Below are 69,084 nucleotides of genomic sequence, written 5' to 3'. Positions count from 1 at the left end.
TACATGCTGGGAGGGTAACTGATCCTGGGTTACAGATCAATGCCCTGGTTTGGTGTACACAGCCCTACATGCAAGGAGGGTAACTGCTCCTGTGTTACAGATCAATGCCCTGGTTTGGTGTACACAGCCCTACATGCAAGGAGGGTAACTGCTCCTGGTTTACAGATGAATGCCCTGGTTTGGTGTACACAGTCCCACATGCTGGGAGGGTAACTGCTCCTGGGTTACAGATCAATGCCCTGGTTTAGTGTACACAGTCCTGCATGCTGGGAGAGTAACTGCTCCTGGGTTACAGATCAATGCCCTGGTTTGGTGTACAAAGTCCTACATGCTGGGAGGGTAACTGCTCCTGGGTTACAGATCAATGCCCTGGTTTGGTGTACACAGCCCTACATGCTGGGAGGGTAACTGCTCCTGGGTTACAGATCAATGCAGTGGGGTGGTGTACACAGCCCTACATGTTGGGAGGGTAACTGCTCCTGGGTTACAGATCAATGCTCTGGTTTGGTGTACACAGCCCTACATGCTGGGAGGTTAACTGCTCCTGGTTTACAGATGAATGCCCTGGTTTGGTGTACACAGTCCCACATGCTGGGAGGGTAACTGCTCCTGGGTTACAGATCAATGCCCTGGTTTGGTGTACACAGTCCTGCATGCTGGGAGGGTAACTGCTCCTGGGTTACAGATCAATGCCCTGGTTTGGTGTAAAAAGTCCTACATGCTGGGAGGGTAACTGCTCCTGGGTTACAGATCAATGCCCTGGTTTGGTGTACACAGCCCTACATGCTGGGAGGGTAACTGCTCCTGGGTTACAGATCAATGCAGTGGGGTGGTGTACACAGCCCTACACGCTGGGAGGGTAACTGCTCCTGGGTTACAGATTAATTCACAGGTGATCACCGCACAGGTCGCTGTGCTGGTCAGACTCTCTGGTTGAGGTTTATAGATCATGCACTGAAGTGTTTTGTGTAGCTCCCCATGCTGGATGGATATTTGTTTCAGGTTCACACATTAGTGCCCTGCTGTGGTCTGCACAGCTCCCAGTGCTGGACAGAAATGTAGCCTGTGCACAATACATCATGCTGGTGGGGAGGATAGAGGGGAAAGGTGATGGACAGGTCAAGGAGATTCTGGAACGTTCTGTCCCCGACATTCTATAACCGACAATCCCCGGAACGTTCTGTCCCCGACATTCTATAACTGACAGTCCCCGGAACGTTCTGTCCCCGACATTCTATAACTGACATTCCCCGGAACGTTCTGTCCCCGACATTCTATAACTGACAGTCCCCGGAACGTTCTGTCCCCGACATTCTATAACTGACAGTCCCCGGAACGTTCTGTCCCCGATATTCTATAACTGACATTCCCCGGAACGTTCTGTCCCCGACATTCTATAACTGACATTTCCCGGAACGTTCTGTCCCTGATATTCTATAACTGACATTCCCCGGAACGTTCTGTCCCCGACATTCTATAACTGACATTCCCCGGAACGTTCTGACCTGCCATTCTATAACTGACATTCCCCGAAACGTTCTGTCCCCAACATTCTATAACTGACATTCCCCGGAACGTTCTGTCCCTCACATTCTGTAACTGCCATTTCTGTCAGTAATTCCGACCTTCCCATTTGTTATTCCAGATCCAATTATTTTAATAAATCCCTGAATACAGGGACACATTTGAAAATCTCACTGGGTCCCCGATCAAACGGGTCCCTTTGCCTCCAGGCTGATGGATAATGGGTTTGTTTTCCTTCCTCACAGTTAACGTAGTGACCATCTACGTCCTGCTTTATAAAGATTGTGGATTGTCTCCATGTGTCAGACGTTACCTGGGGGCCATGGCAGCGGCGGATCTCCTGGTCATTATCCTTGACCTGATTCTGAGACACATTCCCATTGTTTATCAGGAACAGTTTTATTTCCTGGAGTACTCCGTCCCCGTGTGTAATATCCACGCCGTCCTGCTTTATGCAGCCACTGACTCCTCTGTCTGGTTCACCGTCACTTTCACCTTTGATCGGTTTGTGGCCATTTGTTGCCAGAAGCTGAAAAGTAAATATTGCAGTGAGAAGACGGCGGCTGTGGTTCTGGGAGCAGTGACTGTGCTGAGCTGTTTAAAGAACATTTCCTGGTATTTAATGCTCACGGCTCAGTATTGGATGTGGAACGACCCCTGGTTTTGTGATGTCACACTCGCTGTTGCATTCTCCATTGTCTGGGTCACAATCGAGTTCCTCCACCACATTCTAACCCCGTGTGTCCCATTTCTCCTGATTCTGCTGCTCAATGTTCTCACCGTCAGACACATTGTAGTGACCAGCAGAGCCCGCAGGAGACTCCGCGCTCACACCAATGGGGACGCTCAGTCTGACACTGAAATGAGAAACCGAAAAAAATCCATCATTTTACTGTTTGTGATCTCGGCCAATTTCATCCTGTTATGGTCAACGTTAATGTTGTATTCTATATGGAGTCGGATTTGGTATATTGGCAATACGACTGTGTATCTCGATGGCTTTGTGCGGGAATTGGGCTTCATGCTGCAGCTCCTCAGTTGCTGCACAAACACCGTGATTTATGCCGTGACTCAGACTAAGTTCAGGCAACAGCTGAAGAATGTGCTGAAATATCCCTTCACCCAAATCCATACATCCATCAAATTCCCTCATTAATTAATCCATCCGGGATTTTCTCATTTCAGTGAAGTGTTTCATCGATGGAGCAGGCTGTCGCTATGGTAACAGACTGAGGTTAGCGCTGGTTTGTCCATCTTTATCCCACAGGGGGGTTACAGGGTAACATTTCAATGTTTCTCACAACTCAGGGGCCAGTGAGAAAAGGCACCATCCCACTGACTATATCCATCACTTCCATTTGTAAACAATAAAAATGTTGATTAAAGCGTGCCGAGCAGCAGAGTGACCGATGTTGTTGTGTGCCTTTTTGTTGGAGAAGCTGAGCTGGAGTGAGACAGACTCAGCCCCAAGTCCTGATCCTCAGGGAAGGGGAGGGCACTGCGCCCTGAGCTCAGGAGATGGGGTTAACTCCCTCTGCCCTTACTCGCACTTCTGGGTCTCCCACTCCAACTTGGCTGTCAGCAGAATTCACCTTGTTCCCTTTGTCCCTCTCCCTTCATATATCCCTCTCACTCTCACATTGCGCTGCTATTTCTCTCTCCTTCTCCCATTTATACACTCAATTCCACTGTCGTTGCCTTCCCTAATCTCATTCATTCTCTTTCCATCTTGCAATCATAACCTCCCAACGTTGCTGTCTTCCTCGAGCCCTTCGGTGCTGGGGGAACAGAAGAGGGTTGTCGATCTGCAGGCCGATGTTAGGCATCAGAGATTGGGACGGCATGTCAGGCTATTGTTCGGCAACTGTATGGAGCTTGGGCCAAACGCCATTGCTCAGGGACACAGTGGGTGTGAGAACATGAGCCGTTACTAGGGGGTAACAGGTAGAGTGGCACCTTAGGCTGTGGCTGAGACTAGTACAACAAGTTATCACAAACAGAACACATTGTGTGAGACATACTGTCTGTTACTCAGGAATTAGAATGGGGATGGAGTCAAAGGCCATTTAGAAGGGATCAACTGGGTCGTTGTTCACAGGCAGGAGCTCAGTTTAAGGTGTGTGATGGGTGTGATGGTGGGAGACTGCGTGGGCGTGTGAGCGTGATGCGGGGGGAGTGTGTAAGGGAATGAGCGTGATGGTGGGGGAAGGTGTTGGGGAGAGAGCGTGACGGTGTGGGAGAGTGTGAGGAAGTGAGTATGACGATGGGGGCGTGTGCTGGGGAGTGAACGGGACAGTGGGAATATGCGGGAGAGTGAGCGTGATGGTGGGGGAGTGCACGGGGTCTGAGAATCAGGTTGTGGCTGTGTTTGGGGGAATGAGCGATGCAGTGGGGAAGAATGTATTTGAGTGAGTCTGATTGTGAGGCTTTGTGCAGGGTGAGTGAGCATGACAGTGGGGCATTGTGTGGTGGAATGAGTTTGATGGTGGGCGACTGTGCAGGAGAGTGAAAGTGACGGTAGGGGAGAATGTGAGGGTAGGCCTGACATTGGGTGTGGTTTGAGGCATTGTGTGTGATGGTGGTAGAGTGTGATGGTCGTGAGCATGACGGTGAGGGCGGTGTGGTGCAGTGTGTGTGAGGGTGTTGGAGTGTGTGGGGGTGAGCGTGACGGTGGCGGTGGTGCGGGCAGTGTGTGTAATGGAGGTGGAGTGTGTGGGTGTGGGCATGACGGTGGGCGTGGTGTGGGGCAGTGTGTGTGAGAGTGTTGGAGTGTATGGGAGTGAGCGTGACGGTGGAGGTGGTGTGGGGCAGTATATGTGATGGTGGAGGAGTGCGTGGGGGTGAGCGTGTCGATCGGGGTGGGGTAGGGCAGTGTGTATGATGGTGGTGAAGTGTGGTGGCAGAGCATGAAAGTGTGGGTAGTGTGTGGCAGCGTTTGTGATAATGGTGGAGTGTGTGGGTGTGTGTGGGACGGTGGGGGTTTTGTGCGGCTGTGAGACTGATGGTGGTGGAGTGAGTGGTGGTGAGCGAGATGATGAGGGCGGTGTGCGGCTATGTGTGACAAAGTGAGAGTGAGGGGGACAGGGTGACGATGATGGAATGAGTGAGGGGAGGTCAGGGTGACAGTGATGGAGTGACTGTGAGGGTGTCAGGGTGACAGTGATGGAGTGAGTGTGAGGCGATCAGTATGACGGTGAAGGAGTGAGTGTGAGGGAGTCAGGGTGACGGTGATGGAGTGTGCTGAGGGTGTCAGGGAGGCAGTGATGGAGTGAGTGTGAGGGGGTTAGGGTGACCGTGATGGAGCGAGTGTGCGAGGGCCGGTGTGGCAGTGATAGAGTAACTGTGTGGGGGTCAGGGTGAGGGTGAAGGAGTGACTGTGAGAGGGGCAGGATGACGGTGATGGAGTGAGTGTGAGAAGGTCAGTGTGATGGTGATGGAGTGAGTGTGAGGGGGTCAGGGTGACGGTGATGGACTGAGCGTGGAGGGTCGGGGGAAGGTAATGGAGCGAGTGTGTGGGAATCAGTGTTATGGTGATGGAGTGGTTGTGAGGCGGGGCAGGGTGACAGTGATGGATCGAGTGTGTGTGGGGCGGGCAGGGTGACGGGATGGAGTGAGTGTGAGGAGTCAGGGTGACAGTGGTGGAGTGGGTGTAAGGGAGTCAGGGTGACAGTGATGGACTGAGTGTGCGTGGGCCCGTGTGATGGTGATGAAATGAGTGTGAGGGAGTCTGGATGACTTTGATAGAGTGAGTGTGAGGTGGTCTGTGTGAGGGTGATGGAGTGAGTGTGAGGGGGTCAGAGTGACTGTGATAGAGTGAGTGTAAGAGGGTCAGGCTAACTGATGGAGGGAGTGTGGGGAGTCAGGGTGACTGTAATGGAGTGCGTTTGAGGGTGTCAGGGAGGCAGTGATGGAGTGAGTGTGAGGGGGTGAGGGTGATGGTGATGGAGCGAGTGTGCGTGGGCCGGTGTGAGAGTGATGAAGTGACTGTGTGGGGGTCAGGGTGAGGGTGAAGGAGTGAGTGTGGATGGTCAGTGTGATGGTAATGAAGTGAGTGTGAGGGGGGTCAGAGTGACGGTGATAGGGTGCTTGTGAGGTGGTCAGTGTGACGGTGATCGAGTTAATGTGAGGGGGTCAGTGTGATCGTGTTGGAGTGAGTGTGAGGGGGTCAGAGTGACAGTGATGGAGTGAGTGTGCGGGGGCCGTTGTGACTGTGATGGTGTGTGAGTGTGTGTGGGGGTCTTGGTTACGGTGATGGAGTGAGTGTGAGGAAAACAGGGTGATGGTTATGGAGTTGTGTGATGGGGTCAGGTTGATTGTGGTGGAGTGAGTGTGAGGGGGTCATGGTGATGGTGATGGTGTGAGTGTGAGGGGGTAAGGGAGAAAGTGATGGAGTGTGAGGGAGTCATTGTGCCGGTGATGGAGTGAGTGTGAGGAGTTCAGGGTGACGTTAATGGAGTGAGTGTGAGGGGATCAGTGTGACAGTGATGGAGTGAGTGTGAGTGGGTCAGGGTGAAGGTGATAGAGTCTGTTGAAGGGGGTCAGGCTGACGAATGGAGTGAGTTTTATTGGGTCGGTGTGAGAGTGACGGAGTCAGTGTGTGGGGATCATGGTGACGGTGATGGAGTGAGTGTGAGGCAGTCAGGGTGACTGGAAGAGAGTGATGAAAGGGGATCAGGCTGACTGATGGAGGGAGTGTGAGGAGTCAGGGGACTGTAATGGAGTGCGTTTGAGGGTGTCAAGGAGGCGATGACAGAGTGAGTGTGAGGGGGTCAGGCTAACAGCTTCTGAGGGAATCTGTGTGACAGAGATGAAGTGAGTGTGAGGGGGTCATGGTGACTGTGATGAAGTGAGTGTGAGGGGGTCAGGGTGACAGTGATCGAGTGAGTGTGAATGGGCCGGTGTGACAGGGACGGAGTAAGTGTGTGGGGATCATAGTGATGGTAATGAAGTGAGTGTGAGTCAGTCAGGGTGACTGTGATCGAGTGAGTGTAATTGGATCAGTGTGACGGTGATGGAGTGAGTGTGAGGGGTTCATGGTGACGGTGATGGAGTGAGTGTTAGGGGGTCAGGGTGACGGTGATGGAGTGAGTGTGAGTGGGCCGGTGTGACAGTGACGTTGATGAGTGTGAGGGGGATTGAGTGATAGAGATGGAGTGAGTATGAGGGGGCCAGTGCGACTGTTGCAGGAGTGAGTGTGAGGGGGTCAGGCTGACAGTGATGGAGTGAGTGTGAGAGAGTCAGGGAGACAATGATGGAGTGAGTGTGAGACGGTCAGTGTGACGGTGGTGGACTGAATGTGCAGGGGTCAGGGCGGTAGTGAGGGAGTATGTGTGAGTCGATCAGTGTCACGTTGATGGAGTGAGTGTGAGAGGGTCAGGGTGACGTTAATGGAGTGAGTGTGAGGGGGCCAGTTTGACAGTGATGTAGTAAGTGTGAGTGGACCGGTGTGATGTTGATGCAGTGAGTGTGTGGTGGTCATAGTGACTGTAATGGAGTGAGTTTGAGGGTGTCAGGATGGCGGTGATGGAGTGAGTATGAGGGGGTTAGGCTGACTGATGGAGGGAGTGTGAGGGGTCAGGTTGACTGTAATGGAGTGCATTTGAGATGTCAGGGAGGCGATGACGGATTGAGTGTGAGGGGGATAGGTTGACAGTGATCGAAAGAGTATGAGGGGGTCAGGGTGACGGTGATGGAGTGTGTCTGAGGGAGTCAGTGTGACGGTGATGGAGTGAGTGTGAGAGAGGCAGAGTGACAGTGATGTAGTGAGTGTGAGGGTGTCAGGGTGACGGTGATGCAGTGAGTGTGAGGGGTTCAGTGTGACAGTGATGGAGTGAGTGTGAGGGAGTCAGGGTGACTGTGATGGAGCGAATGTGAAAGGGGCAGTTGTGACAGTGATGGAGTGAGTGTGAGAACGTCTGGTTGACAGTGATGGAGTGAGTATGAGGGGGTCAGTGTTATGGTGATGCAGTGGGTGTGAGGGGTTCTGGGTGACGGTTATGGAGTGAGTGAGAGGGGGTCAGTGTGATGGTGTTGGTGTGAGTGCGAGGTGGTCAGTGTGATGGTGATGGAGTGAGTGAGAGGGGGTTAGGTTGACGGTAATGGAGTGAGTGTGAGGGGGTCGGGGAAGGTGATGGAGTGAGTGTGAGGGAATTAGTGTTACAGTGATGGAGTGGGTGAGAGCGTGCAGGGTAATGGTGATGGAGAGGGTGTGAGGGGATCAGGGAGACATTGATGGAGTGAGTGTGTGTGGGCCTGTGTGATAGTGATGAAGTGAGTGTGAGGGAGTCTTTGTGACTTTGATAGATGAGTGTGAGGTGATCAGTGTGACGGTGATGGAGTGTGTGTGAGGGTGTAAGGCTGACAGTGATGGAGCGAGTGAGAGGGGGTCAGGGTGACATTGATGGAGTAAGTGTGAGTGGGCCGAAGTGACAGTAATATCGTGAGTCTGTGGGGATAAAGGTGACGGTGATGAAGTGAGTGTGAGGGCGTCAGGGTGACTGTGATAGAGTGAGTGTAAGGGGGTAGGGCTAACTGATGGAGTGAGTGCGAGGAGTCAGCGTGACTGTAATGGAGTGTGGTGGAGGGTGTCAGGGAGGCAGTGATGGAGTGAGTGTGAGGGGGTTAGGGTGACCGTGATGGAGCGAGTGTGCATGGGCCGGTGTGACAGTGATGGAGTAACTGTGTGGGGGTCAGGGTGAGAGTAAAGGAGTGACTGTGAGAGGATCAGGATGATGGTGATAGAGTGAGTGTGAGGTGGTCAGTGTTATGGTGATGGAATGAGTGTGAGGTGGTCAGGGTGACGGTGATGGAGTGAGTGTGGGGGATCGGGAAAGGTGATGGAGTGAGTGTGTGGGAATGCGTGTTACGGTGATGGAGTGGGTGTGAGGGAGTCAGGGTGACAGTGATGGAGTGAGTGTGCGTGGGCTGGTGTGACGGTGATGAAGTGTGTGAGGGAGTCTGGGTACTTTGATAGAGTGAGTGTGAGGTGGTCTGTGTGAGGGTGATGGAGTGAGTGTGAGGGGGTTAGGGTGACGGTGATGGTGTAAGTGTGAGTGAGTCAGGGTGACAGTGATGGAGTGAGTGTGAGTGTGCCGGTGTGGCAGTGATGGAGTGAGCCTGTGGGGATAATGGTGACGGTGATGAAGTGAGTGTGAGGGGGTCAGAGTGACTGTGATAGAGTGAGTGAAAGGGGGTCAGTCTGACTGATGGAGCGAGTGTGAGTAGTCAGGGTGACTCTAATGGAGTGCGTTTGAGGGTGTCAGGGAGGCGATGACGGAGTGAGTGTGAGGGGGTAGGGTGACAGTGATGGAGTGAGTGTGAGGGAGTCAGGGTGACAGTGATGGAGTGAGTGTGAGGGGGTGAGGGTGACAGTGATGGAGTGAGTGTAAAAGGGTCACTGTGACGGTGATGGAGTGAGTGTGAGAGGTTCTTGGTGACGGGGATGGAGTGAGTGTGAGGGGTTCAGTGTGACAGTGATGGAGTGAGTGTGAGGGAGTCAGGGTGACTGTGATGGAGCGAATGTGAAAGGGGCAGTTGTGACAGTGATGGAGTGAGTGTGAGAAAGTCTGGTTGACAGTGATGGAGTGAGTATGAGGGGGTCAGTGTTATGGTGATGCAGTGGGTGTGAGGGGTTCTGGGTGACGGTTATGGAGTGAGTGAGAGGGGGTCAGTGTGATGGTGTTGGTGTGAGTGTGAGGTGGTCAGTGTGATGGTGATGGAGTGAGTGAGAGGGGGTTAGGTTGACGGTAATGGAGTGAGTGTGAGGGGGTCGGGGAAGGTGATGGAGTGAGTGTGAGGGAATTAGTGTTACAGTGATGGAGTGGGTGAGAGCGTGCAGGGTAATGGTGATGGAGAGGGTGTGAGGGGATCAGGGAGACATTGATGGAGTGAGTGTGCGTGGGCCTGTGTGATAGTGATGAAGTCAGTGTGAGGGAGTCTTTGTGACTTTGATAGATGAGTGTGAGGTGATCAGTGTGACGGTGATGGAGTGTGTGTGAGGGTGTAAGGCTGACAGTGATGGAGCGAGTGAGAGGGGGTCAGGGTGACATTGATGGAGTAAGTGTGAGTGGGCCGAAGTGACAGTAATATCGTGAGTCTGTGGGGATAAAGGTGACGGTGATGAAGTGAGTGTGAGGGCGTCAGGGTGACTGTGATAGAGTGAGTGTAAGGGGGTAGGGCTAACTGATGGAGTGAGTGCGAGGAGTCAGCGTGACTGTAATGGAGTGTGGTGGAGGGTGTCAGGGAGGCAGTGATGGAGTGAGTGTGAGGGGGTTAGGGTGACCGTGATGGAGCGAGTGTGCATGGGCCGGTGTGACAGTGATGGAGTAACTGTGTGGGGGTCAGGGTGAGAGTAAAGGAGTGACTGTGAGAGGATCAGGATGATGGTGATAGAGTGAGTGTGAGGTGGTCAGTGTTATGGTGATGGAATGAGTGTGAGGTGGTCAGGGTGACGGTGATGGAGTGAGTGTGGGGGATCGGGAAAGGTGATGGAGTGAGTGTGTGGGAATGCGTGTTACGGTGATGGAGTGGGTGTGAGGGAGTCAGGGTGACAGTGATGGAGTGAGTGTGCGTGGGCTGGTGTGACGGTGATGAAGTGTGTGAGGGAGTCTGGGTACTTTGATAGAGTGAGTGTGAGGTGGTCTGTGTGAGGGTGATGGAGTGAGTGTGAGGGGGTTAGGGTGACGGTGATGGTGTGAGTGTGAGTGAGTCAGGGTGACAGTGATGGAGTGAGTGTGAGTGTGCCGGTGTGGCAGTGATGGAGTGAGCCTGTGGGGATAATGGTGACGGTGATGAAGTGAGTGTGAGGGGGTCAGAGTGACTGTGATAGAGTGAGTGAAAGGGGGTCAGTCTGACTGATGGAGCGAGTGTGAGTAGTCAGGGTGACTCTAATGGAGTGCGTTTGAGGGTGTCAGGGAGGCGATGACGGAGTGAGTGTGAGGGGGTAGGGTGACAGTGATGGAGTGAGTGTGAGGGAGTCAGGGTGACAGTGATGGAGTGAGTGTGAGGGGGTGAGGGTGACAGTGATGGAGTGAGTGTAAAAGGGTCACTGTGACGGTGATGGAGTGAGTGTGAGAGGTTCTTGGTGACGGGGATGGAGTGAGTGTTTGTGGGTCTGGGTGACGGAGATGGAGTGAGTGTGCGTGGGCCGGTGTGACAGGGACGGAGTGAGTGTGTGGGGATCATGGTGATGGTGATGAAGTGTGTGTGAGTCAGTCAGGGTGACTGTGATCGAGGAAGTCGAAGGGCGTCAGGCTGACTGATGAATGGAGTGTGAGGTGTCAGGCTGACAGTGATGCCGTGAGTGTGAGGGTGTTCAGGTGACAGTGATCGAGACAGTGTGACGGGTCAGTGTGACGGTGATCGAGTGTGTCTGAGGGAATCAGTGTGACAGTGATGGAGTGAGTTTGAGTGGGTGATGGTGACGGGAATGAAGTGAGTTTCAGGGGGTCAGTGTGACAGTGGTGGAGTGAGTTTGGGTGTGTCAGGGTGAAGGTGATAGAGTCTGTTTAAGGGGGTCAGGCTGACTGATGGAGTGAGTGTAAGTGGGCCGGTGTGAGATTGACGGAGTGAGTGTGTGGGGATCATGGTGATGGAGATGGAGTGAGTGTGAGTAGTCAGAATGACTGTAATAGACTAAGTGTAAGGGGGTCAGGCTGACTGATGGAGGGAGTGTGAGGGGTCAGAGTGACTGTAATGGAGCGCGTTTGAGGGTGTCAGGTAGGCGGTGACGGAGTGAGTGTGAGGGAGGGTAGGGTGACAGTGATCGAGAGAGAGTGAGGGGGTCAGGGAGACGGTGATGGAGTGTGTCTGAGGGATCAGTGTGACAGTGATGACGTGAGTGTGAGGGGGTCAGGGTGACCGTGATGGAGTGAGTGTGAGCCGGCCGGTGTGACAGGGACGGAGTGAGTGTGTGGGGATCATAGTGACGGTGATGAAGTGAGTGTGAGTCAGTCAGGGTGACTGTGATCGAGTGAGTGTAAGGGGGTCAGGCTGACTGATGGAGTGAGTGTGAGGTGTCAGGATGGCAGTGATGGCGTGAGTGTGAGGGTGTTAAGATGACAGTGATCGAATGAGTGTAATAGGCTCAGTGTGATGGTGTTGGAGTGAATGTGAGGGGTTCATGGTGACGGTGATGGAGTGAGTGTGAGTGGGCCGGTGTGACAATGACGTTGATGAGTGTGAGGGCGATTGAGTGACAGAGATGGAGTGAGTGTGAGGGGGTTCGGGTGACTTTGCAAGTGTGAGTGTGAGGGGTTCAGGCTGACAGTGATGGAGTGAGTGTGAGGGGTTAGGGTGACGGTGATGGATTGAGTGTGAGAGAGTCAGGGAGCCAATGATGGAGTGAGTGTGACGGGGTCATGGTGACAGTGATGGAGTGAGTGTGAGGGAGTCAGGGTGACTGTAATGGAGTGCGTTTGAGGGTGTCAGGTAGGCGGTGACGGAGTGAGTGTGAGGGAGGGTAGGGTGACAGTGATCGAGAGAGAGTGAGGGGGTCAGGGAGACGGTGATGGAGTTTGTCTGAGGGATCAGTGTGACAGTGATGACGTGAGTGTGAGGGGGTCAGGGTGACCGTGATGGAGTGAGTGTGAGCCGGCCGGTGTGACAGGGACGGAGTGAGTGTGTGGGGATCATAGTGACGGTGATGAAGTGAGTGTGAGTCAGTCAGGGTGACTGTGATCGAGTGAGTGTAAGGGGGTCAGGCTGACTGATGGAGTGAGTGTGAGGTGTCAGGATGGCAGTGATGGCGTGAGTGTGAGGGTGTTAAGATGACAGTGATCGAATGAGTGTAATAGGCTCAGTGTGATGGTGTTGGAGTGAAAGTGAGGGGTTCATGGTGACGGTGATGGAGTGAGTGTGAGTGGGCCGGTGTGACAATGACGTTGATGAGTGTGAGGGCGATTGAGTGACAGAGATGGAGTGAGGGTGAGGGGGTTCGGGTGACTTTGCAAGTGTGAGTGTGAGGGGTTCATGCTGACAGTGATGGAGTGAGTGTGAGGGGTTAGGGTGACGGTGATGGATTGAGTGTGAGAGAGTCAGGGAGCCAATGATGGAGTGAGTGTGACGGGGTCATGGTGACAGTGATGGAGTGAGTGTGAGGGAGTCAGGGTGACTGTAATAGAGTGATGAAAGGGGGTCAGGCTGACTGATGGAGGGTGTGTGAGGGGTCAGGGTGACTGTAATGGAGTGCGTTTGAGGGTGTCAGGGAGGCGATGACCGAGTGAGTGTGAGGGGGTCAGGCTAACAGTGTCTGAGGGATCAGTGTGACAGAGATGAAGTGAGTGTGAGGGGGTCATGGTGACTGTGATGAAGTGAGTGTGAGGGGGTCAGGGTGACAGTGATCGAGTGAAGGTAATGGGTTCTGGCTGACTGATGGAGTGAGTGTGAGGTGTCAGGATGACTGTGATCGAGTGAGTGTAATAGGGTCAGTGTGACGGTGATGGAGTGAGTGTGAGGGGTTCATGGTGATGATGATGGAGTGAGTGTTAGGGGGTCAGGGTGACGGTGATGGAGTGAGTGTGAGTGGGCTGGTGTGACAGTGACGTTGATGAGTGTGAGGGTGATTGACTGACAGAGATGGAGTGATATGAGGGGGTCAGTGTGACTGTTGCAGGAGTGAGTGTGAGGGGGTCAGGCTGACAGTGATGGCGTGAGTGTGAGAGAGTCAGGGAGACAATGATGGAGTGAGTGTGAGACGGTCAGTGTGACGGTGGTGGACTGAATGTGCAGGGGTCAGGGCGGCAGTGATGGAGTGTGTGTGAGAAGATCAGTGTCACGTTGATGGAGTGAGTCTGAGGGGGTCAGGGTGACGTTAATGGAGGGAGTGTGAGGGGGTTCATTTTGACAGTGATGTAGTGAGTGTGAGTGGACCGGTGTGATGTTGATGCAGTGCGTGTGTGGTGGTCATAGTGACTGTAATGGAGTGAGTTTGAGGGTGTCAGGATGGCGGTGATGGAGTGAGTATGAGGGGGTTAGGTGACGGTGATGGAGTGAGTATGAGGTAGTCAGGGTGACTGTAATAGAGTGAGTGAAAGGGGGTCAGGCTGACTGATGGAGGGAGTGTGAGGGGTCAGGGTGACTGTAATGGAGTGCGTTTGAGGGTGTCAGGGAGGCGATGACGGATTGAGTGTGAGGGGGATAGGTTGACAGTGATCGAAAGAGTGTGAGGGGGTCCGGGTGACGGTGATGGAGTGTGTCTGACGGAGTCAGTGTGATGGTGTTGGTGTGAGTGTGAGGTGGTCAGTGTGATGGTGATGGAGTGAGTGAGAGGGTGTTAGGTTGACGGTAATGGAGTGAGTGTGAGGGGGTCGGGGGAAGGTGATGGAGTGAGTGTGAGGGAATAAGTGTTACGGTGATGGAGTGGGTGAGAGTGGGCAGCGTAATGGTGATGGAGAGGGTGTGATGGGGTCAGGGAGACATTGATGGAGTGAGTGTGCGTGGGCCTGTGTGATAGTGATGAAGTGAGTGTGAGGGAGTCTTTGTGACTTTGATAGATGAGTATGAGGTCGTTAGTGTGACGGTGATGTAGTGTGTGTGAGGGTGTAAGGTTTACGGTGATGGAGTGAGTGAGAGGGGGTCAGGGTGACATTGATGGAGTAAGTGTGAGTGGGCCGAAGTGACAGTAATATCGTGAGTCTGTGGGGATAAAGGTGACGGTGATGAAGTGAGTGTGAGGGCGTCAGGGTGACTGTGATAGAGTGAGTGTAAGGGGGTTAGGGTAATGGTGATGGAGTGAGTGTGAGTGTGCTTGTGTGGTAATGATGGAGTGAGTCATAGTGACTGTAGGGCTAACTGATGGAGTGAGTGCGAGGGGTCAGGGTGACTGTAATGGAGTGTGTTTGAGGGTGTAAGTGAGGCAGTGATGGAGTGTGTGTGCGGGGGTTAGGGTAATGGTGATGGAGTGAGTGTGAGGTGGTCAGTGTGATGCTGATGGAGTGAGTGTGCGTTGGCTGCTGTGACAGCGATGTAGTAACTGTGTGGGGGTCAGGGTGAGAGTGAAGGAGTGACTGTGAGAGGGTCAGGATGATGGTGATGGAGTGAGTGTGAGGTGGTCAGTGTGATGGTGATGGAGTGAGTGTGAGGGGGTCAGGGTGACGGTGATGGAGTGAGTGTGGGGGGTCGGGAAAGGTGATGGAGTGATTGTGTGGGAATCAGTGTTATGGTGATGGAGTGGGTGTGAGGGAGTCTGGGTGACTTTGATAGAGTGAGTGTGAGGTGGTCTTTGTGAGGATGATGGAGTGAATGTGAGGGGGTTAGGGTGACGGTGATGGTGTGAGTGTGAGTGAGTCAGGGTGACAGTGATGGATTGAGTGTGAGTGTGCCGGTGTGGCAGTGATGGAGTGAGTCTGTGGGGATAAAGGTGACGGTGATGAAGTGAGTGTGAGGGGGTCAGAGTGACTGTGATAGAGTGAGTGTAAGAGGGTCAGGCTAACTGATGGAGGGAGTGTGCGGTGTCAGGGTGACTGTAATGGAGTGCGTTTGAGGGTGTCAGGGAGGCAGTGATGGAGTGAGTGTGAGGGGTTTAGGGTGATGGTGATGGATCGAGTGTGTGTGGATCGGTGCGAGTGTGATGGAGTGACTGTGTAGGGGTCAGGGTGAAGGTGAATGCGTGAGTGAGGATGGTCAGTGTGATGGTACTGGATTGAGTGTGAGGGGGTCAGGGTGACGGTGATAGGGTGAGTGTGAGGTGGTCATTGTGACGGTGATCGAGTGAATGTGAGGGAGGCAGGGTGACGGTGATTGAGTGAGTGTGAGGGGATCAGGGTGACAGTGATGGAGAGAGTGTGTGCGTGGGCCGGTGTGACTGTGATGGTGTGTGAGTGTGTGGGGGACATGGTTACGGTGATGAAGTGAGTGTGTGAGTCAGGGTGACTTTGATAGAGTGAGTGTGAGCTGGTCAGTGTGAGGGTGATGGAGTGAGTGTGAGGAGGTTAGGGTGATGGTTTTGGTGTGAGTGTGAGGGGATAATGGAGAAAGTGATGGAGAGTGAGGGGGTGAGTGTGCCGGTGATGGAGTGAGTGTGAGGAATTCAGGGTTACGGTGATGGAGTGTGTGTGATGGGGTCAGGTTGATTGTGGTGGAGTGAGTGTGAAGGGGTCCTGGGGATGGTGATGATGTGATGGTGAGGGGGTAAGGGAGAAAGTGACGGAGTATGAAGGGGTCAGAGTGCCGGTGATGGAGTGAGTGTGAGTGGGCCGGTGCGAGAGTGTCCGAGTGAGTGTGTAGGGATCATGGTGACGGTGATGGAGTGAGTTTGAGTTAGTCAGGGTGACTGCAATAGAGTGAGTGAAAGGGGGTCAGGCTGACTGATGGAGGGAGTGTGAGTAGTCAGGGTGACTGTAATGGAGTGCGTTTGAGGGTGTCAGGGAGGCGAACATGGAGTGAGTGTGAGGGGGTAGGGTGACAGTGATGGAGTGTGTCTGAGGGGGTCAGGGTGTCGGTGATGGAGTGTGTCTGAGGTAATCAGTGTGACAGTGATGAAGTGAGTGTGAGGGAGCCATGGTGACGGTGATGGAGTGAGTGTGTGGTGGTCTGGGTGACAGTGATGGAATGGGTGTGAGGGGGCCGGTGTGACAGGAACGGAGTGAATGTGTGGGGATCATAGTGATGGTGATGAAGTGAGTGTGAGTCAGTCAGGGTGACTGTGATCGAGTGAGTGTAAGGGGGTCAGGCTGACTGATGGAGTGAGTATGTCGTGTCAGGATGACCGTGATGGCGTGACTGTGAGGCTGTTAAGGTGACAGTGATCGAGTGAGTGTAATAGGGTCAGTGTGTCGGTGATGGAGTGAGTGTGAGGAGTCATGGTGACGGTGATGGTGTGAGTGTCAGGGAGTCAGGGTGACGGTGATGGAGTGAGTGTGAGTGGGTAAGTGTGACAGTGGTGGGGTGAGAATGAGTGGGACAGTGTGACAATAGTGGAGTGAGTGTGAGTGTGTCAGGGTGAAGGTGATAGAGTCTGTTTAAGGCGTCTGACAGATGGAGTGAGTGTGAGTGGGCTGGTGTGAGAGTGATGGAGTGAGTGTGTGGGGATCATGGTGACGGTGATGGAGTGAGTGTGAGGTAGTCAGGGTGACTGTAATAAAGTGAGTGAAAGTGTGTCAGGCTGACTGATGGAGGGAGTGTGAGGGGTCAGGGTGACGGTAATGGAGTGCGTTTGAGTGTGTCAGGGAGGCGATGACGGAGTGAGTGTGAGGGGGTAGAGTGACTGTGATGGAGTGTGTCTGAGGGGGTCAGGGTGTCGGTGATGGAGTGTGTCTGAGGTAATCAGTGTGACAGTGATGAAGTGAGTGTGAGGGAGCCATGGTGACTGGGATGAAGTGAGTGTGTGGTGGTCTGGGTGACAGTGATGGAGTGAGTGTGAGGGGGCCGGTGTGACAGGGACGGAGTGAATGTGTGGAGATCATAGTGATGGTGATGAAGTGAGTGTGAGTCAGTTAGGGTGACTGCGATCGAGTGAGTTTAAGGGGGTCAGGCTGACTGAAGGAGTGAGTGTGAGGTGTCAGGATGACAGTGATGGCGTGAGTGTGAGTTTGTTAAGGTGACCGTGATTGAGTGAGTGCAATAAGGTCAGTGTGATGGTGATGGAGTGAGTGTGAGAGGTTCATGGTGACGGTGATGGAGTGAGTGTTAGGGGGTCAGGGTGACGGTGATGATGTGAGTGTAGTGGGCCGGTGTGACAGTGACGTTGATGAGTGTGAGGGGGATTGAATGACAGAGATGGAGTGAGTGTGAGGGGGTCAGAGTGACTGTGCAGGAGTTAGTGTGAGGGGGTCAGGCTGACAGTGATGGAGTGAGTGTGAGAGAGTCAGGGAGACAATGATGGCGTGAGTGTGAGACGGTCAGTGTGACGGTGGTGGAGTGCGTGTGTAGGGGTCAGGCGACGGTGATGGAGTGTGTCTGAGGTAATCATTGTGACAGTGATGAAGTGAGTGTGAGAGGGTCATGATGACGGGGATGACGTGAGTGTGTGGGGGTCTGTGTGACAGTGATGGAATGGGTGTGAGTGGGCTGGTGTGACAGGAACGGAGTGAATGTGTGGGGATCATAGTGATGGTGATGAAGTGAGTGTAAGTCAGTCAGGGTGACTGTGATTGAGTGAGTGTAAGGGGGTCAGGCTGACTGAAGGAGAGAGTATGACGTGTCAGAATGACCGTGATGGCGTGAGTGTGAAGGTGTTAAGGTGACAGTGATCGAGTGAGTGTAATAGGGTCAGTGTGTCGGGGATGGAGTGAGTGTGAGGGGTTCATGGTGATAGTGATGATGTGAGTGTCAGGGGGTCAGGGTGACGGTGATGGAGTGAGTGTGAGTGGGTAAGTATGACAGTGCTGGGGTGAGAGTGAGTGGGACAGTGTGACAGTAGTGGAGTGAGTGTGAGTGTGTCAGGGTGAAGGTGATAGAGTCTGTTTAAGGAGGTCTACCTGACTGATGGAGTGAGCGTGAGTGGGCTGGTGTGAGAGTGACGGAGTGAGTGTGTGGGGATCATGGTGACGGTGATGGAGTGAGTGTGAGGTAGTCAGGGTGACTGTAATAAAGTGAGTGAAAGTGTGTCAGGCTGACTGATGGAGGGAGTGTGAGGGGTCAGGGTGACTGTAATGGAGTGTGTTTGAGTGTGTCAGGGAGGCGATGACGGAGTGAGTGTGAGGGGGTAGAGTGACTGTGATCGAGAAAGTGTGAGGAGGTCAGGCTGACGGTGATGAAGTGTGTCTGAAGGAATCATTGTGACAGTGATGAAGTGAGTGTGAGGGGGTCATGGTGACTGGGATGAAGTGAGTGTGAGGGGGTCAGGGTGACAGTGATGGAGTGAGTGTGAGGGGGCCAGTGTGACAGGGAAGGAGTGAATGTGTGGGGATCATAGTGATGGTGATGAAGTGAGTGTGAGTCAGTCAGGGTGACTGTGATCGAGTGAGTGTAAGGGGGTCAGGCTGACTGATGGAGAGAGTATGACGTGTCATAATGACCGTGATGGCGTTAGTGTGAGGGTGTTAATGTGACAGTGATCGAGTGAGTGTAATAGGGACAGTGTGTCGGTGATGGAGTGAGTGTGAGGGGTTCATGGTGACGGTGATGGTGTGAGTGATAGGGGGTTAGGGTGACGGTGATGGAGTGAGTGTGAGTGGGCAGATGTGACAGTGATGTTGATGAGTGTGAGGGCGATTGAGTGACAGAGATGGAGTGAGTGTGAGGGGGTCAGTGTGACTGTGCAGGAGTGAGCGTGAGGGGGTCAGGCTGACAGTGATAGAGTGAGTGTGAGTGAGTCAGGGAGACAATGATGGAGTGAGTGTGAGACGGTTAGTGTGATGGTGGAGGTGTGAGTGTGTAGGCGTCTGGGCGACGGTGATGGAGTGTGTGTCAGGGGGTTAGGGATACGGTGATGGAGTGTGTGTGAGTAGATCAGTGTGACAGTGATGGAGTGAGTGTGAGTGGGCCGGTGTGATGGTGATGCAGTGAGTGTGTGGTGGTCATAGTGACTGTAATGGAGTGAGTTTGAGGATGTCAGGATGGCGGTGATGGAGTGAGTATGAGGGGTTCAGGGTGACGGTGATGGAGTGAGTGTGAGGGAGTCAGGGTGACTTTGATGGAGCGAATGTGAGAGGGACAGAGTGACAGTGATGGAGTGAGTGTGAGGGGGTCAGGGTGACAGTGATGGAGTGAGAGTGCATGAGCCGGTGTGACTGTGATGGTGTGTGAGTGTGTGGGGGTCATGGTTACGGTGATGAAGTGAGTATAAGTGAGTCAGGGTGAATTTGATGGAGTGTGTGTGATGTGATCAGTGTGAGGGTGATGGAGTGAGTGTGAGGTGATTAGCGTGATGGTGATGGTGTGAATGTGAGGGGATAAGGGAGAAAGTGATGGAGTGTGAGGGTGTGAGTGTGCCGGTATTGGAGTGAGTGTGAGGAAATCAGGGTGACGGTGATGGAGTGTGTGTGATGGGGTCAGGTTGATTGTGATGGAGTGAGTGTGAGGGGGTCATGGTGATGGTGTTCGTGTGAGTGTGAGGGGGTAAGGGAGAAAGTGATGGAGTGTGAGGGGGTCATTGTGCCGGTGATGGAGTGAGTGTGAGGAGTTCAGGGTGACGTTAATGGAGTGAGTGTGAGGGGATCAGTGTGACAGTGGTGGAGTGAGTGTGAGTGTGTCAGGGCGAAGGTGATAGAGTCTGTTTAATGGGGTCAGGCTGACTGATGGAGTGAGTGTGAGGTAGTCAGGGTGACTAATAGAGTGAGTGAAAGGGGATCAGTCTGACTGATGGAGGGAGTGTGACTGGTCAGGGTGACTCTGATGGAGTGCGTTTGAGTGTGTCAGGGAGGCGATGACGGAGTGAGTGTGAGGGGTAGGGTGCAGTGATCGAGAGATGTAAGGGTGTCAGGGTGATGGTGATGAAGTGTGTCTGAGGAAATCAGTGTGACAGTGATGAAGTGATTGTGAGGGGGTCATGGTGACGGTGATGGAGTGAGTGTGAGGGAGTCACGGTGACGGTGATGGAGTGAGTGTGAGAGAGCCAGGGTGACAATGATGGGGTGAGTGTGAGGGGGGCAGTGTGATGGTGATGCAGTGAGTGTGTGGTGGTCATAGTGACTGTAATGGAGTGAGTTTGAGGGTGTCAGGATGGCTGTGATGGAGTGAGTATGAGGGGGTTAGGGGACGTTGATGGAGTGAGTGTGTGGTAGTCAGGGTGACTGTAAAAGATTGAGTGAAAGGAGGTCAGGCTGACTGATGGAGGGCGTGTGAGGGGTCAGTGTGACTGTAATGGAGTGCGTTTGAGGGTGTCAGGGAGGCGCAGACTGAGTGAGTGTGAGGGGGGGTAGGGTGACAGTGATCGAGAGAGTGTGAGGGGGTCAGGCTGACGGTGATGGAGTGTGTCTGAGGGAATCAGTGTGACAGTGATGAAGTGAGTGTGAGAGGAGCAGAATGACAGTGATGTAGTGAGTGTGGGAGTCAGGGTGACGGTGATGGAGTGAGTGTGTGGGGATCATGGTGACGGTGATGGAGTGAGTGTGAGGGAATCAGAGTGAATGCGATGCAGCGAGTGTGAGAGGGGCCGAGTGACAGTGATATAGTGAGTGTGAGGTAGTCAGTGTGACTGTAACAGATTGAGTGAAAGGGGGTCAGGCTGACTGATGGAGGTGGTGTGAGGTGTCAGGGTGACTGTAATGGAGTGCGTTTGAGTGTGTAACGGAGGCGATGACGGAGTGAGTGTGAGGGGGTAGTGTGACAGTGATCGGGAGAGTGTGAGGGGATCAGGGTGACGGTGATGGAGTGTGTCTGAGTAATCAGTGTGACAGTGATGAAGTGAGAGTGAGAGGGGTCATGGTGACGGGGATGAAGTGAGTGTGAGGGGGTCCGGGTGACAGTGATGGAGTTAGTGTGAGTGGGCCGGTGTGACAATGATGAAGTGAGTGTGAGAGGCGTCATGGTGACGGGGATGGAGTGAGTGTGAGGGTGTTAAGGTGACAGTGATCGAGTGAGTGTAATAGGGTCAGTGTTACGGTGATGGAGTGAGTGTGAGGGGTTCATGGTGACGGTGATGGATTGAGTGTTAGGGGGTCAGTGTGAAGGTGATGGAGTGAGTGTGAGAGTGTCAGGGTGACTTTAATGGAGTGAGTGTGAGGGGGTCAGTGTGACGGTGATGGAGTGAGTGTGAGAGTGTCAGGGTGACTTTAATGGAGTGAGTGTGAGGGGGTCAGTGTGACAGTGATGTAGTGAGTGTGTGAGCGTCAGGGAGAAAATGATGGAGTGAGTGTGAGGCAGTCAGTGTGACGGTGATGGAGTGAATGTGTAGGTGTCAGGGCGACGGTGATGGAGTGTGTGCCCTGGGGTCAGCGATGCGGTGATGGAGTGTGTGTGAGTAGAACAGTGTGACATTGATGGAGTGAGTGTGAGAGGGTCAGGGTGACATTAATGGTGTGAGTGTGAGAGGGGCAGAGTGACAGCGATATAGTGAGTGTAAGTGGGCCGTTGTGATGGTGATGCAGTGAGTGTGTGGTGGTCATAGTGACTGTACTGGAGTGAGTTTGAGTGTGTCAGGATGGCGGTGATGGAGTGAGTATGAGGGGGTTAGGTGAAGGTGATTGAGTGAGTGTGAGGTAGTCAGGGTGACAGTAATACAGCGAGTGAAAGGCGGTCAGGCTGACTGATGGAGGGAGTGTGAGGGGTCAGGGTGACTGTAATGGAGTGCGTTTGACGGTGTCAGGGAGGCGATGACGGAGTGAGTGTGAGTAGATCAGTGTGACATTGATGGAGTGAGTGTGAGAGGGTCAGGATGACGTTAATGCAGTGAATGTGAGAGGCGCAGAGTGACAGTGATGTAGTGAGTGTAAGTGGGCCGTTGTGATGGTGATGCAGTGAGTGTGTGGTGGTCATAGTGACTGTAATGGAGTGAGTTTGAGTGTGTCATGATGGCGGTGATGGAGTGAGTATGAGGGGGTTAGATGAAGGTGATTGAGTGAGTGTGAGGTAGTCAGGGTGACTGTAATAGAGTGAGTGAAAGGGGGTCAGGCTGACTGATGGAGGGAGTGTGAGGGGTCAGCGAGACTGTAATGGAGTGCGTTTGAGGGTGTCAGGGAGGCGATGACGGAGTGAGTGTGAGGGGGTACTGTGACAGTGATCGAGAGAGAGTCAGGGGGTCAGGGTGACGGTGATGGAGTGTGTCTGAGGGAATCAGTGTGACATTGCAGACGTGAGTGTGAGGGGGTCATGGTGACAGGGATGACGTGAGTGTGAGGCGGTCAGGATGACAGTGATGGAATGATTGTGAGTGAGCCGGTGTGACAGGGACGGAGTGAGTGTGTAGGGATCATAGTGACGGTGATGAAGTGAGTGTGTGTCAGTCAGTTTGGCTGTGATCGAGTGAGTGTAAGGGGGTCAGGCTGACTGATGGAGTGTGTGTGAGGTGTCAGGATGACAGTGATGGCGTGAGTGTGAGGGTGTTAAGGTGACAGTGATCGAGTGAGTGTAATAGGATCAGTGTGATGGTGATGGAGTGAGTGTGAGGGGTTCATGGTGACGGTGATGGAGTGAGTGTTAGGGGGTCAGGGTGACGGTGATGGAGTGAGTGTGAGTGGGCCGTTGTGACAGTGACGTTGATGAGTGTGAGGGGGACTGAGTGACAGAGATGGAGTGAGTGCCAGGGGGGCAGTGTGACTGTGCAGGTGTGAGTGTGAGGGGGTCAGGCTGACAGTGATGGAGTGAGTGTGTGAGCGTCAGGGAGAAAATGATGGAGTGAGTGTGAGGCAGTCAGTGTGACGGTGGTGGAGTGAGTGTGTAGGTGTCAGGGCGACGGTGATGGAGTGTGTGCCCTGGGGTCAGCGATGCGGTGATGGAGTGTGTGTGAGTAGATCAGTGTGACATTAATGGTGTGAGTGTGAGAGGGGCAGAGTGACAGCGATATAGTGAGTGTAAGTGGGCCGTTGTGATGGTGATGCAGTGAGTGTGTGGTGGTCATAGTGACTGATGTGGAGTGAGTTTGAGTGTGTCAAGATGGCGGTGATGGAGTGAGTATGAGGGGGTTAGGTGAAGGTGATTGACTGAGTGTGAGGTAGTCAGGGTGACAGTAATAGAGTGAGTGAAAGGGGGTCAGGCTGACTGATGGAGGGAGATGAGGGGGTCAGGGAGACTGTAAAGGAGTGCGTTTGAGGGTGTTAGGGAGGCGTGACGGAGTGAGTGTGAGGGGGTAGGGTGACAGTGATCGGGAGAGTGTGAGGGGGTCAGGCTGACGGTGACGGAGTGTGTCTGAGGGAATCAGTGTGACAGTGATGAAGTGAGTGTGAGAGGGGCAGATTGACAGTGATGTAGTGAGTATGAGAGAGTCAGGGTGACTGTGATGCAGTGAGAGTGAGAGGGACAGTGATGGTGACTGTAATGGAGTGTGTTTGAGGGTGTCAGGGAGGCGATGACGGTGTGAGCGTGACGGGGTAGGGTGACAGTGATCGAGAGAGTGTCAGGAGGTCAGGGTGACGGTGATGGAGTCTGTCTGAGGGAATCAGTGTAACAGTGATGAAGTGAGTGTGAGGGGGTCATGGTGACGGTGATGGAGTGAGTGTGAGGGTCAGGGTGACAGTGATGGAATTAGTGTAAAAGGGTCACTGTGAAGGTGATGGAGTGAGTGTGAGGGGTCGTTGGTGACGGGGATGGAGTGAGTGTTGGTGGGTCTGGGTGACGGTGATGGTGTGAGTGTGCGAGGGCCGGTGTGACAGGGACGGAGTGAGTGTGTGGGGATCATGGTGATGGTGATGAAGTGTGTGTGAGTCAGTCAGGGTGACTGTGATCGAGGAAGTCGAAGGGCGTCAGGCTGACTGATGAACTGAGTGTGAGGTGTCAGGATGACAGTGATGGCGTGAGTGTGAGGGTGTTCAGGTGACAGTGATCGAGTCAGTGTTACGGGTCAGTGTGACGGTGATGGAGTGTGTCTGAGGGAATCAGTCTGGCAGTGATGATGTGAGTGTGAGGGGGTCAGTGTGACAGTGGTGGAGTGAGTGTGAGTGTGTCAGGGTGAAGGTGATAGAGTCTATTTAAGGGGTTCAGGGTGACGATGATGGAGTGAGTGTGAGAGAGTCAGGGAGACAATGATGGAGTGAGTGTGAGACAGTCAGTGTGATGGCGATGGAGTGAGTGTGTAGGGGTCAGGGCGACGGTGATGGAATGTGTGAGGGAGTCAGGAATACGGTGATGTAGTGTGTGTGAGTAGATCAGTGTGACGTCGATGGAGTGAGTGTGAGGGGGTCAGGGTGACGAAAATGGAGTGAGTGTGAGGGGGTCAGTGTGTCAGTGATGGAGTGAGTGTGAGTGGGCCGGGGTGATGGTGATGGAGTGAGTGTGTGGTGGTCATAGTGACTGTAATGGAGTGAGTTTGAGGGTGTCAGGATGGCGGTGATGGAGTGAATATGAGTGACGTTGATGAGAGTGAGGGGGATAGAATGACAGAGATGGAGTGAGTGTGAGGGGGTCAGTGTGACTGTGCAGGAGAGAGTGTGAGGGGGTCAGGCTGACAGTGATGGCGTGAGTGTGAGGGGTCAGGGTGAAAGTGATGGAGTGAGTGTGAGAGAGTCAGTGTGACAATGATGGTGTGAGTGTGAGAGGGTCTGTGTGACGATGATGGAGTGAGTATGAGGTAGTCAGGTGACAGTGATGGAGTGAGTGTGAGGGTGTTAAGGTGACAGTGATCGAGTGAGTGTGAGAGTGTCAATGTGACGGTGATGGAGTGAGTGTGAGGGGTTCATTGTGATGGTGATGGAGTGAGTGTTCGGTGGTCAGGGTGAAGGTGACGGAGTGAGTGTGAGTGGACTGGTGTGACAGTGACGTTGATGAGGGTGAGGGGAATTAAGTGACAGAGACGGTGTGACTGTGCGGGAGTGAGTGTGAGGGGGTCAAGCTGACAGTGATGGCGTGAGTGTGAGACGGTCGGTGTGACGGTGGTGGAGTGAGTGTGTAGGGGTCAGGGCGACGGTGATGGAGTGTGTGTGAGGGTGTCAGGGTGGCGGTGATGAAGTGAGTGTGAGAGGGTCAGGGTGACGTTAATGGAGTGAGTATGAGGGGGTCAGGGTGACAGTCATGGAGAGAGTGTGAATAGGCCGGTGTGAAACTAACGGAGTCACTGTGTGGGGATAATGTTGACACATTGACGGAGTGAGTGTGAGAGGGTGAGTGTGCCAGTGATGGAGTGAGTGTGAGTGGGTCATGGTGACGGTGATGGAGTGAGTGTGAGGCGGTCAGGGTGACAGTGATGGAGTGAGTGTGAGGGGGCCATGGTGACGGTGATGGAGTGAGTGTGAGGGGGTCATGGTAACGGTGATGGAGTGAGTATGAGGGGGTCAGGGTGACAATGATGGAGTGAGTGTGCGTGCTCTGGTGTGACTATGATGGAGTGTGAGTGTGTGGGGGTCATTGTTACGGTGATGAAGTGAACGTAAGTGAGTCAGGGTGACTTTAATCGAGCGAATGTGAGATGGTCAGGTTGAGGGTGATGGAGTGAGTGTGAGGGGGTTAGCGTGACAGTGATAGTTTGAGTGTGAGGGGGTTAGGGAGAAAGTGATGGAGTGTAAGGGAGTGAGTGTGCCGGTGATGGAGTGAGTGTGAGGTGTTCAGGGTGACGGTGATGGAGTGTGTGTGATGGGGTCGGGCTGATGGTGGTGGAGTGAGTGTGAGGGGGTCAGGTGAAGGTGATAGAGTCCGTTTAAGGGGGTCAGGCTGACTGATGGAGTGAGGGTGAGTGGGCCGGTGTGAGAATGACGGAGTGAGTGTGTGGGGATCATGGTGACGGTGATGAAGTCAGTGTGAGAGTGTCAGGGTGACTGTGATAGATTGAGTGAAACGGTGTCAGGCTGACTGATGGAGGGAGTGTGAGGGGTCAGGGTGACTGTAATGGAGTGCGTTTGAGGGTGTCAGGGAGGCGGTGACGGAGTGAGTGTGAGGAGGAAGGGTGACAGTGATCAAGAGAGTGTGAGGGGTTCAAGGTGACGGTGATGGTGTGTGTCTGAGGTAATCAGTGTGACATTGATGGAGTGAGGGGTCAGGGTGACTGTAATGGAGTGCATTTGAGGGTGTCAGGGAGGCGTTGACACCCTCCCTGAGAGGGGAAGGGTGCTAGTGATCGAGAGAGAGAGTGAGGGGGTCAGGGTGACGGTGATGGAGTGTGTCTGAGGGAATCAGTGAGACAGCGATGGAGTGGATGTCAGCGGTCTGGGAGACATTGATGGAGTGAGTGTGCGGGTTTAAGTGTGACAGTTATGGAGTGAGTATGAGAGTGTGTGCCGGTGATGGAGTGAGTGTGAGTGGGCCGGTGTGACAGTGACAGAGTGAGTGTGTGGGGATCATGATAATGGTGAATAAGTGAGTGTGAGTCAGTCAGAGTGACGTTGATGGGAGACATTGATGGAGTGAGTATGAGGGTTAAAGTGTGACGGTTATGGACTGAATGCGAGAGGGTCAGTGCGCCGATGATGGAGTGAGTGCGAGGGGGTCAGGGTGACAGTAATGAAGTGTGTGAGGCGATCAGGGCGACGGTAATGGAGTGTGTCTGAGGGCGTCAGTGTGACGGTGATGCAGTGAGTGTGAGGGGGCATGGTGACAGTGATAGAGTGAGTGTGAGAGGGTGAGTGTGCCGGTGATGGAGTGAGTGTGAGAGGGTCAGGGTGACAATGATGGAGTGAGTGTGAGGGGGTCAGGGTGACAGTGACGGAGTGAGTGTGAGTGGGCCTGTGTGACAGTGACATTGATGGGTGTGAGGGGGATTGAGTGACCGAGATGGAGTGAGTGTGAGGGGGTCAGTGTGGCTGTGCGGGAGTGAGTGTGAGGGGGTCAGGCTGACAGTGATGGCGTGAGTGTGAGGGGTCAGGTGACGGTGATGGAGTAAGTGTGAGGGGGTCAGGGTGACAGTGATGGAGTGAGTGTGAGTGGGCCGGTGTGACAGTGACAGAGTGAGTGTGTGGGGATCATGGTGATGGTGATGAAGTCAGTGTGAATCAGTCAGGGTGACTGTGATCGAGTGAGTGTAAGGGGATCAGGCTGACTGACGGAGTGAGTGTGAGGTGTCAGGGTGACAGTGATGGCGTGAGTGTGAGGGTGTTAAGGTGACAGTGATCGAGTGAGTGTGAGAGGGTCAGTGTGACGGTAATGGAGTGAGTGTGAGGTGTTCATGGTGACGGTGACGGAGTGAGTGTGAGTGGGCCAGTGTGACAGTGACATTGATGAGGGTGATAGAGTGACAGAGATGGAGTGAGTGTGAGGGGGTTAGTGTGACTGTGCAGGAGTGAGTGTGAGGGGGTCAGGCTGATAGTGATGGCGTGAGTGTGAGTGGTCAGGGTGACAGTGATGGAGTAAATGTGAGAGAGTCAGCTTGACAATGATGGGGTGAGTGTGAGAGGGTCTGTGTGACGGTGATGGAGTGAGTATGGGGATGTCAGGGTGACAGTGATTGAGTGAGTGTAAGGGTGTTAAGGTGACGTTGATGGAGTGAGTGTGAGAGGGTCAATGTGACGGTGATGGAGTGAGTGTGAGGGGTTCATTGTGACGGTGATGGAGTGAGTGTTCGGGGGTCAGGGTGACGCTAACGGAGTGAGTGTGAGTGGGCCGGTGTGACAGTAAGATTGATGAGTGTGAGGGGGATTGAGTGACAGATGGAGTGAGTGTGAGGGGGTCAATGTCACTGTGTGGGACTGAGTGTGAGGGGGACAGGCTGACAGTGATGGCGTGAGTGTGAGGGGTCAGGGTGACGGTTATGGAGTAAATGTGAGAGAGTCATGGAGATAATGATGGAGTGTGTGAGAGACGGTCAGTGTGACGGTGATGGAGTGAGTGTGAGAGGGTCAGGGTGACGTTAATGGAGTGAGTGTGAGGGGATCAGGCTGACTGATGGAGTAAGTGTGATGGAGTCACGGTGACATTGATGGAGTGAGTGTGAGGGAGTCAGGCTGACTGTGTTAGAGTGAGTGTGAATGGGTCAGGACGACAGTGTTGGATTGAGTGTGATGGGTCAGTGTGTCTGTGATGGACTGAGTGTGGGGGAGAACATGACGGTGATGGAGTGTTTGTGAGATGGTCAGTGTGACGGTGATGGAGTGAGTGTGAGAGGGTCAGGGTGACGTTAATGGAGTGAGTGTGAGGGGATCAGGCTGACTGATGGAGTAAGTGTGATGGGGTCATGGTGACGGTGATGCAGTGAGTGTGAAGGAGTCAGGGTGACTGTGTTAGAGTGAGTGTGATGGGTCAGTGTGTCTGTGATGGACTGAGTGTGGGGGGAGAGCATGACGGTGATGGAGTGTTTGTGAGATGGTCAGTGTGACGGAGATGGAGTGGGTGTGAGGGTGCAATGTTGACAGTGATGTAGTGAGTGTGGGCGGTCAGGGTGACGGGGATGTATTGAGTGTGAGAGGGTCTGTGAGATGGTGATGGAGTGTGCCTGAGTGTGCAAAGGTGTCAGTGATGTAAGGAGTGTGAGATGGTCAGGGTGACGGCGATGGAGTGACTAGGAGGGTGTCAGGGTGACAATGATGGAGTGAATGTGAGGGGGTCAGGGTGACGGTGATTGAGTGTTTGTGAGGTGGTCAGGGATGCTGTGATGGAGTGAGTGTGAGTAGATCAGTGTGACGGTGATGGAGTGACTGTGCTGGGTTCAGGGTGACGGTGATGGAGTGAGTGTGAGGTGTTCAGGGTGACAGTGACGGAATGAGTGTGAGGGGTCAGGTTGACGGTGATGCAGTGAGTGTGAGGGGATCAGGGTGACGTTGATGGAGTGTGTGTGATGGTGTCAGGTTGACAGTGATGGATAGAGTGTGAGGGTGAAGTGTGACGGGGACGCAGTGAGTGGGAGTGTGTCGGGTAGACGGTGATGAAATGAGTGTGAGGGGGTCAGGGTGACATTGATGGAATGACTGTGAGGGGGTCAAAATGACGGTGAATCAATGAGTGTGAGGTGGTCAGTGTGACGGGGATGGAGTGAGTGTGAGCGTGTCAGTGTAACGGAGATGGAGTGAGTGTGAGAGGGTCAGTGTGACGGCGATGGAGTGAGTGTGAGCGTGTCAGTGTAACGGAGATGGAGTGAGTGTGAGAGGGTCAGTGTGACGGTGATGGAGTGAGTGTGAGAGGGTCATGGGGACGGTGATGGAGTGAGTGTGAGTGGGTCAGTGTGACGGTGATGGAGTCAGTGTGTGAGGGTCATGGGGACGGTGAGGGAGTGAGTGTGTGAGGGTCAGTGTGACGGTAATGGAGTGAGTGTGAGTGGGTCAGGGTGACGGAAATGGAGCGAGTGTGAGGTGGACAGTGTGACGGGGATGGAGTGAGTGTGAGCGTGTCAGTGTAACGGAGATGGAGTGAGTGTGAGAGGGTCAGTGTGACGGCGATGGAGTGAGTGTGAGCGTGTCAGTGTAACGGAGATGGAGTGAGTGTGAGAGGGTCAGTGTGACGGTGATGGAGTGAGTGTGAGAGGGTCATGAGGACGGTGATGGAGTGAGTGTGTGAGGGTCAGTGTTAAGGTAATGGAGTGTGTGTGATTGGGTCAGTGTGACCGAGAAGGAGTGAGAGAGAGCGGGAAAGGGTGTCGGTGATGGAGTGAGTGTGAGTGGGTCAGGGTGACAGTGATAGAGTGAGTGTGAGGGCTTCAGGGTGGCGGTGATGGAGTGAGTGTGAGAGAGACAGTGTGACAGTGATGGAGTGAGTGTAAGTTGGTCAGGTGAAAATGATGGGGTGAGTGTGAGAGGGTCAGTGTGACGGTAATGGAGTGAGTGTGAGTGGGTCAGGGTGACAGTGATGGAGTGAGTGTGAGGGGATCAGGCTGACTGATGGAGTACGTGTGATGGGGTCACGTTGACATTGATGGAGTGAGTGTGAGGGAGTCAGGGTGACTGTGTTAGAGTGAGTGTGAATGGGTCAGGACGACAGTGTTGGATTGAGTGTGATGGATCAGTGTGTCTGTGATGGACTGAGTGTGGGGGGAGAGCATGACGGTGATGGAGTGTTTGTGAGATGGTCAGTGTGACGTGATGGAGTGAGTGTGAGAGGGTCAGGGTGACTGATGGAGTAAGTGTGAGGGGGTCATGGTGAAGGTGATGCAGTGAGTGTGAGGGAGTCAGGGTGACTGTGTTAGAGTGAGTGTGAATGGGTCAGGACGACAGTGTTGGATTGATTGTGATGGGTCAGTGTGTCTGTGATGGACTGAGTGTGGGGGGAGAACATAACGGTGATGGAGTGTTTGTGAGATGGTCAGTGTGACGGAGATGGAGTGAGTGTGAGGGTGCAATGTTGACAGTGATGTAGTGAGTGTGGGCGGTCAGGGTGACGGGGATGTATTGAGTGTGAGAGGGTCTGTGAGATGGTGATGGAGTGTGCCTGAGTGTGCAAAGGTGTCAGTGATGTAAGGAGTGTGAGATGGCCAGGGTGACGGCGATGGAGTGACTAGGAGGGTGTCAGGGTGACAATGATGGAGTGAATGTGAGGGGGTCAGGGTGACGGTGATTGAGTGTTTGTGAGGGGGGCAGGGATGCTGTGATGGAGTGAGTGTGAGTAGATCAGTGTGACGGTGATGGAGTGACTGTGCTGGGTTCAGGGTGACGGTGATGGAGTGAGTGTGAGGTGTTCAGGGTGACAGTGACGGAATGAGTGTGAGGGGTCAGGTTGACGGTGATGCAGTGAGTGTGAGGGGATCAGGGTGACGTTGATGGAGTGTGTGTGATGGTGTCAGGTTGACAGTGATGGATAGAGTGTGAAGGTTAAGTGTGACGGGGACGCAGTGAGTGGGAGTGTGTCGGGTAGACGGTGATGAAATGAGTGTGAGGGGGTCAGGGTGACATTGATGGAATGACTGTGAGGGGGTCAAAATGACGGTGAATCAATGAGTGTGAGGTGGTCAGGGTGTCGGTGATGGAGTGAGTGTGAGTGGGTCAGGGTGACAGAGATGGAGCGAGTGTGAGGGGGTCAGTGTGACGGGGATGGAGTGAGTGTGAGCGTGTCAGTGTAACGGAGATAGAGTGAGTGTGAGTGGGTCAGTGTGACGGCGATGGAGTGAGTGTGAGCGCGTCAGTGTAACGGAGATGGAGTGAGTGTGAGAGGGTCAGTGTGACGGTGATGGAGTGAGTGTGAGAGTGTTTGTGTGACGGTGACAGAGTGAGTGTGAGTGGGTCAGTGTGACGGTGATGGAGTGAGTGTGAGAGGGTCATGGGGACGGTGAGGGAGTGAGTGTGTGAGGGTCAGTGTGAAGGTAATGGAGTGTGTATGATTGGGTCAGTGTGACCGAGATGGAGTGAGAGAGAGCGGGAAAGGGTGTCGGTGATGGAGTGAGTGAGAGTGGGTCAGGATGACAGTGATAGAGTGAGTGTGAGGGGATCAGGGTGACGGTGATGGAGTGAGTGTGAGAGGGACAGTGTGACAGTGATGGAGTGAGAGAGAGCGGTAAAGGGTGTCGGTGATGGAGTGAGTGAGAGTGGGTCAGGATGACAGTGATAGAGTGAGTGTGAGGGGATCAGGGTGACAGTGATGGAGTGAGTGTAAGGGGGTCACGGTGAAAGTGAAGGAGAGAGTGTGAGGGGGCCATGGTGACGCTGATGGAGTGTGTGTGAGTAGATCAGTGTGATGGTGATGGAGTGAGTGTGAGAGGGACAGTGTGACAGTGATGGAGTGAGTGTAAGTTGGTCAGGTGAAAATGATGGGGTGAGTGTGAGTGGGTCAGGGTGACAGTGATGGAGTGAGTGTGAGGGTGTCAGGGTGACAGTGATGGAGTGAGTGTAAGGGGGTCACGGTGAAAGTGAAGGAGAGAGTGTGAGGGGGCCATGGTGACGCTGATGGAGTGTGTGTGAGTAGATCAGTGTGATGGTGATGGAGTGAGTGCGACAGGGTCACGGTAACGTTAATGGAGTGAGTGTGAGGGGTTCACTGTGACAGTGATGGAGTGAGTGTGAGGGTTTAAGTGTGACGGTTATGGACTGAGTGTGAGAGGGTGTGTGTGCCGAGATTGGGGTGAGTGTGAGGGGGTCAGGGTGACAGTAATGAAGTGAGTGTGAGGCGATCAGGGCGACGGTAATGGAGTGTGTCTGAGTGCGTCAGTGTGACGGTGATGTAGTGAGTATCAGGGAGGCATGGTGACAGTGATGGAGTGAATGTGAGGGGGTTAGGGTGGCAGTGATGGAGTGAGTGTGAGTGGGTCAGGGAGACGATGATGGAGTGAGTGTGATGGTGCCATGGTGCCGGTGATGGATTGAGTTTGAGGGGGTCATGGTGACGGTGATGGAGTGAGTATGAGTGGTCTGGATGACAGTGATGGAGTGAGTGTCAGTGGGCCGGAGTAACAGTGACAGAGTGAATGTGTGGGGATCATGGTGATGGTGATGAAGTGAGTGTGAATCAGTCAGGGTGACTGTGATCGAGTGAGTGTAAGGGGGTCAGGCTGACTGATGGAGTGAGTGTGAGGTGTCAGGGTGACAGTGATGGCGTGAGTGTGAGGGTGTTAAGGTGACAGTGATCGAGTGAGTGTGAGGGGGTCATTGTGACGGTAATGGAGTGAGTGTGAGGAGTTCATGGTGTCGGTGATGGAGTGAGTTTTAGGCGGTCAGGGTGACTGTGACGGAGTGAGTGTGAGTGGGCCATTGTGACAGTGACGTTGATGAGTGTGAGGGGGATAGAGTAACAGAGATGGAGTGAGTGTGAGGGGTCAGTGTGACTGTACAGGAGTGAGTGTCAGGGTGACAGGTTGACAGTGATGGCGTGAGTGTGAGGGGTCAGGGTGACAATGATGGGGTGAGTGTGAGACGGTCTGTGTGACGGTGATGGAGTGAGTATGGGGGAGTCAGGGTGACAGTGATGGAGTGAGTGTGAATCAGTCAGTGTGACTGTGATGGAGTGAGTGTAAGGGGGTCAGGGTGACGGTGATGGAGTGAGTGTGAGGGGGTCAGGGTGACGGTGATGGAGTGAGTGTGAGTGGGCCGATGTGACAGTGACATCGAAGACTGTGAGGGGGATTGAGTGACAGAGACGGAGTGAGTGTGAGGGGGTCAGTGTGACTGTGCGGGAGTGAGTGTGAGGGGGTCAGGCTGACAGTGATTGCGTGAGTGTGAGTTGTCAGGGTGACGGTTATGGAGTGATTGTGAGAGAGTTAGGGAGACAATGATGGAGTGAGTGTGAGACGGGCAGTGTGACGGTGCTGGAGTTAGTGTGTAATGGTCAGGGTGACGGTGATGGAGTGTGTGTGAGGGGTCAGGGATACGGTGATGGAGTCTGTGTGAGTAGATCAGTGTGACTGTGATGGAGTGAGTGTGAGGGGTTCAGGCTGACTGATGGTGTAAATGTGATGGGGTCAGTGTGACATTGATGGAGTGAGTGTGAGTGGGCCGGTGTGACACTGACGGAGTGAGTGTTTGGAGATAATGGTGACAGTGATGGAGTGAGTGTGAGAGGGTTTGTGTGCCAGTGATGGAGTGAGTGTGAGGAGATGTGTGACGTTGATGCAGTGAGTGTGAGGGCGGCAGGGTGATGGTGATGGAGTGAGTGTGAGGGGGTCAGGCTGACTGATGGAGTAAGTGTGAGCGGGTCAGGGTTACAGTGATGGAGTGAGTGTGAGTGGGCCAGCGTGACACTGACGGAGTGAGTGTGTGGGGATAATGGTGACAGTGATGGAGTGAGTGTGAGAGCGTGAATGTGCCGGTGATGGAGTGAGTGTGAGGGGGTCAGGGTGACAAGAATGGAGTGTGTGTTATGGTGTCAGGGTGACAGTGATGGAATGAGTGTGATTGGGTCAGTGTGACGTTGATGGAGAGAGTGTGAGTGGGCCATGGTGACGGTGATGGAGTGTGTGTGAGTAAATCAATGTGATGGTGATGGAGTGAGTGTGTGAGGGTCAGGGTGACGTTAATGGAGTGAGTGTGAGGGGGTCAGTGTGGCAGTGATGGAGTGAATGTGAGGGTTTAAGTGTGACGGTTTTGGAGCGAGTGTGAGAGGGTGAGTTTGCCGAAGATGGAGTGAGTGTGAGGGGGTCAGGGTGACAGTGATGGAATGAGAGTGAGGTGGTCAGGATGACAGTGATGGAGTGAGTGTGAGGGGCTAATGTTGACGGTGATGGAATGAGTGTGAGGGGCTCATGGTGACGGTGATGGAGTGAGTGTGAGGGGGTCAGGGTGACAGTGATGGAGTGAGTGTGAGTGTGTCAGGTAGACGAAGATGGAGTGAGTGTGATGGGGCCATGGTGCCGGTGATGGAGTGTGTTTGAGGGTGTCAGGATGGCGGTGATGGAGTGAGTGTGAGACTCTCAGGGTGATGGTGATGGAGTGAGCGTGAGAGAGTCAGGATGACAATGATTGCACGAGTGTGAGCTTGAGTGTGAGGGCGTCAGGATGACAATGGTGGAGTGAGTGTGGGGGATCAGTGTGACGGTGATGGACTAAGTGTGAGGGTGTCAGGGAGATGGTGATGGAGTGAGTGTGAAGGGGAGGGTGACGGTGATGGAGTGAGTTTGAGTGGGTAAGGGTGATGGTGATGGATTGAGTGTGAGGGGGTCAGGGTGACAATGATGGAGTGAGTGTGAGAGGGTCAGTGTGACGGTGATGGAGTGAGTGTGAGTTGGTCAGGGTGACATTGATGGAGTGAGTGTGATGGTTAAGTGTGACGGGGATGGAGTGTGTGTGAGGGGTTCAGGGTGACGGTTATAGCATGAGAGTGGGGGATCAGGGTGACAATGATGGAGCGAGAGTTAGGGGGTCAATGTGACGGTGAATGAATGAGTGTGAGGAGGTCAGGGTGTCGATGATGGAGTGAGTGTGAGAGGATCAGTGTGACGGTCATGGCATGTGTGTGAGGGTGAAAGGGTGACAGTGATGTAGTGTGTGTGAGGGGGTCAGGGTGACGGTGCTGGAGTGAGTGTGAGGGGATCATTGTGACGGTGATGGAGTGAGTGTACTCGGTTCAGGGTGAAGGTAATGGAGTGTGAGTGATTGGGTCAGTGTGACCGAGATGGAGTGAGAGAGAGCGGGAAAGGGTGTCGGTGATGGAGTGAGTGTGAGAGGGTCAGTGTGACAGTGATGCAGTGAGTGTGAGGGTGTCAGAGTGACAGTGATGGAGTGAGTGTGAGGGGGTCAGGGTGACAGTGATGGAGAGAGTGTGAGGGGGCCATGGTGACGGTGATGGAGTGTGTGTGAGTAGATCAGTGTGATGGTGATGGAGTGAGTGTGAGGGGGTCAGGGTGACAGTGATGCAGTGAGTGTGAGGGGGTCAGGGTGACAGTGATGCAGTGAGTGTGAGGGGGTCAGGGTGACAGTGAAGGAGAGAGTGTGAGGGGGCCATGGTGACGGTGATGGAGTGTGTGTGAGTAGATCAGTGTGATGGTGATGGAGTGAGTGCGACAGGGTCACGGTGACGTTAATGGAGTGAATATCAGGGGGTCAGGGTGACAGTGATGGAGTGAGTGTGAGTGTGTCAGGTAGATGATGATGGAGTGAGTGTGAGGGGGCCATGGTGCCAGTGATGGAGTGAGTGTGAGGGGGTCATGGTGACGGTGATGGAGTGAGTGTGAGGTGGTCAGGATGACAGTGATGGAGTGAGTGTGAGTGGGCCGGTGTGACAGTGACGGAGTGAGTGTACGGGGATCATGGTGATGGGGATGTAGTGAGTGTGAATCAGTCAGGGTGACTGTGATCGAGTGATTGTAAGGGGGTGAGTCTGACTGATGGAGTGAGTGTGAAGGGGTCAGGGTGACAGTGATAGAGTGAGTGTTAGGGGGTCAGGGTAACGGTGACGGAATGAGTGTGAGTGGGCCAGTGTGACAGTGACATTGATGTCACTGTGAGGGGGATAGAGTGATTGTGTCTCGCTGTCGCTGTGTGTGCGTGTCCCTCCCTCACTGTGTGTGTGTCCCTCCCTCACTGTGTGCACGCGTCTCCCTCCCTCGCTATGCGTGTGCGTGTTCCTCCCTCTCTGAGTGTCTCAGCAAGTCCCTCCCTTGCTGTGTGTCCCTCGCTCGCGCTGTGTGTGTGTGTGTGTGTCTCGCTTGCTGTGTGTGTGTGTGTATGTGTCACACCCTCACAGTATGTGTTTCTGTGTGTCGCCCTTCGCTGCACGTCTCTCACTCGCTGTTTGCGTGTGTGTCACTCCCTCGTGTTGTGTGTATGTGTTTCTCTCTCATTCTGTGTGTGTGTCTCCCTCCTCTGTGTGAGTGTGCGTGTCCCCCCTCGCTGTGTGTATGTGTGTCCCTCCATCCCTCCCTCTGGGTGTGTGTGTCTGTGTATATGCGGGTGTAGCATGTCCTTCCCTATTTGTGTGCGCATGCCCCTCTCTCAGTGTGTGTGCACGTATTACTCCCTTGCTGTGTGATGGTATCCCTCCCTTGTGTGTGTGTGTCCCTCCCTTGCTCTTTGTGTTCATCCTCCTCACTGTTTGTGCGCATCTCCCCTCGGTGTGTGAGTGCATATCCCCCCTTGCTGTGTGTGCGTACGTCCCTCTCTCACTGTGCCTGTGCGTGTCCCCTCTCGCTGTGTGTGTGTGCCCCCTGTCAATTTCTGTGCACATGCCCTACACCTCGCCGTCTGTCTGCTTGTCCTTCCTTCCATGTGTGTGTGCGTGTCCCTCCATTGCTGTATATGTGCGTACCCCTCCCTTGCTCTGTGAATGTGTGTATGTGTCCTTGTCCCTCCCTCGCTGTGTGTGCATGTGTCCCTCCCTCGCTATGTGTAATTGTCCCTCCCTCACTCGCTATGTGTGTGTATGTGTGTGGATGTCCCTTCCTCGCTGGTTGTGTGTACGTGTCACATCCTCACTGTATGTGTTTGTGTGTCCCCCCTTCACTGCGTGTCCCTCAGTCGCTGTTTGATTGTGTGTCACTCCCTCGCGTTGTGTGTATGTTTCTGTGCGTGTGTGTGTGTGCGGATCACTCCCTCGCTCTGTGTGTGTGTTTACGTGCGTGTCCCTCCTGTGTGTGTATGTGTTTCTCCCTCCCACGCTATGAGTGTGCGGGTCTCTCTCGCTGTGTGTGTGTGCGTATTCCCCTTCGCTGTATCTATGAGTGTGTGTGTGTGTGTTTATGTGTCCGTCCCTCCCTCGCTGTGTGTGTGTGTGTGTCCCTCCTTTGCTGTGTGTGTGTGTGTGTGTCCTTCCCTCGCTGTGTGTGTGTGTGTGTGTGTGTGTATGTGTCCCTCCCTCGCTGTGTGTGTGCGTGTCCCTCCCTCACTGTGAGTGTGCGTGTCCCTCCCTCCCTGTGAGTTTGCGTGTCCCTCCCTCGCTGTGAGTGTGCGTGTTCCTCCATCACTGTGAGTGTGCGTGTCCCTCCCTCACTGTTTGTATGTTCCTCTCTTGCTGTGCGTGTGTCTCTCCCTAACTGTGTGTGTGTCCCTCCCTCCCTCGCTGTGTGTGTGTGGCCCTCTCTCGCTGTGTGTGTGCGGGGCCCTCTCTCGCTGTGTGTGTGCGGGTCCCCCACTCGCTGTGTGTGTGCGTATCCCCCACTCGCCGTGTGTGTGCGTGTCCCCCACTCGCTGTGAGTATGTGTCCCTCTCTCGCTGTGAGTGTGCATGTCCCTCCCTCGCTGTGTGTGTATGTGTGTCCCACTCGCTGTGTGTGTGCGTGTCCCCCACTCGCTGTGTGTGTGTGTGTGTCCGTCCCTCACTGTGTGTGTGTGTCCCTCCCTCGCTGTGTGTGTGTGTGTGTGTTTCCCTCCCTAACTGTGTGTGTGCGTCTTCCTCCCTCGCTGTGTGTGCGTGTACCTCTCTCGCTGTGTGTGTGCGTGTCCCCCACTCGCTGTGTGTGTGTGTGTGTGTGTCCCTCCCTCGCTGTGTGCGTATGTGTGTCCCACTCGCTGTGTGTGTGCGTGTCCCCCACTCGCTGTGTGTGTGTGTGTGTGTGTCCGTCCCTCGCTGTGTATGTGTGTGTGTCCGTCCCTCGCTGTGTATGTGTGTGTGTCCCTCCCTCGCTGTGTGTGTGTTTCCCTCCCTAACTGTGTGTGTGCGTCTCCCTCCCTCGCTGTGTGTGCGTGTACCTCTCTCGCTGTGTGTGTGCGTGTCCCCCACTCGCTGTGTGTGTGTGTCCCTCCCTGGCTGTGTGTGTGTGTGTCCCTCCCTCACTGTGTGTGTGTGTGTTTTCCTCCCTCGCTGGGTGTGTGTGTCTCCCTCCCTCGCTGTGTGTATGTGTGTGTGTCCCTCCCTCGCTGTGTGTGTGCGCGTGTTCCCCACTCGCTGTGTGTGTGCGTGTCCCCCACTCACTGTGTGTGTGACCGGCCCTCCCTCGCTATGTGTGCATGTGTCTCCCCCTCGTTGGGTGTGCGCATGTCCGTCTCTTGCTCTGTGTGTGTTTTTGTGTTTGTGTGTGTCCTTCCCTCACTGTGTGTGCATATCCCTTCCTGGCTGTGTGTTTGTGTCCATCTCTCGCTGTGTGTCTCTGTAATTTTGTGCTTGCACATGCGCGTGTCGTTCCCTCGCTTTGTGTGAACCCCCTCTTGCTGTGAGTATGTGTGTCCCTGTTGTAGTGTATGTGGATCCCTCTTGCAGTGTATGTGAGTGTCCTTCCCTCGCTCTGTGTGTATGTGTTTGTGAGTATGTGTGTCCCTCCCTAGCTGTCTCTGTGTGTATCCCCTTAACTGTGCATATGTGTGCGTGTCCCTCCCTTGCTGTGTGTGTGTGTGCCCCTCTTGCAGTGTGTGAAGGTGTCCTCCCCTCGCTCTGTATGTGTGTGTATGCGTATCATTCACTCATTGTGTGTCAGTGTGTCCCTCCCTAGCTGTGTGAGTATGAGTGTGTGTGCATGTCCCTCTCTCACTGTGTGTGTGTCCCGCATGCTGTGGCGTGTCCCTCCCTCGCTGTGTGCGAGCATGTCCCTCCCTGGCGGTGTGTGAGCGTGTCCACCCTCACTGTGTTTGTGCGTGACCCTCCCTCGCCGTGTGTGCGTGTCCCTCCCTCGCTGTGTGTGCGTGTCCCTCCCTTGCCGTGTGTGCGTGTCCCTCCCTCGCCATGTGTGCGTGTCCCTCCCTCGCTGTGTGTGCGTGTCCCTGCCTCGCTGTGTGTGTCCCTCCCTCGCTGTGTGTGTATGTGTGTGTGTGTATATGTGTGTGTGTCTCTCCCTTGGTCTTTGTGTATATCCCCCTCATTGTGTGTGCTCATCTCCCCTTGCTGTATGAGTGCATGACCCTCTTGCTGTGTTGCTCGTGTCCCTCCCTCTCCGTGTCTGTGCGTGTCCCCTCTCGCTGTGTGTGTTTGTGTATGTCGCTCTCTCGCTGTGTGTGTGTGTCCCTCCCTCGCTGTGCCTGTGCATGTCCCTATCTTGCTGCGTGTCTCAGAAACCCTTTCGCTCACTGTGTGTATCCCTCGCTCGCTGTGTGCGTGTCCCTTCCTCGTTGTGTGTGTGTGTACGTGTCACACCTTCACAGTATGTGTTTGTGTGTCTCCCCTTCACAGCGTGTCCCTCACTCGCTGGTTGTGTGTGTGTGTGTCACTCCCTCGCGTTTTGTGTATGTGTCTCTCTCTTGCTGTGTGTGTGTGCATGTCTCACCCTCGCTCTGTGTGTGTGTGCGTGTGTGTCCCTCCCTCACTGTGAGTGTGCGTGTGCCCCCTCGCTGTGTGTGTGTGCGTGTTCCTCCTCGCTCTGTGTGTGTGTCCTTCCCTCACTGTGTGTGTCCCTCCCTCGCTCTTTGTATGTTTGTGTGTGTCCCTCCCTCGCTCTGTGTGTATATGCCTCTCCCTCGCTTTGTGTGTGTGTGCAGTCCCAACCTTGCTGTCTGTGTCTGTGTGTGTGCCTCCCTTGCTGTGTATGTGTGTGTGTCTCCCTCGCTGTGTGTGTGTGCGTGTCCCTCGCTGTGTATGTGTCAGTTCCCCCTGTGTATGTGTGTGTGGGTGGGTGTGTGAGTTCATGTCCCTCCTTGCTGTGTGCGCATGTCCCTCCCACGCTGTGTGTGCATGTCCTTCTCTCCCTTGCTCTGTGTGTGTGCGCGTGTGTCCCTCTCTCGCTGTGTGCGCGTGTCCTCGTCGTGCTGTGAGTATGTTTCACTCTTGACGTGTATGTGTGTGTCACTCCCTCACTGTGTGTCTGTGTGTCTCTCCCGCGCTGTGTGTCTGCGTGTATCCCCTTAACTGTGTGTATGTGTGTGCATCCCTCCCTCGCTTTGTGTGTGCGTGTCATCCCTCGCTCTGTGTGTGTGTGTGTCCCTCCCTCACGGTGTGAGTGCATATTCATCCCTTGCTGTGTGTGCGTATCCCTCCCTCCCTCTGTGTGTGTGTCTCCTCCCACTGTGTTTGCGTGCTTCCTGTCAATTTCTGTGCACATGCCCTGCCCCTCGCCGTGTGTGTGCCTGTCCCTCCTTCCCTGTGTGTGTGTCCCTTCCATGCTATTTGTGTGCATGTCCTTCCCTCGCTCGCTCTGTGTTTGTGTGTGTGTGTTTTTGCGCGTGTGCACGCGTGTCCCTCCCTCGGTGTGTGTGTGTGTGTGTGTCTCCCTCGCTCTGTGTTTGTCGCTCTGTTGCTGTGTGTGTGCGTATCCCTCCCTTGCTGCGTGACCTCAGCAAGTCTCTTGCTCACTGTGTGTGTGTGGGTGTCACTCCCTCACTGTGGGTCTGTGCGTCCCTCGCACGCTGTGTGAGTGTGTGTGTGTCCCTGCCTCTCTGTGTATTTGTGTGTATCCCCTTAACTGTGTGTATGTGTGCATGTCACTCCCTCGCTCTGTGTGTGTGTGTGTGTCCCTCCCTTGCTCGTTGTGTATATCCCCCTAACTGTATGTGCGTATCGCCCCTCGCCGTGTGAGTGCATGTCCCCCCTTCCTGTGTGTGTGTGTGTCACTCCCTCTTAATTTCTGTGCACATGCCCTCCCCCTCGCCGTGTGTGTGCTTGTCCCTCCTTGTGTGTGTGTGTGTGTGTCTGCCATTTCCTCGCTGTGGGTGTTTGTGTATGACCCTCCCTTGCTGTGTGTGCGTGTCCCTCCCTCGCTGTGTCTGTGCGTGCATGTCCTTCCCTCCCTCACTCTGTGTGTGTGCGTTACACTCCCTCACTGTTTGTGTGTCTCTCGCTTGCTGTGTGTGTCCCTCTCTCGCTGTGTGCATGTGTCTCTCTCTCTCGCTGTATGTGCGTGTCCCTCCCTCACTGTGTGCGCGTGTCTCCCTCCCTCGCTATGCGTGTGCATGTTCCTCCCTCTCTGAGTGTCTCAGCAAGTCCCTCCCTTGCTGTGTGTCCCTCGCTCGCGCTGTGTGTGTGTGTGTGTCTCGCTTACTGTGTGTGTGTGTATGTGTCACACCCTCACAGTATGTGTTTGTGTGTGTCCGCCTTTGCTGCACGTCTCTCACTCGCTGGTTGCGTGTGTGTCACTCCCTCGTGTTGTGTGTATGTGTTTCTCTCTCATTCTGTGTGTGCGTCTCCCTCCTCACTGTGAGTGTGCGTGTCCCCCTTCGCTGTGTGTGTGTGTGTGTGTGTGTGTATGTGTGTATGTGCGCGTGTCCCTCCCTCGCTCTTTAGCATGTCCTTCCCTCGCTGTGTGCGCATGTCCCTCTCTCAATGTGTGTGCACGTATTACTCCCTTGCTGTGTGTGTGTGTGTCCCTCCCTTGCTCTGTGTGTGTGTGTGTGTGTGTGTGTCCTTGTCCCTCCCTCGCTGTATGTGCGCGCGTCCCACCCTCGCTGTGTGTGCGTGTGTCCCTCCCTCGCTGTATGTGCTTGTGCCTCCCTCGCTCGCTATGTGTGTGTGTGTCACTTCCTTGCTGTTTGTTTGTACGTTTCACATCCTCACTGTATGTGTTTGCGTGTCCCCCCTTCACTGTGTGTCCCTCAGTCGCTGTTTGAGTGTGTGTCGCTCCATCGCATTGTGTGTATGTTTCTCTGTGTGTGTGTGTGCGTATCACTCCCTCGCTCTGTGTGTGTTTAAGTGCGTGTCCCTCCTTCTGTGTGTGTAAGTGTTTCTCCCTCCCTCGCTATGAGAATGCGGGTCTCTCTCGCTGTGTGTGTGTGCGTATCCCCCTTCGCTGTATCTGTGTGTGTGTGAGTTTGTGTGTGTGTGTCCGTCCCTCCCTCACTGTGTGTGTGTGTGTGTTTGTGTGTGTGTGTGACCCTCTTGCTGTGCGTGTGTGTGGGTGGCCCTCCCTCGCTGTGTGTGTGTGTATGTTTGTGTGTGTGTGTGTGAGACCCTCTTGCTGTGCGTGTGTGTGGGTGGCCCTCCCTCGCTGCGTGTGCATGCGTCTCCACCTCGCTGTGTGTGTGCGTGTATCCCTCTCTTGCTCTGTGTGTGTGTTTGTGTGTGACTCTCCCTCGCTATGTGTGCGCGTGTCCCTCATTGCTCTCTGTGTGTTTGTGTGTGTATGTGTGTGCGTATGTGTGCGTGTCCCTCCTTCGCTTTACGTATGTGTCCCCATCCCTCGCAGTGTGTGTCCCTCCCTCGCTGTGTGTCTGCGTGTATCCACCTCACTGTGTGTGTTTGTATGTCCCTCCCTCGCTGTGTGTGCACGCGTCTGTCCCTTGATCTGTGTTTATGTGTGTGTGCGTGAATGTGTATCTGTGCGTTTCCCTCCCTCGCTGTGCATGTGTGCTTGGATGCATGTCCCTCCCTTGCTCTGTGTTTGTGTATGCGTGCGTGTCCCTCCTTTGCTTTGCGTGTGTGTGTCCGTCCCTTAGGTTTGTGTGTGCATGCCCCTCCCTTGCTCTGTGTTTCTGTGTGTGTATGTATGTGTGCGTGACCCTCCCTCGCTTTGTGTGTCTGTCCCTTGTGTGTGTGAGTGCGTGTCCCACCCTTGACGTGTCTGTGTATCCCCTCTTGCTGTGTGTGTGCCCCTCTCAATTTCTGTGTACATGCCCTCCCACTTGACATGTATGTGTCCCTTCCTTCGCTGTATGTTTTTGTGTGTCCCTCCCTCGCTCTGTGTGTGTTTGTTTGTGTGTATCCCTCCCTCGTTGTGTGTCTGTGGGTAACCCCCTCACTGTGTGTGTTTGTATGTCGCTCCCTCGCTGTGTTGTGTGTCCCTCCCTCGCTGTGTGTGCACGCGTCCGGCCCATTGCTCTGTGTTTATTTGTGTGTATATGTGTGTGTATATCTGTGCGTGTCCCTCCCTCGCTTTGCGTGTGTGTCCTTCCTTCGTGTGCTTGTGTGCATGTCCCTCCCTTGCTCTGTGTATGTACACATGCGTGTCACTCCCTAGCTTTGCGTGTGTCCGTCCCTTGTGTGTGAGTGTGTGACCAGCTTGCTGTGTGCGTGTGTCCCACCCTTGCCGTGTCTGTGTGTGTCCTCTCTCGCTGTGTGTGTGTTTGTGTGTGTGAGTGTGTGTGTGTGTGCACGCCCTCTCAATTTCTGTGCACATCTCCTCCCCCTCGACATGTGTGTGCTTGTCCCTTCTTCGCAGTGTGTGCGTGTCCCTCCTTTGCAGTGTATGTGCGTGTCCCTCCCTCGTTGTCTGTCTGCGTGTATTCACTTCACCGTAGGAGTGTGTGTTTGTCCCTCCCTCGCTGTGTGTGTGCGTCTCTCTCCCTTGCTGTGTTTGTGCATGTATGTGCGAGTGTCCCTCCTTCGCTTTGCGTGGGTACGTCCCCGTCCCTCGCTGTGTGTGTCCCTCCCTCGCTGTGTGTGTGTGAGTGTGTGTGTGTGTATTTGTGCATGTCCCTCCCTCGCTTTGAATGTGTGTGCCCCCTCTCAATTTCTGTGCACATGCCCTCCCCTTGACATATGTGTGCGTGTCCCTCCCTCGCTGTGAGTGTGTGTGTGTCCCTCCCTCGCTGTATGTGTCCCTCCCTTGCTGTGTGTGTGTGTGTGTCCCTCCTTCACTGTGTGTGTGTGTGTATGTGTGTGTCCCTCCCTCGCTGTGTGTGCGTGTCCCCCTCCCTCGCTGTGTGTGTGCGTGTCCCTTCCTCACTGTGTGAGTGCATGTCTCTCACTCTTGCAGTGTGTGCATATCCCCCTCTCTGTGTGTGTATGTGTGTGTGCCTCCTTCGCTGTGTGTTTGCCCCTCCCTCGCTGTGTGTGTGTCCCTTCCTCACTGTGTGAGTACATGTCTCTCACTCTTGCAGTATGTGTGCATGTCCTTCCCTCGCTGTGTGTGCGTGTCCCTCCCTCGCTGTGTGTATGTGTGTGTGTGTGTCCCTCCCTCGCTGTGAGTGTGCGTGTCCCTTCCTCGCTGTGAGTGTGTGTCCCTCCCTCGCTGTGTGTGTGCGTGTCCCTCCCTCGCTGTGTGTATGTGTGTCCCTCCCTCGCTGTGAGTGTGCGTGTCCCTTCCTCGCTGTGAGTGTGCGTGTCCCTTCCTCGCTGTGTGTGTGTCCCTCCCTCGCTGTGTGTGTGCGTGTCCCTCCCTCGCTGTGTGTATGTGTGTGTGTGTGTGTGTGTGTCCCTCCCTCGCTGTGAGTGTGTCCCTCCCTCGCTGTGAGTGTGTTCCTCTCTCGCTGTGTGTATGTGTGTGTGTGTGTGTGTGTGTGTCCCCCTCCCTCGCTGTGAGTGTGTCCCTCCCTCGCTGTGAGTGTGTCCCTCCCTCGCTGTGTGTATGTGTGTGTGTGTGTGTGTCCCTCCCACGCTGTGTGTGTGTCCCTCCCTCGCTGTGAGTGTGTTCCTCTCTCGCTGTGTGTGTGTTCCTCTCGCACTGTGTGCGTGACCCTTCCTTGCTGTGAGTGTGTGTGTGTCCCTCCCTCGCTGTAAGTGTGCGTGTCCCTCACTCGCTGTGAGTGTGCGTGTCCCTCCCTCGCTGTGTGAGTATGTGTTGTGTGCATGGCCCTCTCTCACTGTGTATGTGTGTGTGCCTCCCTCGCTGTGTGAGTATGTGTTGTGTGCATGACCCTCCCTCGCTGTGTGTGTGTGCCTCCCTCGCTGTGAGTGTGTGTGTGCACCTCCCTCGCTGTGAGTGTGTGTGTCCCTCCCTCGCTGTGTGTGTGAATCCCTCTCTCGCTGTGTGTGTGTGTCCCTCCCTCGCTGTGTGTGTGTGTCCCTTCCTCACTCTGTGAGTGCATGTCTCTCACTCTTGCAGTGTATGCGTGTCCCCCTCATTGTGTGTGAGTGTGCGCATATGTGTATTCCTCCCTCGCTGTGTGTGAGCCTGTCCCTCCCTCGCTGTGTGTGTGCGTGCGTGTCCCTCCCTCGCTGTGAGTGTGTGTCCCTCTCTCGCTGTGAGTTTGTGTGTGTGTCCCTCCCTCGCTATGAGTGTGCATGACCCTCCCTCGCTGTGAGTGTGCGTGACCCTCCCTCGCTGTAAGCGTGCGTGTCCTTCCCTCGCTGTGAGTGTGCGTGACCCTCCCTCGCTATGTGAGTATGTGTTATTTGCATGGCCCTCTCTCACTGTGTGTGTGTCCCTCATGCTCTGTGTGTGTGTGTGTGTGTGTGTGTGTCTCCCTCGCTGATTGGGTGTCCCTCCCTCACTGTGTGTGAGCATTTCCCTCCCTCGCTGTGTGTGCGTGTCCCTCCCTCGCTGTGTGTGTGCGTGTCCCTCCCTCACTGTGTGTGCGTGTCCCTCCCTCGCTGTGTATGTGTGTATCCCTCCCTCGCTGTGAGTGCGTGCGTGTCCCTCCCCCGCTGTGAGTTTGCGTGTCCCTACCTCGCTGTGAGAGTATGTGACCCTCCCTCGCTGTGAGTGTGTGTGTCCCTCCCTCGCTGTATGTGTGTGTCCTCCTTCCTCGCTGTGTGTGTGTGTGTGTGTCTGTGACCCTCCCTCGCTGTGAGTGTGTGTGTGTCCCTCCCTCGCTTTGTGCGTGTCCCTCCCACGCTATGTGTGAGCATGTCCCTCGCTCGCTGTGAGTGTGCGTGTCCCTCCCTCGCTGTGTGTGTGCGTGTCCCTCCCTCGCTGTGTGTGCGTGTCCCTCCCTCGCTGAGAGTGTGTGTGTCCCTCCCTCGCTGTGAGTGTGCGTGTCCCTCCCTCGCTGTGAGTGTGAGTGTCCCTCTCTCGCTGTGAGTGTGGGTGTCCCGCCCTCGCTGTGTGTGCGTGTCCCTCCCTCTCTGTGAGTGTATGCGTCCCTCAATCGCTGTGTGTGCATGTCCCTCCCTCGCTGTGAGTGTGTGTGTCCCTCCCTCGCTGTGAGTGTGCGTGTCCCTCCCTCGCTGTGTGTGTGTCCCTCCAGCGCTGTGAGTGTGTGTCCCTCCCTCGCTGTGTGTGTGCGTGTCCCACCCTCGCTGTGTGTGTCCCTACCTCGCTGTGAGTGTGCGTGTCCCTCCCTTGCTGTGAGTGTGCGTGTCCCTTCCTCGCTGTGAGTGTGTGTGTCCCTCCCTCGCTGTGAGTCTGTGTGTCCCTCCCTCGCTGTGTGTGTGCGTGTCCCTCCCTCGCTGTGAGTGTGCGTGTCCCTCCCTCGCTGTGTGTGTGTCCCTCCAGCGCTGTGAGTGTGTGTCCCTCCCTCGCTGTGTGTGTGCGTGTCCCACCCTCGCTGTGTGTGTCCCTTCCTCGCTGTGAGTGTGTGTGTCCCTCCCTCGCTGTGAGTGTGTGTGTCCCTCCCACGCTGTGTGTGTGCGTGTCCCTCCCTCGCTGTGTGTGTGTGTGTGTGTCCCTCCCTTGCTGTGAGTGTGCGTGTCCCTTCCTCGTTGTGAGTGTGCGTGTCCCGTCCTCGCTGTGAGTGTGTGTGTCCCTCCCTCGCAGTGTATGCGTGCGTGTCCCTCCCTCACTGTGTGTGCGTGTCCCTCCCTCGCGGTTTGTGTGTGTGTGTCCCTCCCTCGCTGTGAGTGTGCGTGTCCCTTCCTCGCTGTGAGTGTGCGTGCCCCTTTCTAGCTGTGTGAGTGTGTCCCTCCCTCGCTGTGTGTGTGTGTGTGTCCCTCCCTCGCTGTATGTGTGTTCCTCTCTCGCTGTGAGTGTGTTCCTCTCTCGCTGTGTGTGTGTCCCTCCCTCGCTGTGAGTGTGTTCCTCTCTCGCTGTGTGTGTGTCCCTCCCTCGCTGTGAGTGTGTTCCTCTCTCGCTGTGTGTGTGTCCCTCCCTCGCTGTGAGTGTGTTCCTCTCTCGCTGTGTGTGTGTTCCTATCGCACTGTGTGCATGACCCTTCCTTGCTGTGAGTGTGTGTGTGTCCCTCCCTCGCTCTGTGTGTGTCCTTCCTTCGCTGTGTGTGTGTGTGTGTGTATGTGTGTGTGCCTCCCTCGCTGTGTGTGTGTGCCTCCCTCGCTGTGAGTGTGTGTGTGCACCTCCCTCGCTGTGAGTGTGTGTGTCCCTCCCTCGCTGTGTGTGTGAGTCCCTCTCTCGCTGTGTGTGTGTGTCCCTCCCTCGCTGTGTGTGTGTGTCCCTTCCTCACTCTGTGAGTGCATGTCTCTCACTCTTGCAGTGTATGCGTGTCCCCCTCATTGTGTGTGAGTGTGCGCATATGAATATTCCTCCCTCGCTGTGTGTGAGCCTGTCCCTCCCTCGCTGTGTGTGTGCGTGCGTGTCCCTCCCTCGCTGTGAGTGTGTGTCCCTCTCTCGCTGTGAGTGTGTGTGTGTGTCCCTCCCCCGCTGTGAGTGTGCATGACCCTCCCTCGCTGTGAGTGTGCGTGACCCTCCCTCGCTGTAAGCGTGTGTGTCCTTCCCTCGCTGTGAGTGTGCGTGACCCTCCCTCGCTGTGTGAGTATGTGTTGTTTGCATGGCCCTCTCTCACTGTGTGTGTGTCCCTCATGCTCTGTGTGTGTGTGTATGTGTGTGTGTGTGTGTGTGTGTGTGTCCCTCCCTCGCTGATTGGTTGTCCCTCCCTCGCTGTGTGTGAGCATGTCCCTCCCTCGCTGTGTGTGCGTGTCCCTCCCTCGCTGTGTATGTGTGTATCCCTCCCTCGCTGTGAGTGCGTGCGTGTCCCTCCCCCGCTGTGAGTTTGCGTGTCCCTACCTCGCTGTGAGAGTATGTGACCCTCCCTCGCTGTGAGTGTGTGTGTCCCTCCCTCGCTGTATGTGTGTGTCCTCCTTCCTCGCTGTGTGTGTGTGTGTGTGTGTGTGTGTGTCTGTGACCCTCCCTCGCTGTGAGTGTGTGTGTGTCCCTACCGCACTGAGTGAGTGCATGTCTCTCACTCTTGCACTGTGTGCAGGTCCCCCTCATTGTGTGTGTGTGTGTGCGTGTGTGTGTGTGTGCCTCCCTCGCTATGTGTGAGCCTGCCCCTCCCTCGGTGTGTGTGTGCGTGCGTGTCCCTCCCTCGCTGAGAGTGTGTGTGTCCCTCCCTCGCTGTGAGTGTGCGTGTCCCTCCCTGGCTGTGAGTGTGGGTGTCCCACCCTCGCTGTGAATGTGGGTGTCCCTCCCTCTCTGAGAGTGTATGCGTCCCTCCCTCGCTGTGAGTGTGCATGTCCCTCCCTCGCTGTGTGTGTGTCCCTCCCTCGCTGTGTGTGTGCGTGTCCCTCCCTCCCTGTGTGTGCGTGTCCCTCCCTCACTGTGAGTGTGTGTGTCCCTCCCTCGCTGTGATTGTGTGTGTCCCACCCTCGCTGTGAGTTTGCGTGTCCCTCCCTCGCTGTGAGTGTGAGTGTCCCTCTCTCGCTGTGAGTGTGGGTGTCCCTCCCTCGCTGTGTGTGCATGTCCCTCCCTCGCTGTGAGTGTGTGTGTCCCTCACTGGCTGTGAGTGTGCGTGTCCCACCCTTTCTGTGAGTGTATGCGTCCCTCCCTTGCTGCGTGTGCATGTCCCTCCCTCGCTGTGTGTCCCTCCTTCGCTGTGAGTGTGCGTGTCCCTCCCTCGCTGAGTATTTGTGTCCCTCCCTCGCTGTGTGTGTGCGTGTCCCACCCTCGCTGTGTGTGCGTGTCCCTCCCTCGCTCTGTGTGCGTGACCCTCTCTTGCTGTGAGTGTGCGTGACCTTCCCTCGCTGTAAGTGTGCGTGTCCCTCCCTCGCTGTGTGAGTATGTGTTGTGTGCATGGCCCTCTCTCACTGTGTGTGTGTCCCTCATGGTGTGTGTGTGTGTGTGTGTGTGTGTGTGTGTCCCTCCCTCGCTTTGTGCGTGTCCCTCCCACGCTATGTGTGAGCATGTCCCTCCCTCGCTGTGAGTGTGCGTGTCCCTCCCTCGCTGTGTGTGTGCGTGTCCCTCCCTCGCTGTGTGTGCGTGTCCCTCCCTCGCTGAGAGTGTGTGTGTCCCTCCCTCGCTGTGAGTGTGCATGTCCCTCCCTCGCTGTGAGTGTGAGTGTCCCTCTCTCGCTGTGAGTGTGGGTGTCCGGCCCTCGCTGTGTGTGCGTGTCCCTCCCTCTCTGTGAGTGTATGCGTCCCTCAATCGCTGTGTGTGCATGTCCCTCCCTCGCTGTGAGTGTGTGTGTCCCTCACTCGCTGTGAGTGTGCGTGTCCCTCCCTCGCTGTGTGTGTGTCCCTCCAGCGCTGTGTGTGTGCGTGTCCCTCCCTCGCTGTGTGTGCGTGTCCCTCCCTCGCTGTAAGTGTGCGTGTCCCTCCCTCGCTGTGTGTGTGTCCCTCCACCGCTGTGTGTGTGCATGTCCCTCCCTTCCTGTGTGTGCGTTTCCCTCCCTCGCTGTGAGTGAGTGTGTCCCTCCCTCGCTGTGAGTGTGCGTGTCCCTCCCTCGCTGTGAGTGTGTGTGTCGCTCCCTCGCTGTGTGTGTGTCCCTCCCTCGCTGTATGTGTGCGTGTCCCTCCCTCGCTGTGTGTGCGTGTCTATCCCTCGTTGTGAGTGTGGGTGTCCCTCCCTCGCTGTTAGTGTGCGTGTCCCTCCCTCACTGTGAGTGTGCGTGTCCCTCCCTCGCTGTGTGTGTGCGTCTCCCTCCCTCGTTGTGAGTGCGTGTCCCTCCCTCGCTGTGCGCATGTGTGTGTGTGTGTGTGTGTCCCTCCCTCGTTGTGAGTGTGCGTGTCCCTTCCTCGCTGTGAGTGTGCGTCCCTCCCTCGCTGTGTGTGCGTGTCCCTCCCTCGCTGTGTGTATGTGTGTGTGTGTGTGTGTGTCCCTCCCTCGTTGTGTGTGCGTGTCCCTCCCTCGCTGTGTGTATGTGTGTGTGTGTCCCTCCCACGCTGTGTGTATGTGTGTGTGTGTGTCCCTCCCTCGCTGTGAGTGTGCGTGTCCCTTCCTCGCTGTGAGTGTGCGTCCCTCCCTCACTGTGAGTGTGCCTGTCCCTCCCTCGCTGTGTGTGTGCGTGTCCCTCCCTCGTTGTGTGTGCGTGTCCCTCCCTCGCTGTGTGTATGTGTGTGTGTGTGTGTGTGTCCCTCCCTCGCTGTGTGTGCGTGTCCCTTCCTCGTTGTGAGTGTGCGTGTCCCTCCCTCGCTGTGAGTGTGCGTGTCCCTCCCTCGTTGTGTGTGCGTGTCCCTCCCTCGCTGTGTGTATGTGTGTGTGTGTGTGTGTGCGTGTCCCTTCCTCGCTGTGAGTGTGCGTGTCCCTTCCTCGCTGTGAGTGTGCGTCTCCCTTCCTCGCTGTGTGTGTGTGTCCCTCCCTCGCTGTGTGTGTGCGTGTGTGTGTGTGTCCCTCCCTCGCTGTGAGTGTGCCTGTCCCTTCCTCGCTGTGAGTGTGGGTGTCCCTCCCTCGCTGTGTGTGCGTGTCCCTCCCTCTCTATGAGTGAATGCGTCCCTCCTCGCTGTGAGTGTGCATGTCCCTCCCTCGCTGTGTGTGTGTCCCTATCTCGCTGTGTGTGTGCGTGTCACTCCCTCCCTGTGTGCGTGTCCCTCCCTCGCTGTGAGTATTGTAGGGGGTGGTGTAATTTTTAAATCATTAACTGTTGTAGTAAGCACATAGTAAGTACAAAGCCACCATTTTAGTCTTCTCTACCTTGTAGTAAGCACGAGCAGACACTCCCCCAGATTTTCATGAATGGAACAATGGAAACAGCTTTCCTCGTGGCTGAGGGACCGCCCACAACCACGGCTGTACGTCATCATCAATATAAGGGAGAAGCGGGGAACTCGAACACTGATTGACTGGGTGAATAACCAAATAATCTCATCCATCAGGAGGACAGTGGGGAACTTTAACACTCATTGGCTGAGACAGTAGAAGGCCCCGCCCACTCCTACATGGATATAACGTGCGGGGATTACAATCTGTGTGTGTGCCTCGTGGGAAGCCATTGAGGTAACATCCGGTTCTGCAGAATTGAATAAATAGTTTTGGACGAACTCCTCCGTGTCTTTGTTCTTGGGAAGGGAAGCAGAGTGCCTGATGGGGGGTCGCAGAGTCCCCTATCTTGCACAATTGGGGGCTCTTCCGGGATGCAATAATTATTGCCGGGGCTCTCTTCGGCTCGTGGATCAAGTCTGATACAAAAAGACGCGTCTGGTATATATTTATACTGCTCACTGGATCGGCTTGGTCCGTCAGCCATCGGCCAAGAGAGTGACCCGGCTCATTAAAATAATTTTGGATCCTGAGAAAAGGAACACACGGACGAGTGCTGGGACGACCGGTTAGTGACTATACACGGGGGTACACACATTTAAAAAGGCCAGACAACTTCGTGCACGAATCAAGGTGAGAGAGTTTCTTTTTGTTCTTCCTTGTTGGCTGCTTGGTTTTGACGGTCATCTGTGAGAACGCTTTAAGCTTTTAAGACCAGGACCGAAGATAGACCATGGGAAATTGTGGTTTTGACGGTCATCTGTGAGAACGCTTTAAGCGTTTAAGACCAGGACCGAAGATAGACCATGGGAAATTGTGGTTTTGACGGTTATCTGTGAAAATGCTTTAGGCGTTTAAGACCAGGACCGAAGATAGACCATGGGAAATCAGACTTTTAGGTCCACTAAGGACAAGTCAGGGAGGACTGTAAATGGAAAAGAAATTCCCCCCCCCCCCCCCCCCCCCCCGATAGTCCACTAGGTCGGAAATTGAGTTTATGGACGGAAAGCAGTAGGACAAAGGACTTAAAGAAAGAGACTATGATAAAATATTGTTGTTTTATATGAACCAAAGAACCTATCCGCGCCCCTCGGTAGTTTGGCCCGAGTATGGGTCTGATGAAGACTGGGTGTGTCAACTCCTAAATATATATGTTAACAGAAAACAACCGTTTGACCCAGAAGAGAGCAAATACGCCGCTGCCTGGTTGGCGAGTGACTGCGGGGACCCCACAAGTCTCTACCTCTGATTCCCCAAACAGACCCGAGAAAGCCCCAGAAGTCTTGGGACGTCCTCACCGACGGTTTGCACCCTTCTGCGCCGCCCCCGTATGTACAACCCGCGCACGGCCAGGCGTCCAGCGCGGACCTCCCTCCTGCGTCGGATAATCCCGGTTCCCGGCAGGTCATGCTCAGTGAGGGAGAGCCTGCTGGGGGGGACTCAGGAAGGGAAGAAGAGCCCACCCCAGGCATTAGGAGATCAGCCCGAATTGAGATGCGGAGAGATCAAGAAGAGAGATTGGGTGCTGAGAGGGTTAACAATGTTGAACAGATGAACCCTTTATGAGAGGTGCCGTTTGGGAACGAACGGACCGGATTCGTAGTACAACCTTTAAATTCTGGGGATATCCGACAACTCCGTAATGAACTACCCCGTCTACTGGACGACCCTGTCAGTGTGGGAACACAATTAGATCAATTTCTGGGGCCCAGTATATACACATGGGCCGAATTGCAGGCCATGATGAGAATACTATTTAATTACGATGAAATTGTCATGATCCGGAATAGTGCAATGGCCGTTTGGGATAGGGAGCATCAGGACGGCCCTCAGCGTGGAGAGCAGAAGTACCCCTTAGAGGACCCCCGGTGGGATCATAATGACGAGGGGGGACGGGCTAATATGACAGACCTCAGAAACTTTATAATCAGGGGAATCAAAACCTGCGTGCCGAAACAGCGGAATTTAGCGAAAGCATTCGAAGTTGGACAGAAAAAGGATGAATCCCCGAGTGAGTTTTTAGACCATTTGCGGGAGTCCATGCGAAAGTATTCAGGTTTAGACCCCGATGGGGAAATAGGCAAGGGAATGCTTAAGGTGCACTTTGTGACTAAGTCATGGCCTGACATTCAGAAGAAATTACAGAAAGTGGAGGATTGGGCTGAAAAAGATGTTGCAGAATTATTACGGGAAGCACAGAAGATGTACGTTCAGAGGGATGTAATAAGGGAGAAACAGAATACAAAAATGATGGTGGCAGCCGTACGGGAAGCTTGTAAATCCACCGGAATGGGGGAAGAAGGTTATGGGATGGAAAGAGGAAGGTCGAGGGAAAGTTGGAGAGGGAGAGGAGCGAGACGGGGCAGAAGTGGGAGAGGAGGATCTTATGGAATCGAACGGCTTCAGGCGGCCGGATGTTACCATTGCGGGAAACTGGGACACTTCAAGAGGGATTGTCCCGATTTTAAAAGGGAGCGAGAAGGGATGTATGAAATGGAGCGCGAACAAATGGATTAGGGAAGTCAGGGGAGGATCGGAACACGGGCCTACCAAGAACCCCTGGTAAATTTACGGGTGGGCCCATTTAGACAAGATGTTACTTTCTTAGTTGACACAGGCGCCGGCAGGTCCTCAATCCCCCTCCATCCTAGGGGGGTTGGCTTCCAGTCTAAAACATTAAACATTTCAGGAGTAAAGGGTGGGGTTTTCAGTGCAAGAATATTTGAACCACAACCCTTGCGGCTGGAGGAGGAGGAGCTCTAAGTGGAACTCCTTCACCTCCCGCACCTTCCCTATGGGTTGTTGGGACGGGATTTAATAGTCCGTTTCGGACTACGAATAGAAGTGGGAGAAGAGGAAGAATTAGCCATTACCATGTCATACCTTAGTGAGTCCCGATTGACAGAGATAGACCCTAGGGTTTGGGTCGCCAAAGGGAACCGGGGGGGGGGGGGGGGGGGGCTCGCAATTCGACCTGTGGAGGTAAAATTAAAGCCCCAGAGCCCCGACGTCAGAGTGCACCAATACCCCATCTCTTGGGAAGGGAGGCAGGGCCTGAAGACAGTTACCAAATGCCTACCCCTCGCCCTGTTGCAAATTCGCACCCAGCCAAGACGGGATTTGGGCGTCTCCCCTTACGAAATGCTGTTTGGCCTCCCGTTCCATGGGCCGAAGGGAGAACCTCCCTTATTCGAGTCTCGGGACATGTTTGTGCAAAAATATGTGGTGGCTCTGGGGTCTGCTCTATCTTGTTTACGCCAACAGGGACTTTTGGCACAGACGACGCCGCTCGAGTTTGCGGTGCACACCATCAAGCCGGGTCAGTGGGTCCTGATTTAAAGCTGGAAGCAACGCACCCTCGAACCAACTTGGGACGGTCCCTTCCTAGTACTTTTGACTTCCGAAACGGCTGTCCGCACGGCCGAAAAGGGCTGGACACATTATACTCGGATCAAGGGACTGGTGCCACAACCGACGGAGGACAAACAAACCTCTCTGACAGAGGCATCTAAGGAACAGAGACCCTGAGAACAGACTAATTGGACTTTGGCGAGTTTAAAGGACTGTGTCCTCCGGCCGGACACGAGTGTTGCAACAAAATGCAGTCAATCGTATTGTTAACTTGCTTTGCCATTATCCTTCGGCTGGGTCATAGTGTGCGTGTTACCCAATTCGGCCTCTGGGAAAAAAAACAGGCAGAGGACCGTCGGTGGCTCTCCATCTCCGTTCCCGCCAACAAGCCAACACAGACACTTAGTTCAGACCTATGTGGGTTGGTGCCCTGTGCGACTAAAAGTGAACTGAACCAGACTAAGCGTAACCTAGAGAGAGAAAGGGGATTCCAGGGTCAGACGTTAGTATTACAGTTGCATGGCAAAGAAGGCATCAATAGGCCTCCGGCCCCCGGGGTCCAGGCTACGGTGTCAATTGTCCGTGATCCCATCACCCCTGGGCGGAATTGTGAGCAGAATCAGTGCAATCCACTCTATCTGACCATAAAGACCTTGGGGAACAACGGGACGAGCCTTAATGGAACGATCCTGGGTATTAGGGTTGGGGGCCAGGCAGGACAGAAGGGGTTGCAGCTGTGCTGCACAACCATCACGGTCATTGAAGCTGGGTCTGGGGCCTCATCCACCCCCGATGAGCAGGAAAAGGTTAGGATAATTGAGGTGATGGACTTGGAAAGGACCTTTGAAATAGAAACGGGATACGGGGAGGCGAATGCCTCGATGGAATGGGTCAAATATACGGTAAGGAGCATGAAAAAGAGTGATTGCTACGCGTGCACGGGTGCCCGTCCTAACCCTCAGGTGGTCCCATTCCCGCTGGGATGGGAGAAACATCCACAAGCCTTGGACTGCATGGTAAGGCTGTACCAGGACCGAGAGGCCTGGAACGACCCCACTTGTCGACCCTTAAGTTTGAAGTTTCCTCCCGTCAGGTCTAAAGGGGCGCCCCGCCCTCCGTCATTCACAGGGGTAACGGGTACGCACCAAGCCTGCGTCTCTCGGACGGGACCGCAATGGGACAATGATGTGGGGACATTTGACAAGTGCAGCGGATCAATTCGGCTGGTCAACGAAACTATCGGGGGCAGGAATTACTCCCACATTCATGTGCCTAGGGCAGACCTCTGGTGGTACTGTGGTGGGAGGATTCTGCGACCGACCCTGCCCCAAACATGGGCGGGCAATTGTGCAATCGTTCAATTGGCCATCCCATTCACCCTGGCATTCGAAAAACAAGAGCAAGCCCGTTCCAGTAGAAGAACTAAGAGGGCTTTGGAGACCTCTCTCGATGATAACATATATTTAGATGCCATAGGGGTCCCCAGGGGTGTTCCTGACGAATACAAGGCTAGGAACCGGATAGCGGCGGGTTTTGAGTCGTCACTGTTCTGGTGGGTTACCATCAATAAGAACGTGCATTGGATTAATTATATTTACTACAATCAGCAGAGGTTCATTAATTATACTCGGGATGCAGTGAAGGGAATAGCAGAACAACTAGACGCCACTAGCAGAATGGCGTGGGAAAATAGGTTGGCCCTGGGCATGATGTTAGCAGAGAAGGGGGGTGTTTGTGTCATGATAGGCACTCAGTGCTGCACTTACATCCCCAAAAACACGGCCCCTGATGGGTCCATCACCCGCGCCCTGGATGGGCTCACCACATTGGCGGATGAACTCGCCGAAAACTCGGGCATTGATTCTGGCCTCACGGGTTGGTTGGAAGCTTGGTTCGGTAAATGGAAGGGGGTGGTCGTTTCCTTTCTCGTCTCATGTATAGTGGTGGCAGGGGTACTAACTGCCCTCGGGTGTTGTATCATTCCCTGCGCCAGGGGGTTAACTCAGCGACTGATCGAAACCGCCCTTACTAAGAGGGATGTTCCTTATGGGTAGGTCGAAAGGATGAACCTCGAGATAGAACAGTCTGAATCCCTCTTGGGCGGGGGTAGCATTAGAGACGGGCAGCTTGATAAACAAGCTCGGGAGCTATTGGACGCCCTGGAGAAGAAACTCCCAGTTTAAAAATTACAAACCGTAAGAAAAGACACGGGGAATTTGTAGGGGGTGGTGTAATTTTTAAATCATCAACTGCTGTAGTAAGCACATAGTAAGTACAAAGCCACCATTTTAGTCTTCTCTACCTTGTAGTAAACACGAGCAGACACTCCCCCAGATTTTCATGAATGGAACAATGGAAACAGCTTTCCTCGTGGCTGAGGGACCGCCCACAACCACGGCTGTACGTCATCATCCATATAAGGGAGAAGCGGGGAACTCGAACACTGATTGGCTGGGTGAATAACCAAATAATCTCATTCATCAGGAGGACAGTGGGGAACTTTAACACTCATTGGCTGAGACAGTAGAAGGCCCCGCCCACTCCTACATGGATATAACGTGCGGGGATTACAATCTGTGTGTGTGCCTCGTGGGAAGCCATTGAGGTAACACCCGGTTCTGCAGAATTGAATAAATAGTTTTGGACGAACTCCTCCGTGTCTTTGTTCTTGGGAAGGGAGGCAGAGTGCCTGATGGGGGGTCGCAGAGTCCCCTATCCTGCACACCCTCTCTCTCTATCCCCTCTCTCTCTGTCCCCCTCTCTCTGCCCCCTCTCTCTGTCCCCCTCTCTCTGTCTCCTCTATCTCTCCCTCTCTCGCTCTGCCCCCTCTCTGTCCCCCTCTCTCTCTCTGTCCCCCACTCTCTCCATCCACCCACTCTCTGTCCCCCTCTCTCTGACACCCCCTCTCTGACCCCCACTGTCTCCCTCACTCTGTACCCCTCTCTCTGTTCTCACTCTCTGACCCACTCCACCTCCCCAACTCTCTGTCACCCTCTGTCTGCCCCTCTCTCTTTCCCCTCTCTCTCTGCCCCCCTCTCTCTGTCACTCTCTCCCTGCCCCCCTCACTCTGTCCCCCTCTGTCTGCCCCTATCCCTCTCTGCCCCTCTCTCTCTGTCCCCCTCCCTCTGTCCCCCTCTCTCTCTGTCCCCCTCTCTCTCTGTCCCCCTCTCTCTCTGTCCCCCTCTCTCTCTGTACCCTTCTCTCTGCCCCTCTCTCTGTCCCCCTCTCTCTGTCAACCCTCTCTCTGTCCCCCTCTCTCTCTGTCCCCCTCTCTCTCTGTCCCCCTCTCTCTCTGTCCCCCTCTCTCTCTGTCCCCCTCTCTCTCTGTCCCCCCTCTCTCTCTGTCCCCCCTCTCTCTCTGTCCCCCCTCTCTCTGTCCCCCTCTCTCTGTCCCCCTCTCTCTGTCCCTCCTCTCTCTGTCCCTCCTCTCTCTGTCCCCCTCTCTCTGTCCCCCTCTCTCTGTCCCCCTCTCTCTGTCCCCCTCTCTCTGTCCCCCTCTCTCTCTGTCCCCCTCTCTCTCTGTCCCTCTCACTCTGTCCCCCTTCTCTCTGTCCCCCTCTCTGTCCGCCTCTCTCTGTCCTTCCTCTCTCTGTCCCTCCTCTCTCTGTCCCTCCTCTCTCTGTCCCTCCTCTCTCTGTCCCCCTCTCTCTCTCTGTCCCCCTCTCTCTCTCTGTCCCCCTCTCTCTCTGTCTCCCTCTCTCTCTGTCTCCCTCTCTCTCTGTCACCCTCTCTCTCTGTCACCCTCTCTCTGTCTCCGTCTCTCTGTCCCCCCTGTCACCGTCTCTCTGTTCGCCCCCCCCGTCCACCCCTCTCTGACGCCCGCTCTCTGCCCCCTCTCTGTCACAGTTGCTCTGTCCCCCCCTCTCTCAGTCCCCCTTGTCCTCCCCTCTCTCTGTCCCCCCCTCACTGCCCCCTCTCTGTCCCTGTCTCTCTGCCCCTCTCTCAGTCCACCTTCTCTCTGTAGCCCTCTCTCTGCCCCCTCTCTGTCTCCGTCTCTCTGCCCCCTCTCTCAGTCACCGTCTCTCTGTTTCCCCCCGTCCACCCCTCTCTGTCGCCCGCTCTCTGCCCCCTCTCTGTCTCCGTCTCTCTGCCCCCTCTCTCAGTCACCGTCTCTCTGTCCCCCCCGTCACCGTCTCTCTGCCCTCTCTCAGTTACCGTCTCTCTGTTCCCCCCCCCCGTCCACCTCTCTCTGTCCCCCTCGTCCTCCCCTCTCTCTGTCCACGTCTCTCTGCCCCCTCTCTCAGTCCACCCTCTCTCTGTCCCAAACCTCTGTCCCCCCCTCTCTGTAGCCCTCTCTCTGCCCCCTCTCAGTCACCATTTCGCTGTTCCCCCCTCCAACCCCTCTCTGTCGCCCGCTCTCTGCCCCCCCTCTGTCCCCCCTCTCTCTGTCCCCCCTCTCTCTGTCCCCCCTCTCTCTGTCCCCCCTCTCTGTCTCCCTCTCTCTGTCCCCCCTCTCTGTCTCCCCCTCTCTGTCTCCCCCTCTCTGTCTCGCCCTCTCTGTCCCCCCTCTCTGTCCCCCCTCTCTCTGTCCCCCCTCTCTCTGACCCCCTCTCTCTGTCCCCCTCTCTCTGTCCCCCTCTCTCTGTCCCCCTCTCTCTGTCCCCCTCTCTCTGTCCCCCCCTCTCTGTAGCCCTCTCTCTGTCCCCCCTCTCTGTCTCCCTCTCTCTGCCCCTCCCAGTCACCATCTCTCTGTTCACCCCCTCTGTCCCCCCCTCTCTGTGCCCCCATCTCTGTTACCCCCTCTCTCTGTAGCCCCCCTCTCTGTCCCCCCGCTCTCTGTCCCCCACTCTCTCTGTTCCCCCTCTCTCTGTCCCCATCTCTCTCTGCCCCTCTCTCTATCTCCTTCACTCTCTGTTCCCCCTCTCTCTCTCTGCCCCCCTGACTCTGGCCTCCTCTCTCTCTGGCCCCCTCTCTCTGCCCCCCTCTCTCTGTCCTCCTATCTGCCCCCCTCTCTCTGTCGCCTCTTTCTGCCCCCCTCTCTCTCTGTCCCCCGCTCTCTGTCGCCCTCTCTCTGACCCCCTCTCTCTCTGACCCCCTCTCTCTCCCCCACTCTCTGTCCCCCTCTCTCTGTCGCCCTCTCTCTGACCCCCACTCTCTCGCATCCGCCTCTCCCTGTACCACCTCACTGCCCCTCCTCTCTGTCACCCCTCTTTCTGTCGCCGTCTCTCTCTCTGCACCCTCTCTCTCTGCCCCCTCTCTCTCTGCCCCCTCTCTCTCTGCCCCCTCCCTCTCTGTCGCCCTCTCTCTGTCCCCATCTCTCTGTCCCCTCTATCTCTGTCCCCCCTCTCTCTGACCCCTTCTCTCTCTGTCCTCCTCTCTCTCTGTCCCCCTCTCTCTGTCTCCTCTTTCTGCCCCCTTCTCTCTCTGTCCCACCTCTCTCACTAACCCCCTCTCTCTCTGACCCCCTCTATCTCCCCCTCTCTCTGTCCCCCTCTCTCTGTCGCCGTCTCTCTGTCCCCCCTCTCTCTGTCCCCTCTCTCTCTGTCCCCCCCTCTCTGTCCCCTCTCTCTCTGTCGCCGTCTCTCTGCTCCCTCTCTCTCTGCCCCCCTCTCTGTCCCCCTCTCTCTCTCTATCCCCCCACTCTCTCCATCCGCCCACTCTCTGCCCCCCTCTCTGACCGCCTCTCTCTGCCCCCTCTCTCTCTGCCCCCCTCTCTGCCTCCCCTCTCTCTCTATCCCCCACTGTCTACATCCGCCCACTCTCTGTCCCCCTCTCTCTGACACACCCTCTCTCTACCTCTGCCCCCTCTCTCTGACACCGTCTCTCTATCCGCCCTTCTCTCTGTTCCACCTTTCTCTGTGCCCCCACTCTTTGCCCCCACCCTCTCTGTCCCCCCTCTCTCTGTCCCCCCCCTCTCTCTGACCCCTTCTCTCTCTGTCCTCCTCTCTCTCTCTGTACCCCTCTCTCTGTCTCCTCTTTCTGCCCCCTTCTCTCTCTCTGTCCCCCTCTCTCTCACTGACCCCCTCTCTCTCTGACCCCCTCTATCTCCCCCACTCTCTGTCCCCCCTCTCTGTCGCCGTCTCTCTGTCCCCCTCTCTCTCTGTCCCCTCTCTCTCTGTCCCCCTCTATCTGTCCCCTCTCTCTCCCACCCTCTCTGACCCCCTCTCTCCCCCGCTCTCTGTCCCCCCCTCTCTGTTGCCCTCTCTCGCTGTCGCCCTCTCTGCCCCCCCGACGCCTCTCTCTGTCCCCCTCTCCCTGTCCCCCTCTCTCTGTTTACCTCTCTCTGTTTACCTCTCTCTGTTTACCTCTCTCTGTTTACCTCTCTCTGTTCCCCTCTCTCTGACCCCCTCTCTCTGACCCCCTCTCTCTGACCCCCTGTCTCTTTACCCCTTACTCCTGCCCCCTCACTCTGTCCCCTCTCTCTCCCCCGCTCTTTGACCCCCTCTCTGTCGCCCTCTCTCTCTGCCCCCCTCTCTCTGCCCCCCTCTCTCTGCCCCCCTCTCTCTGCCCCCCTCTCTCTGCCCCCCTCTCTCTGCCCCCCTCTCTCTATCCCCCTCTCACTGCCCCCTCTCTCTCTCCAGCTCTCTGACACCCTCTCTGTCACCCTTTCTCTCTGTCCCCTCTCTCTCTGCCCCCACTCTCTCTGCCCCACTCTCTGTCCCCCTTTCTCTGACCCCCTCTCTCTCCCCCACTCTGTACCCCTCTCTCTGTCTCCCTCTCTCTGCCCCCCCTCTCTGTCACCGTCTTTCTATCCCCCCTTCTCTCTGTTCCCCCTTTCTCTGTTCCCCCTCTCTCTGTTCCCCCTCTCTCTGTCCCCCTCTCTCTGTCCCTCCCTCTCTCTGTCCCCCTCTCTCTGTCCCCCCTCTCTCTGTCCCCCCTCTCTCTGTCTCCCTCTCTCTGCCCTCCTCTCTGTCACCGTCTTTCTATCCCCCCTTCTCTCTGTTCCCCCTTTCTCGGTTCCCCCTCTCTCTGTCCCCCTCTCTCTGTCCCCCCGTCTCTCTGTCCCCCCGTCTCTCTGTCCCCCCGTCTCTCTGTCCCCCCCTCTCTCTGTCCCCCCTCTCTCTGTCCCCCCTCTCTCTGTCCCCCCTCTCTCTGTGACCCCCTCTATCTCCCCCACTCTCTGTCCCCTGCTCTCTGTCGCCCCCTCTCTGACCCCCACTCTCTCTGTCCCCTCTCTCTCTCTGACCCCCTCTCTCTCTGACCCCCTCTATCTCCCCCGCTCCCTGTCCCCCCTCTCTCTGTTGCCCTCTCTCTCTGTCCCCCTCTCTCTATCCCCCTCTCACTGCCCCCTCTCTCTCCTGCTCTCTGACCCCCTCTCTGTCACCCTTTCTCTCTGCCCCCTCTCTCTCTGCCCCCACTCTCTCTGCCGCCCTCTCTGTCCCCCCCACTCTCTGTCCCCCTCTCTCTGAACCCCTCTCTCTCCCCCACTCTGTACCCCTCTCTCTGTCTCCCTCTCTCTGCACCCCGTCTCTGTCACCGTCTTTCTATCCCCCCTTCTCTCTGTTCCCCCTTCTCTCAGTTCCCCCTTCTCTCTGTTCCCCCTTCTCTCTGTTCCCCCTTCTCTCTGTTCCCCCTTCTCTCTGTTCCCCCTTTCTCTGTCCCCCTCTCTCTGTCCCCTCTCTCTGTCCCCCTCTCTCTGTCCCCCTCTCTCTGTCCCCCCCTCTCTGTAGCCCTCTCTCTGTCCCCCCTCTCTGTCTCCCCCTCTCTGCCCCCTCCCAGTCACCATCTCTATGCCCCCCCTCTCTGTGCCCCCCTCTCTGTTCCCCCCTCTCTCTCTGTAGCCCCTCTCTCTGTCCCCTCTATCTCTGTCCCCCCTCTCTCTGACCCCTTCTCTCTCTGTCCTCCTCTCTCTCTGTCCCCCTCTCTCTGTCTCCTCTTTCTGCCCCCTTCTCTCTCTGTCCCACCTCTCTCACTGACCCCCTCTCTCTCTGACCCCCTCTATCTCCCCCTCTCTCTGTCCCCCTCTCTCTGTCGCCGTCTCTCTGTCCCCCCTCTCTCTGTCCCCTCTCTCTCTGGGCCCCCCTCTCTCTGTCCCCTCTCTCTCTGTCCCCTCTCTCTGCCCCCTCTCTCTCTGCCCCCCTCTCTGTCCCCCTCTCTCTCTCTATCCCCCCACTCTCTCCATCCGCCCACTCTCTGCCCCCCTCTCTGACTGCCTCTCTCTGCCCCCTCTCTCTCTGCCCCCCTCTCTGCCCCCCCTCTCTCTCTATCCCCCACTGTCTACATCCGCCCACTCTCTGTCCCCCTCTCTCTGACACACCCGCTCTCTCCCTCTGCCCCCTCTCTCTGTCACCGTCTCTCTATCCGCCCTTCTCTCTGTTCCACCTTTCTCTGTGCCCCCACTCTTTGCCCCCACCCTCTCTGTCCCCCCTCTCTCTGTCCCCCCCTCTCTCTGACCCCTTCTCTCTCTGTCCTCCTCTCTCTCTCTGTACCCCTCTCTCTGTCTCCTCTTTCTGGCCCCTTCTCTCTCTGTCCCCCTCTCTCTCACTGACCCCCTCTCTCTCTGACCCCCTCTATCTCCCCCACTCTCTGTCCCCCCCTCTCTGTCGCCGTCTCTCTGTCCCCCTCTCTCTCTGTCCCCTCTCTCTCTGTCCCCCTCTATCTGTCCCCTCACTCTCCCACCCTCTCTGACTCTCTCCCCCGCTCTCTGTCCCCCCCTCTCTGTTGCCCTCTCTCGCTGTCGCCCTCTCTGCCCACCCGACGCCTCTCTCTGTCCCCCTCTCCCTGTCCCCCTCTCTCTGTTTACCTCTCTCTGTTTACCTCTCTATGTTTACCTCTCTCTGTTTACCTCTCTCTGTTCCCCTCTCTCTGACCCCCTCTCTCTGACCCCCTGTCTCTTTACCCCTCACTCCTGTCCCCCTCACTCTGTCCCCTCTCTCTCCCCCGCTCTTTGACCCCCTCTCTGTCGCCCTCTCTCTCTGCCCCCCCTCTCTCTGCCCCCCTCTCTCTGTCCCCCTCTCTCTATCCCCCTCTCACTGCCCCCTCTCTCTCTCCAGCTCTCTGACACCCTCTCTGTCACCCTTTCTCTCTGTCCCCTCTCTCTCTGCCCCCACTCTCTCTGCCCCACTCTCTGTCCCCCTTTCTCTGACCCCCTATCTCTCCCCCATTCTGTACCCCTCTCTCTGTCTCCCTCTCTCTGCCCCCCCTCTCTGTCACCGTCTTTCTATCCCCCCTTCTCTCTGTTCCCCCTTTCTCTGTTCCCCCTCTCTCTGTCCCTCCCTCTCTCTGTCCCCCCCACTCTCTGTCCCCCTCTCTCTGTCCCCCTCTCTCTGTCCCCCTCTCTCTGTCCCCCTCTCTCTGTCCCCCTCTCTCTGTCCCCCCTCTCTCTGTCCCCCCTCTCTCTGTCCCCCCTCTCTCTGTCCCCCCTCTCTCTCTGACCCCCTCTCTCTCTGACCCCCTCTATCTCCCCCACTCTCTGTCCCCTCCTCTCTGTCGCCCTCTCTCTGACCCCCACTCTCTCTCTGTACCCCTCTCTCTCTCTGACCCCCTCTCTCTCTGACCCCCTCCATCTCCACCGCTCCCTGTCCCCCCTCTCTCTGTTGCCCTCTCTCGCTGTCGCCCTCTCTCTGTCGCCCTCTCTCTGTCGCCCTCTCTCTGACACCCTCTCTAACATCCGCCTCTCCCTGTACCACCTCACTGTCCCTCTCTCTCGTTGTCGCCCCTCTCTCTGTCCCACTCTCTCTGTCCCACTCTCTCTGCCCCCGACCCCTCTCTCTGTCCCTTCTCTCTCTCTGTTCCCCTCTCTCTCTGTCCCCCTCTCTCTCTATCCCCCTCTATCTGTCCCCTCTCTCTCCCACCCTCTCTGACCCCCTCTCTTCCCCGCTCTCTGACCCCCTCTCTGTTGCCCTCTCGCTGCCCCCTCTCTCTGTCCCCCTCTCTCTATCCCCCTCTCACTGCCCCCTCTCTCTCTCCCGCTCTCTGACACCCTCTCTGTCACCCTTTCTCTCTGCCCCCTCTCTCTCTGCCCCCACTCTCTCTCCCCCACTCTGTACCCCCCTCTCTGTCTCCCTCTCTCTGCCCCCCCCCTCTCTGTCACCGTCTTTCTATCCCCCCTTCTCTCTGTTCCCCCTTTCTCGGTTCCCCCTCTCTCTGTCCCCCTCTCTCTGTCCCCCCGTCTCTCTGTCCCCCCGTCTCTCTGTCCCCCCGTCTCTCTGTCCCCCCCTCTCTCTGTCCCCCCTCTCTCTGTCCCCCCTCTCTCTGTCCCCCTCTCTCTGTGACCCCCTCTATCTCCCCCACTCTCTGTCCCCTGCTCTCTGTCGCCCCCTCTCTGACCCCCACTCTCTCTGTCCCCTCTCTCTCTCTGACCCCCTCTCTCTCTGACCCCCTCTATCTCCCCCGCTCCCTGTCCCCCCTCTCTCTGTTGCCCTCTCTCTCTGTCCCCCTCTCTCTATCCCCCTCTCACTGCCCCCTCTCTCTCCTGCTCTCTGACCCCCTCTCTGTCACCCTTTCTCTCTGCCCCCTCTCTCTCTGCCCCCACTCTCTCTGCCGCCCTCTCTGTCCCCCCCACTCTGTCCCCCTCTCTCTGAACCCCTCTCTCTCCCCCACTCTGTACCCCTCTCTCTGTCTCCCTCTCTCTGCACCCCCTCTCTGTCACCGTCTTTCTATCCCCCCTTCTCTCTGTTCCCCCTTCTCTCTGTTCCCCCTTCTCTCTGTTCCCCCTTTCTCTGTCCCCCTCTCTCTGTCCCCCTCTCTCTGTCCCCCTCTCTCTGTCCCCCTCTCTCTGCCCCCCCCTCTCTGTAGCCCTCTCTCTGTCCCCCCTCTCTGTCTCCCCCTCTCTGCCCCCTCCCAGTCACCATCTCTATGCCCCCCCTCTCTGTGCCCCCCTCTCTGTTCCCCCCTCTCTTTCTGTAGCCCCTCTCTCTGTCCCCCCGCTCTCTGTCCCCCACTCTCTCTGTTCCCCCTCTCTCTGTCCCCATCTCTCTCTGCCCCTCTCTCGCTATCTCCTCCACTCTCTGTTCCCCCTCTCTCTCTCTCTGCCCCCCTGACTCTGGCCTCCTCTCTCTCTGGCCCCCTCTCTCTGCCCCCCTCTCTCTGTCCTCCTATCTGCCCCCCTCTCTCTGTCTCCTCTTTCTGCCCCCCTCTCTCTCTGTCCCCCGCTCTCTGTCGCCCTCTCTCTGACCCCCTCTCTCTCTGACACCCTCTCTCTCCCCCACTCTCTGTCCCCCTCTCTCTGTCGCCCTCTCTCTGACCCCCACTCTCTCACATCCGCCTCTCCCTGTACCACCTCACTGCCCCTCCTCTCTGTCACCCCTCTCTCTGTCGCCGTCTCTCTCCCCCTCTCTCTGCCCCCTCCCTCTCTGCCCCCTCTCTCTCTCTGTCCCCATCTCTCTGTCCCCATCTCTCTGTCCCCATCTCTCTCTGTCCCCCCTCTCTCTGACCCCTCCTCTCTCTGTCCTCCTCTCTCTCTGTCCCCATCTCTCTGTACCCATCTCTCTCTGCCCCCCCTCTCTCACTGACCCCCTCTCTCTCTGACCCCCTCTATCTCCCCCACTCTCTGTCCCCCCTCTCTCTGTCCCCTCTCTCTCTCTTTCCCCCCCTCCCTCTGTCTCCCCTCTCTGTCCCCTCTTTCTCTGTCCCCCCCCTCTCTGTCTCCTCTCTCTCTGTCGCCGTCTCTCTGCCCCCCTCTCTGTCCCACTCTCTCTCTCTATCCCCCCACTCTCACCATCCGCCCACTCTCTGCCCCCCTCTCTGTCCCCTCTCTCTGTCCCCCCTCTCTCTGTCCCCTCTCTCTCTCTTTCCCCCCCCTCCCTCTGTCTCCCCTCTCTGTCCCCTCTCTCTCTGTCCCCCCTCTCTGTCTCCTCTCTCTCTGTCGCCGTCTCTCTGCCCCCTCTCTCTCTGCCCCCCTCTCTGTCCCACTCTCTCTCTCTATCCCCCCACTCTCTCCATCCGCCCACTCTCTGCCCCCCTCTCTGACCCCCTCTCTCTGCCCCCTCTCTCTCTGCCCACCTCTCTCTCACTGACCCCCTCTCTCTCTGACCCCCTCTATCTCCCCCACTCTCTGTCCCCCCTCTCTGTCGCCGTCTCTCTGTCCCCCTCTCTCTCTGTCCCCTCTCTCTCTGTCCCCCTCTATCTGTCCCCTCTCTCTCCCACCCTCTCTGACCCCCTCTCTCCCCGCTCTCTGTCCCCCCCTCTCTGTTGCCCTCTCTCTGCCCCCGCTCTCTCTGTCGCCCTCTCTCTGACCCCCTCTCTTACACCCGCCACTCCCTGTACCACCTCACTGTCCCCCTCTCTCGCTGTCGCCCCTCTCTCTGTCCCACTCTCTCTGTCCCACTCTCTCTGACCCCCTGACACCTCTCTCTGTCCCTTCTCTCTCTCTGTTCCCCTCTCTCTATCCCCCTCTCTCTGTCCCCTCTCTCTCCCCCCCCCCCCCCCGCTCTTGGACCCCCTCTCTGTCACCCTCTCTCCCTGCCCCCTCTCTCTCTGTCCCCCTCTCTCTGTCCCCATCTCTCTGCCCCCTCTCTCTCTGCCCCTCTCTCTCTGCCCCCCTCTGTCTGAACCCCGTCCCCGTCTCTGTCCCCCTCTCTCTGTTCCCCTCTTTCTGTTCCCCTCTCTCTGTCCCCCCTCTCTCTGTCCCCCCTCTCTCTGTCCCCCCTCTCTCTGTACCCCCTCACTCTGTACCCCCTCACTCTGTCCCCCTCACTCTGTCCCCCCTCACTCTGTCCCCCCTCACTCTGTCCCCCCTCACTCTGTCGCCCTCTCTCTATCCCCCTCTCTCTGTCCCCTCTCTTTCTCCCCCGATCTTTGACGCCCTCTCTGTCGCCCTCTCTCACTGCCCCCTCTCTCTGTCCCCCTCTCACAGTCCCCTCTCTCTCCCTCTCTCTGACCACCTCTCTGTCACCCCCTCTCTCTGTCCCCTCTCTCTCTGTCCCCCTCTCTCTGTTCCCCCCTCTCTCTGTCCCCCTCTCTCTCTGTCCGCCTCTCTCTGTCCCCCCCTCTCTCTGTCCCTCCTCTCTCTGTCCCTCCTCTCTCTGTCCCTCCTCTCTCTGTCCCTCCTCTCTGTCACCATCTCTCTGTCCCCTCTCCCTCTGTTCCCTCTCGCTCTGTACCGCTCTCTTGCACCACCACTCTGGTCCCGCCCCCCTCCCCTCTCTGTCCGCTCTCTCTCTGTCCCCTCTCTCTCTGTCCCCCTCTCTCTAATCCTCTCCCTCTCTCTGACTCCCTCTCTCTGCCCCCTCGCACTGTTCCCCGCTCTCTGTTCCCCCATCTCTATCGCCCTCTCTCTGTCCCCTCCCCGTCACCGTCTCTCTGCCCTCTCTCATTCACCGTCTCTCTGTCACCCCCCGTCCACCCCTCTCTGTCGCCCGCTCTCTGCCCCCTCTCTGTCACAGTTTCTCTGTCCCCCTTCTCTCTGTCCCCCTCGCCCACCCCTCTCTCTGTCACCCCCTCACTGTCCCCTCTCTTTGTTGGCTTCTCTCTGCCCCCTCTCTGTCACAGTTTCTCTGTCCCCCCTCTCTCTGTCCCCCCCCGTCCCTCCTCTCTCTGTCCCCCCCTTCACTGCCCCCTCTCAGTCACCGTCTCTCTGTTCGCCCCCCCCCGTCCCCCTTCTCTCTGTCGCCCCCTCACTTTCCCCTCTCTTTGTTGGCCTCTCTCTGCCCCGTCTCTGTCACCGTCTCTCTGCCCCTTCTCTCTCTGGCCCCCCTCTCTCTGCCCCCCCTCTCTGTCCCCCCCTCTCTGTCCCCCCCTCTCTGTCCCCCCCTCTCTGTCTCCCTCTCTCTGCCCCCTCTCTCTGTTACCATCTATCTATCCCCCTTCTCTCTGTCCGACCTTTCTCTGTTCCCCCTCTCTTTGTTCCTCCCTCTCTCTGCCCCCTCTCTCTCTGTCCCCCCTCTCTCTCTCTGACCCCCTCTATCTCCCCCGCTCTCTGTCCCCCTCTCTCTGTTGCCCTCTCTCGCTGTCGCCCCTCTCCCTGTCCCACTCTCTCTGTCCCACTCTCTCTGCCCCCCGACCCCTCTCTCTGTCCCCTCTCTCTCTGTTCCCCTCTCTCTGTCCCCCTCTCTCTGTCCCCCTCTCTCTGTCCCTACTCTTTGACCCCCCTCTGTCTCCCTCTCTCTCTCTGCCCCCCTCTCTCTCTGCCCTCCTCTCTCTGACCCCCGTCCCCCTCTCTCTGTGTCCGCTCTCTCTCTCCGCTCTCTGACCCCCTCTCTGTCGCCCGCGCTCTCTGTCCCCCTCACTCTGTCGCCCGCGGTCTCTGTCCCCCTCTCTCTCTCTCTCTGTTCCCCCCTCTCTCTCTCTCTGTCCCCCACTCTTTCCATCTCCCCACTCTCTGTCCCCCTCTGTCCCCTCTCTCTCCCACCCGCATCTCTCTATCCCTCCTCTTTGTCCCCCTCTCTCTGTGTGCCCCTCTCTCTCAGTCCCGCTCTCTCTGTTCCCCCATCTCTGTCCCCCTCTCTCTCCCACCCGCCTCTCTCTCTGTCCCCCCTCTCTCTGTCCCCCCTCTCTCTGACCCCCCTCTCTCTGTCCCCCCTCTCTCTGTCCCCCTCTCTATCTGTCCCCGTCTCTCTCTGTCCCCCCTCTCTGTCCCCCTCTCTATCTGTCCACCTCTCTCTCAGTCCCGCTCTCTCTCTTCCCCCATCTCTGTCCCCCTCTCTCTCCCACCCGCCTCTCTCTCTGTCCCCCTCTCTCTGTCCCCCTCTCTCTATCCCCTCTATCTCCCTGTCTCTCTGCCCTCTCTCTGTCTCCCACTCTCTCCATCCCCCCACTCTCTGTACCCCTCTCTCTGTTCCCACTCTCTGACCCCCTATATCTCCCCAACTCCCTGTCACACTCTCTCTGCCCCTCTCTCTTTCCCCTCTCTCTCTCTGCCCTCCTCTCTTGTCCTCCTCCCTCTGTCCCTCTCTCTCTGCCCCCCTCACTCTGTCCCCCTCTTTCTGCCCCCCTCTGTCTGCCCCATCGCTCTCTGCCCCTCTATCTCTATCTCCCCCACTCTCTGTTCCCTCTCTCTCTCTGCCCCTCTCTCTCTGCCCCCCTGTCTCTGGCCTCTTCTCTCTTTGGCCCCCTCTCTCTCTGGCCCCCTCTCTCTGTTTCCTCTTTCTGCCCCCTCTCTCTCTGTCCCCCCTCTCTCTGTCCCCTTGTAGGGGGTGGTGTAATTTTTAAATCATTAACTGCTGTAGTAAGCACATAGTAAGTACAAAGCCACCATTTTAGTCTTCTCTACCTTGTAGTAAACACGAGCAGACACTCCCCCAGAATTTCATGAATGGAACAATGGAAACAGCT

Source organism: Chiloscyllium plagiosum, unplaced genomic scaffold, assembly GCF_037043375.1.
Source record: "Chiloscyllium plagiosum isolate Xiang-an unplaced genomic scaffold, Cpla_swu_hap1 HiC_scaffold_14, whole genome shotgun sequence".
Taxonomy (NCBI): domain Eukaryota; kingdom Metazoa; phylum Chordata; class Chondrichthyes; order Orectolobiformes; family Hemiscylliidae; genus Chiloscyllium; species Chiloscyllium plagiosum.
This window is presented reverse-complemented; position numbering follows the sequence as displayed.